The sequence below is a fragment of the Phlebotomus papatasi genome, chromosome 1 (assembly GCF_024763615.1).
Source record: "Phlebotomus papatasi isolate M1 chromosome 1, Ppap_2.1, whole genome shotgun sequence".
NCBI lineage: Eukaryota > Metazoa > Arthropoda > Insecta > Diptera > Psychodidae > Phlebotomus > Phlebotomus papatasi.
The window spans coordinates 2,237,327-2,289,506 of NC_077222.1; the positions used below are offsets into that span (position 1 = coordinate 2,237,327).

General features: G+C 34.9%; 3 protein-coding genes across 5 annotated transcripts in view; 1 reads left to right on the forward strand and 2 right to left on the reverse strand.

Annotated features, from left to right (window-relative positions):
* Nucleotides 1-22,012: 22,012 nt before the first annotated feature.
* LOC129799879 (ecdysone-induced protein 78C) lies at nucleotides 22,013-31,045 on the reverse strand. Of its 2 annotated transcripts, XM_055844163.1 has the most exons (5): nucleotides 30,328-31,045; nucleotides 29,908-30,242; nucleotides 23,321-23,590; nucleotides 22,703-23,265; nucleotides 22,013-22,633 (listed from the first exon to the last, which is right to left on the reverse strand). In XM_055844163.1, exons 2-5 carry the CDS (start codon nucleotides 30,230-30,232, stop codon nucleotides 22,253-22,255), a joined length of 1,539 nt encoding a protein of 512 aa, XP_055700138.1. In that variant the 5' UTR covers nucleotides 30,233-30,242; nucleotides 30,328-31,045; the 3' UTR covers nucleotides 22,013-22,252. The 2 variants fall into 2 exon arrangements, with proteins under 2 accessions (XP_055700138.1, XP_055700139.1); XM_055844164.1 differs by having other exon boundaries at nucleotides 29,908-31,045.
* Nucleotides 31,046-35,295: 4,250 nt separating this feature from the next.
* LOC129799881 (integrin-linked protein kinase) lies at nucleotides 35,296-40,199 on the reverse strand. The gene is made up of 3 exons (XM_055844166.1): nucleotides 40,008-40,199; nucleotides 39,823-39,930; nucleotides 35,296-39,666 (listed from the first exon to the last, which is right to left on the reverse strand). Exons 1-3 carry the CDS (start codon nucleotides 40,124-40,126, stop codon nucleotides 38,409-38,411), a joined length of 1,485 nt encoding a protein of 494 aa, XP_055700141.1. The 5' UTR covers nucleotides 40,127-40,199; the 3' UTR covers nucleotides 35,296-38,408.
* A 2,901-nt stretch (nucleotides 40,200-43,100) lies between these two features.
* The window catches only part of LOC129799875 (atlastin), a 17,327-nt gene continuing 8,247 nt past the window's right edge, over nucleotides 43,101-52,180 (forward strand). The window contains exons 1-3 of one of the 2 annotated variants that reach the window (XM_055844153.1): nucleotides 43,101-43,177; nucleotides 48,719-48,924; nucleotides 51,095-52,030. In XM_055844153.1, the coding sequence (XP_055700128.1) occupies nucleotides 43,141-43,177; nucleotides 48,719-48,924; nucleotides 51,095-52,030 (1,179 nt within the window). In that variant the 5' untranslated portion in view covers nucleotides 43,101-43,140. Of the gene's footprint in view, nucleotides 43,178-48,132; nucleotides 48,519-48,718; nucleotides 48,925-51,094; nucleotides 52,031-52,180 lie in introns of those variants that run through there. The other variant, XM_055844154.1, reaches the window with a different exon arrangement.

The following is a 52,180-nucleotide window of genomic DNA, read 5'->3' on the forward strand; positions in this document are numbered from 1 at the left end:
TTCTACTCGAAGGTAAATAATCAGGCTCAGTGAAATTTATTTTCAGAATAACCACTTTTGTCTGTCACGAAACATACCATTAATACTTCTTTACATTTTTTGCTATTTCGTATAAAAAAGAATGTATTTTTCAACATTTTTCGGTGAGAATCTAACTCCGGATAGAATAAGGAACATAAATATTTGTATCAACAAAAAAAAAATTGAGAAGTCGTTAAACTGTTTGAAGGGTTTGAAGCAAGTGCTAAAAAGCGTCCTGAAATATCACACGTCACCCTACTTAACATTAAAGGTAAGGTTTCTACACATTGATACTGATTTCATCAGGAATTATTTCAAAAATTCTTGAAAGAAAAAATTTCTATTTTTGAAGAAAAATGCCTCCACATTGGGTATAACTTTCATCAAAAATTTTTGACAGATTACTATCATTCTCATTACGATACCTTCAAAACAAGATTCTTCTTTTGCATAACAAAAATTCACTAAATACTGTCCCAAGGAACTTCCACAAACGCTTTTCTCGCTTTTTTCAGCAGAGAAACAACAAATTTTCATGAAAAACTATCTTGAATCGTGATGGTTCCCTTGAAGAATTCTGTCAAAAGTGACTTTGATGAATTTTGTTTCAATGTGTAGCGGGTAAATTCTTTCAAAAAATTTTGATGGAAATTACCTTGAAATGAATATGATTTTTTGAAAGAAATTGCCTACACATTTGACAAATTTTCTTCAAAAACCCATCTTTTTGTCAAAAATTCATACCAAAAAGGTAATTTTTTTATGCACACTTCTTGAAGCTCATTTTTGACAGAAATTTCTCGTGTAAACACCTTAAGGCTCTAGTATTCGTAAAACCGAATCCGAATAGAACTTATTAAGCTGAGTCTTTGCTGTGAAGGGTTTTTTCAAAAAAAAAAAGATAAACACATGAAATTATATTGAAACCATTGTTTTTAAGCATCAGTGGCAACCAAGATCCCGAAAGTCAAAATTCCGAATGATCAAAATTCCGTAATGGTCTCTACACAATAGGCAAATTTATGTCCATATTGAAGCAAGTTCCCTATGCTTGTGTAGGGAAAACCCTTCAATACGGACATAAATTTCTTTAGTGTGTAGAGACCATATGGGTCAAAGTTAAAAGGAATGCAATCGAAGAAGTAGCTATGAGACTTTTATACCAATTCGGGATTTTGGAATTTGGAACTTTGGGTTTTGTGGTTTTGTCTTTCGAATGTTCATCCTGTTCCTTAACTAAGAGAGGTCAGATATTTTTAAAAACAGACCTCGGTCTAAATCCCGAAAGCCAAAAAACCAAAATCTTAAATCCCGAAAAATCCAAAGTCCTGAACAGGAGGGTAACATTAGCTCTGAAAAATGCGACCGATTTTAGTGTAAATTTTTCCCTGTTTTCGTACACATTTCACGAGATATCTCCAAAACTACGTAAGTTGCCAATTTGGGGTTTTCGGTTGCCTATTCTATATTAAATTGGCTTTTATTTTGTATTAATATTATTTACTAATTCATTCTACACTGACAGAAAACAGCTAATAAACCCAAAAGTTTTTTCGGCACGCTAGAAACATATCGCTCCTTGGAAATTACAAGGGGCCAACTCAATCTGAGCCATTTTTCAGGAGACAGCATGAAAGATTAAACTTTGTATAAATAATTATCTCAATTAAGTATGTTAATAAAAACAATTTAATTCTCTTCTATTTGTATGAGCAATATTATAAACATCGAAACATACATATTTTTACCTTTCACAATATGTTTTTTTATGAGTTAGCTCTTTGTCATTCTAAATGATGCGCAAATTTTCAAGAAATTAGAATGACAAGGGATCAACTTGCTTGAGTTAGTCCCTTGTTTCACAAAAATGTGAACGATAAATCTATTTTGTGCCCCTTGTCTTCAAACAAAACCGCGCAAGCAATCATAAAGAGTAAAATTTTGAAAAACTTTTCTAACAACGAAATTTATTGACTCATATCATCTGAAATTTTATTAAATTCTCTATCTGAGTGCATTAAAACCTCAAAATCGCCAAAAAGTGAGTTGGCCCCTTGTAATTTCCAAGGAGCGATATGGGAAACATAGGAAATGTCGTTCCCCTGGTCCTGAATGTCAGCGAATACGAAAATTCCCGAAAGCCGAATTATTCCATGAATTATCCTCTGTTTGATTTATACCATTCGGAATTATGGGCCTTATTCGGTTTTGGCGTTCGAGATTTCGGTTTTCGGGATTTTAGTTGTCACCGGTATTTGTCAATAAGTAAGGCCATCTATCTGACAGCCTTGGAACATATTAAATAATTTACACTCGACTTTTCGTTATCCGGCTGACGTGGGGACAAAATGACATTTTGGTTTTTTGAATCTGGTCAACGCTTTTTTTTTATATTTTCTGCTGTGGGAATTTGTTTTCTGTCGAAAAACTACAGAATTATCTTTGTGGTGTATTTATGTTTCATTTTGTAGCACGATTGTATGTAGGACACTTTGATAAAATGAAAAAAATAAATTAATTCACTCTGGACAAACTGCATGCTTCGTAAAAAATCGTTTTAAATACGTCAACCGCCAGCGTTTGACAGCTGTCACCCGGATAACGAAGTGCCGGATAACGAAGAGTCGTGTGTATAATGTAAATGTAAAGCCTAAAGTTGAAACGTTAAAAAACCAATTTAATTTGAGTGTAACCATTTTTGCAATATCTCCTTTTTCCGTGTAGCAAAACGTAGAGTTTCCAAGGGAACGAGACCTTTTCACTGTGTGAATTAAAAATGAAGAAATAACTTGGGATTACTTAAAGAACGATTTAGCTTGAATAATTTTTCGATTTAGCATTAGAGAGTGGATAGAATAAACAATGTGTGAGAACTTAACGATTGTTTAGTCAATTTAAATGGAACGACTAAATCTACCCCTGGAAACTGTATTGTATATATAGTTGTGGGAAAGTTTGGTGAGGGTATTAAGGGTTTGGTGTGCGGGGGTGTGAGTGGCATGAATTGATAGAAAACACGCTTTTGGGGATTGGGGGAGAAAGAATGAATTCTCGACTCATTGAAATGACATAAGCCTGCGAGGGATATGTGGCACAATTCTTACATATTCAACCATAGAGAAAAGTAGTGAATGGTATTTTGAAAGCAATTCTACGCTGCACCATTAGATGGAGGGAATATATATATATATTTTCCCTATTCTCCTATTCCTTCATTCTTATTCCCTTTTTATTCGATAGTTGGTCAAAAGAGGAGGAAAAATCCCTGCGGGTGACTTCTGACACTAATTGACGCTCCAAATGGTTAGTCCATCCATCCCCATACCCCATATCACCTCATCCAACATACCCCAACTAGACAGCTGACTCATTAGGATTATTTTTCTGTCAGTCTCTTTGTGAAATGTTCATGACTACAGCATAGTTTGGCCAATATTGACTTCCCAACTTTTGGTGCAAAATTCAACTTTCACACTCCGTGTTTTCTTTCACTCACCCAAACCCACAAACTGCGGGATGATATTATCTAAAGTACTATTCCCATTCATATCAGTCCATGGGGTAGTTTTGAGGGTGGAAAATTTGGGGATGAAACCCCAAAAGGCACCCTCTCAAACCCCCCCCCCACCTTTTTCCCATCTGCTAAAGCCATTATTTTAGAGACACATGCCGAGAGATGTAGAAAATTTAATCGTATTGTCGAAATATAAATTTCGTCCCAAAATTTTGGATGGTGTGTAACAATGTGGAAAATTTGGAAATTACTTTTTGGTAAGAATTCATGCGTTTCTCCAGCCACCGCAAGCATTTTATGTAATAGCATAAATGGTGAGATATCCCTTAGAAACCATATGTAGCATTTGTATACAAGGGTAACAAGGTGCCTCGGGTACTTGATAAGAAAATCGGATGTTTTCTATTCTATTCGATCAGTTTGTAAAGTTAGTGGAAAGTATAAGGAATTGTGTTGGAAGTTTTAGCTTAAATTCAATGAGAAAATAAAGACAGCCAATCAGGAAGCACCTCTTGCAGCAATATCATAAAAACTTGGGATGTTCGGACACGTTGTAGATAACTTCAATACCTCTTTAGAATGTTCAGTATTGCCCAATATTGATTAACCATCAATGAGAAATTCTGTAGCAAGGATTTACTGTATTGAAAAAAAAATAACGTCAAGAAAACGTTATTCGAACGTTATTAAAGGGATTCTGGGTTACTCTAAGCTTTAGTTTCTCTTTGACCTTAATATACAGTTGACTCTATCTCAAATGGGCATTTGGGGTGAAATGTCATCCGGTTTATCGATAGATTTGGGCGTCAAAGTCTTTGTAAATTCCACAAAAAGCGCTCAATTATAAAGGATCACGATAAAATAGGAAGAACTACAGCGAATTTGAGCAAATTAGCTTCATAATTAAACGTGAAAGTTGTCAACAAAATTTTTCGCCCGATTGAAAAAGAGCCGATTGAGCGAGAGTCTACTGTAACGTAATTTTTACCTCAATTATTAAATCAAAACTGCCAAAAACAGTTGTTTTTTTTAGAGTAGGTAATTTTCTCGAGGTAAAATTTACGTCAGTCATTCCATAAACTTACCAAATGGTAATCTTTATTCTAATAATTACATCATTATTTCGTGGAAGTCGTTCCTCACTTTGTACAAATAGTCACAGTTGACCAAATAATTACTATAACCAGACGAAAACATAAAGTTACACTGACTTGTTTTTGTTACTTGGGTATATAACCATAACTAGAATAAAAAAAGGGTTTTTATATTTGAATTTGTTTGCAGTGTCCAAGAGATTGAAAAAAATTTAGCACACCAAATCTTAGAGCCTTAACAGACCTGAGGATTAGCCGAGAGATGGCTTAGAATAATTATATTTGAAATAATGGTTAAACTTCATTTCCATCATTTTTCGCTAAGTCGTCTCTCGGCTTAAGTCGTAAGTGTGTCTAGGGCATTATGTAATAAAATATTCAATGAATAAGAATTAAATTTTATACTGTTTAGTGATGCAATCTTCTTAAATGTTCTTCGTAACTGTTTTTAGAGGCGTGGTATATTTTCCAGTAGGCAGAACTTTTCGAACCTCTCCCAAACTTAATATTTTTTTTAAATAATATGGTATTCAATTTGGTAAAAATTGAGCAGGAAACTTAAGAAAAAGCTTTGCGAAATTCAAGAACTTATAACTTTAATCCCAAGTAGCAAAATAAGAGGCATTACAAAATACCCAAGCGGCATTTGATATCCAAATAATATATGTCTTAAATGTAACTAACATATTTTTAACGTAATCATGCTATTTCTAAAAAGTATAATGTGTGAATATAATGGAAATATATTATCTGAAAATTATGTTAGATCATACGCCAAATATTAGTGCAAATATAAATAAATTGAATAATTAACGATAGCGGTCGAATTGAGGAACCGGTCAACTTGAGTGCACTTTACCTTATATAGATAAAAGGGATTAAATCTGGCAAAATAAGTGTAATTGATGGAAAAATAGTGAATTAATGGAATTAATATTTTGTTTGTGAAAGCTAACATTTTCTTTCTTTAATTGCTGTGTAACGAAAATATAAGCATTAGGACAACTTCTTGATTATTGTTGTGAAACCAAGTTGCAGAAAGAGTGCCCAGAATGCAGAAAAAGTTCATAAAAAACATAATCCTTCAGTGTTTTGATTTTTTTGTGTAGTGATAGAATTGTTATGCCCAACGCACAATGACTTATCTTTAGTAAACATCCCAAGCAGTACAAAATAACTTAACCACAAATTATCGTTATGCCAACGTTAAAATATGGTTATTTTAACAAAGTTGTAAAAACGTTATACAACAGTTAAATAACCAAGATGTGTTGCTTGGGATGCTTTTGACATTTCAATGAGAGTGAGTGAGATCTAGATCTAGTCATCGCGCTCATTCTTATGGGAAATTTTGAACACATATTTACACACAAAATGTGCGCTGGTCATTATAAAGAATCTATATATTGTATACAATGTACAGGATAATGTAAATAAAATAACCAAAATATGTGCAGACGTGTTTTTCTTCTATATTTCTTATTTTTGCGGGTTATAATAACTTTATTTTATTTTATTGGAATAAAAAAGGTTAATGGCGTGGAATCTAACATAAATTAGGTGATGCCAAACAGAATTAAAAAGAAATATTACGCAAAAAACATTGATGTGTGCCGATAATTATCCAGAATTGTTTTTAAAATGCTGTATTCTATTATTACACTCAGTTAAATCTAAGATTCATAAACTTTTTAATTGATATGATGAAAAGAGTGATAAATTCATTCAATTTTCTTTTCTTTAATTTTACAACTTTCTCCTGGGAATTTCAAGTCGGAAATGAAATTTCATTCACTAATATTGTGTCCTCTAACCGAAAACAGTCGTTGCATTAAAATTTCATACGCGATGAATGTGCGCGAAGCTCTGGAAATCTAACTAAATTGGTGAAGCTAAATAATATTTATTCAATCGAGAAAAATATTTGAGCAAGTCTTATGGCGTCTACACACTAGTAGAAATTTCTTTAAAAAATGCCTTTTTAAAGAAAATTTCCCTATCCTTGTAGGCAGAAAAGTCAGATTTTTTTTTTAAAGGCAATCTTTGACGAAAATTGCTTCTAGTGTGTAGACACCATTAGAAAAAAATACAAAGGAAATGACAGTTTCTCAGTCGATAGTTATATGGCATCACAGAGTGATTATATTTTATTTAGTCATAATCGATACATTTTACCGTAGATGATGACGTGATTATATATAATACAATCACGTCATCATTATAATATAATTGTTATATTTCGGATCTAAAAATTCCCCATTCACTCAAATTCAATATGGGTCTCTTTTATGCGGTTATATAGAAGAAATTCGTAAAATCTTCGCTATAGTTTTCGTATAGATGTCAGACATCTATACTCGTTTATAGCGATAAATGTTCCTTCGATAAAAAGTCACTGGGTGGGCGAACAACCGGAGCTTGATCCTCTAGAACTGTCACTGCGTAAAATGTCCTTGATGTTCGAAAAATTTATACTCAATTTCGAATTTTCGAACTACATTTTCGTACAGGGTTGAGAAACTTTATGAAAAACCACACTAAGAAACATTTATAACCCTTCATTGATTACGAGAGAAGTTATAGTGGAGAAGGGCTATTGAGCCTTGTTGCTTTGATATTCCTTACTAAAGTGATCATTGACACATTACAATTTTCGAAACACTTCGAAATTCGAAGAGGAAATAGTTCATCTATCAGAAAACAAAACTAAAAATAAATATTTGTTTTCTTTGGCTTTCGACACCGATTTTGGAACGTTTTAGGTACTTCTTCAGGGCTAAGTTCTTCAGGAAAACTTAAATTTTTGTTACAAGATTGTTGTTGATCATTTTCGAAATATTTTCGAAATAACTAATCCAAGTGCTCACAGCCAGTTTGACCCCAAAGAGAATTAAACCCAGAGCCTCTCCTTCATAAAGTCAGCGCTTTGCCCAATTGTAATTAAACGAATCGTAAGTCATAGTATCTTCTCTCTATGTGATTGACAGGGAAATTTCCATTATAGTAAAATTTTCCAATTTAGCACATTGTTCATTTGTTTCACTCTCTGACTTTGGTAGATTTGATGGAGAAATTGCTAGTGGAATGAGGGGAGAAAGGGTTAAACCACCTTTTGATGTAGAGTAACATATAAAATGCTTACTTTGGAATGGAATTAATCGTCACTGTCGCCGTAATCCAGCGTCACTCATACGTTACGAATGACTTGCGGTGAATTTAAGGGTGTTAAATGAATGGCATATTTGTTTAACATACCTACATTTACCATCTCTAAATCCCCAAAGTTATACATGGCACATAGAAAACAGACCAATTTACGCAACGACACCTGCATTTAAGTATCTAATGAACGACAGCTACGATAATGACAGAGAGCTTTAACGTACACATTTCGACAGGCTTTGGGATATTCGGTTAATCATAAAGCTTTGCCCAGTTCTAATTCATATGCTGTATTTCAGCATGATGTTAGAAGCACCCTCACTTCAATTATCCAGAATTGGTGTTACACATTGTGACAAATATTACTCTCAAAATGGATAAAATCTCTTATGTATAGCTTTTTGGGGGGAGCAAGGAAAAAAGAAGGAGATTTTCCGGCCGTTTGGTGAATTTTAGACACTTTTCCTCCGTGAAGCTATTTGGGAGTTGAGAGAAAAAAAAACTAGTAAGAAAAAAAATTGGGCACGTTTTCTGGGGCTGGAAAATTGATGTGGAAAATTTGTTTTTGAGGGGAAGATGACGGGTGAGATGTGAGGCCAAATGAAGGACTTGGTACCTCCTGGGAAGGGTCATGTGCCTATATTTGAAGTGAAAAGCTCATCTTTATGTCTCTCCACTCGACATTTTAAGCTTGAGATCTACTCACAGATGGCCAAATTGATACGAGCCACTTTTTTTTCTAATGCTCTATGCAGGGAGGATGGGGATACTTTGGTCCATTGCGAAAAATAAAAAGAGCTAGGAAGACAAGGGCCAAAAAAAATAGTGCCTCAAGATTAAAGAAAAGGGGTGGCGGCAAAGCATTCAAACTTTGCGGAATGTTCGAACTCAAAATTAGTGCGAAATGTCTAAAGAGAAAAATTGCTGCCTTATGTGTTGGACACACGTATGATTTAAGCCAAGAGACGGCTTAACGTACAGTGCCCGCTTTGTAATCCGGATGATTGGGAGACAATATGACAGATGTCCGCCTCGTAATCCGGATGGATTTTTTGAATTTGTTCAACGTCTCGAAAATATAATACAAGTTTTTTTTCTAGAATTAGAAGAACATTTTTAAAGAAGCTTAAAAAGACATAATTAGAAATTTCTATGCTATTATACTTCATTTAGTAAACAAAAACATCACAGGATAATTCATTTTCATTGCTGAACACACATGCATGACCTCAAAATTGTTTTAAATGTAACCATCGATAACTCGTCCGGATTACGGCGATCCGGATTAGAGAGCGGGCACTATATTTATAATCAAAATAATGATAAGATTGCATTTCCCCCAGTTTCTGACTAATCCGTCTCTCGGCTTAACCAGAGTAACGGCTTAGTAGGAAACTCATGGAAATTTAGTCAAATCATTATTTTGATTATAATTACGTTAAGCCGTCTCTCGGCTTAAGTCGCAAATGTAAGCAGCACATTATAGGGGAGACTGGGGCAAAAAGTCACAAAACGGATATTTTATTTTTTTAAAAGCTACCCGAGCACCTCCAAAATTTCTAATTAGCACAGTTTTATAGGAAACTTACCGCTCTACAACTCTGTGAAAGCCATTTTCTTCTATTTTGTAAGGAAACATATTAATCGAGCCGTTTTCTAAAAGGTAATTTTGTGATCATTCTCAAAAATGCTGGGGCAAATAGTATCAGGCATAAGATACTATCACATTTTGATTCGCTTTATTACGGGATTCCGTAAATTTAAGCAAAATACCTAGATTAGTAAAGTACCCTGTAGTCGGCCGGTTTCTCAACTCGGCCAGTGCGACTATTTATTCAATTTACTTAGATTTGTTATAATATGGTCTTACTGATTTAACATTACAAGGTGTATTATATTATATATAACGTAAATCAGTGAAAATTTCATAGAAATTGACTATAAAACGTTAAAAAAATTGGTTAAATAATTCAGCTGGCCGAGTTGAGGAACCGGCCGACTAGAGGGTACTTTACCTTATATTTTCATAGGAAATTTATTCTTCTACACCTTTGTAAAACACCGTTTTCTCTATCTGAGCGAAAAAAGCGCATTTTGAAGAAGACCTATGGAAGCTATCTATGGAAAAAAATTTAAGCCGCTATCTTATTTATCTTGGAAGATATTGAATTTTAAAATTTTTGATTTGTGACTTTTTGCCCCAGTCTCCCCTAATCAAAACTTTCGGCCTTCAGACTTGAGGATACCCAAGAGACGGCTTGGCATAATTATATTCGAAATAAAAGGTTAAATCACATATCTATCATTTCCACTAAGTCGTCTCTCGGCTTAAGTCCTAAGTATGTCAAGGACCGTTTACAAGTCTTTTAATATGCCTTTAAAAGAATTATAATGAGAATTTTGTGTTAAATTCCTGTAGAAGCTCTTAAACCCTTTAAGAGTGCGCCACTATACTTTTAGTAGTCTCATTGACAGAACCAAGACCTCTATAAGCAGATTATAAGAATTTTCGTCCTATAATGTATTACAGAATTTTACAAAACTTTAATAAGAAAAAACGGTTTCTTCGGTGGCGAAATAGCTCGAAATTCTCGATATATCAAATTTCTAAAAGAAAAAATCAATTTACTGATTCATTTCCGGCTTGGGATTAGTTTGAATTTATCTAGAATTCAAAGGCCTTTCAAATTTAATTTAAATGGCATGACTTGGTTATAAATTTAACCTTCTAGAACCTTTTTAAAGCTTAAGATTGAAAAGAAATAAGGGAAGTAGATCAACGCCGTTATAATGCCGAAAATAAACGTTTTATCAGAAGTCCTTCCACAAACATTGTCCTGAGAAAAACGTTTCATCAAATCTTTTAAATCAAAAGATTCTTTACAATCTCAGCTTTTGTGGTTACAGGTGAAATGCGACCTCGTCAGATCGGGCGGATCGGGTCCAAATTTTAGATTTACACGTTTTGACACTCATAGATCACGAATATCATATGCGCTAAAAAACGATTTAAGTGGACGTCCCGTCCCGTCCGTCCATCATATAACCACTTCTGGGGAGAGAACGGAGAGAGATATCGACAAGCGGTTTTCGGCAAAGGTTAAATATCGATGGGCGGCTAGAAGTCCCTATGGCATCGATCGATCTCAAATTTTAGTATATTATATCTGGGCCTAAGACCTTTCGATTAAAAAAAATTAACCCCCCTGACCCGAGCTATAAGGGGTCAAAAATTTAATTTTTAAATGGCCATATCTTAATTTTTAAATGGCCAAAAAAATTGGAGTTTTGGAAAGATGTCATGGAGTACTACAACCTGTATGACACCACAATTTGATTTAATCGCTGGTTCGATTAATCAAAAAATCGAATTTCGAAATTTCGATTTCGAAAACTAGACTATGCTTTTTCTTTAAATTTTATTATGTTGTAGCTGAGGTCTAGACCTTTCCAACGGTGGGTCGCACTCCTCCCTCGATGTTACCTAACCTGAGCTATAATCGAAAATATCCTGACCGGACCGCATTTTTTGTGTTTATGAAGTGATTTCGATTAAATTTTAGTATATATTGTATCTGAGATCGAACTTTTTCTAACAATGGGTTCCATCCGTCTCTACCCCAACCCACTGTACCCCTACCCTTACTGTACTCAAATGAACCGGACTGTATCTCCAAGGTTTCAATGAACACAGATTTCAATGAACTTTTTTTCCTTTTGTTGGCCTTCCTCACTCGGACTATTTAAAATAGAAAATGATCAGTGATAAGCCCAGATAAGCTTATGGTAGCTGAGATTCTTTACATGCGGCCTCGAAATGCATGCAACTCGGAATAACCTTCAAAGGAATTAATACTTTAGCAGATACTTCGAGAGAAAAAGACATAAAGAAATAACTATATGGAACATTTTGCAAAGAATGAGATAACTTGTGTTCCAGACATCAAATTAGTAGGAACACGTAACAAAGGTCATTTTATGGAAAAGAAACCACCTCTGTGTGGGGTGTTTCCTCCGAAGTGTCTTCTAAGAGAAAAACCTTGGTCAGAATAAACTAGGATAATTCGAAGATATAAAATTGATCAGAAAATTGATATCGACGGTCGAATTAAGGGGGTTTCCAATGACCTCAAGTTGCTATCTCGAAACGCACCAATAGCGTAAAAACGGAATAAGATTCCCTAGAGCCAGGGATACATATTTTGAGCTTAAAAAAAAATTCAAATTAGATGCATTTATTTCTCTCACCGCTTTAAGTTGGAGCAAGAAAATCTTATTGCGATGGAGTTGAATCTCGTGCTGAAAATAAAAATGAAACAACTGGCCATAAATGTTTGGTGTTTGCAAATTTCTTACCCTCTGCAAATGTTGCAAGAGACTTGAGCAATAAATTCAATATGAAATAAATTGTGTGTGTGCGAGGTAAACCATATTAATAATCCGCAATAAATACTCCAAGGGAATGACTCTGATAAATTTTCTCACCAAACTTGGTGAACTGTTACCAAGACTTTCCTTCCTCCTTATACATATTGTGTACAGTGTCCAAAATATATTTGCAACCATGAACTTCTCTCAACATTGAAACTTATTTAAGCTTGAACTATTTTTGAGGTATTTGAAAGCATGTCGAGAATTTTCAATGAATTTTATGTGATAAATTAATTATTTGTTTCCTATAATATGATATCCTGCAATTATCCGTTAAATATCATATCATGTGGACTAAACTAGATTGAACTTATTAACAGCCTTCCGTTATTGACGGGAATTCAATTTAACTGTGCACTGCGTAGAGGGAAAATAGTATTTTGTTAATTTATCAGACGTGTTATATTTTATTATACATTAATATCATATGACTTTGGAATTTCTATAAATAGGACATTTTGTGATTTATGGCTTGTAATATCTCAAATTTTAAAATAATTTCGTATTAACTAAATTTATAAAATTTGGGATTAGAGATACTGAAGACTTATGAGGCTATTCCATTGAAAAACGAAAAAAGCAAGTACATTAGTAACTTCGGCAAAATCGACTTTTTGACACAAGAAGTCGATTATGCAGAAGAACATGAGAACAGTCGTGTACTAAAAAGGATGTCCGAGAGAAGGAGTTCCTCCTTTCATTTTTCAATGGAATAGCACCATAAATTAGTACTTTTGCATCATTGACTTTTCTTTGACACAAAGAGAAGTCGATTATGCAGAAGAACATGAGAACAGTCATGTTCTAAAAAAAGATGTCCAAGAGAAAGAATTCCTATTTTCATTTTTCAATGGAATAGCACCATAAGTATGTTAGTAGTTTTGCATCATTGACTTTTCTTTGACACAAAGAGAAGTCAATTATAGAGAAGAACATCAGAACAGTCATGTATTAAAAAAATGTCCAAGAGAAAGAGTTCCTTTTTTCATTTTTCAATGGAATAGCTCCATAAGTATATTAATACTTCTGTATACCATTAAGTTTTCTTTGACACAAAGAGAAGTCTATTATAGAGAAGAACATGGGAACCGTCATGTTCTAAAAAAATGACCAAGAGAAAGAGTACCTCTTTTCATTTTTCAATGCAATAGCATCATAAGTATATTAGTACTAATGTATCATTGACTTTTCTTTGACACAAGGAGATGCTGATTATACAGATCAGCATCAGAACAGTAAAAAAGATGTCCAAGAGAAACGTTTTCTCTTTTTATTCTTCAACGGAATAGCACCATTAAGTATTTAATAGCTCTTGAAATAGTATTGTAGAGGCAAAATTACAAATTTAGCACAGGCATGTACTAAATTCATTAAAATAAAATTAAGGATCATTCTTTATTTACATTAAAAGACAAATACTAAATAATAAAATTTTAATGATAAAACAAAACAGTAAAATTTATATTTTTCAATCTCTAAAATTTCGAGAAAAGCTTATTTAATTAAGTTAATTCAGGCACTAATTTTAACTCTTTATTTTTACGTCTGAAAAAGCCAGAATATTGTCAAAAATTCACTGACAAGAGAATCTTTTCTTCTGCGTGAGGACGCTTTTCTCCTACAGTGAGAAAGAAAACGGGGATGCGATTAACTTTTTTTCCTAATAACTTTAACACTTCTTAGGTGTAAAAATATATCAACATTTTTTAATGTTAATTTTACACCCTTTTAAGGGTAAAATTAACATAGAAAGGGTAACTTTAACCCCTAATATACCTGAAAAGCATAATATTTACACCGATTTCGGATACATTACTGCAGGGTGAAATTAGCATTTGCGGAATGTTATTTTAACTTTTTCGAATTTCTTCTCGAATTTCGGATGAACTGTTCTCAAATTTCTCAAATTTGAGAACAGTTCTCAAATTTCCGATTTTCAAATTTTCAAAATTTCCATAAATTCCTAAATTTTCCAAAACATTGTCAAAAACTCATTGACACTGAGAACCTTTTCCTCCGCGTGAGGGCGCTATTTTCTCCCGCGAATGGCGCTGGCAACTGTTCTCAATTTTTTAGTTTTCAAATTTCCGATCGAAAAGCTTTGTTAAAGTTACCAAATCAATATCACTTGGTTTCAGTGCAATAAAATATCACTTTTTTCAGGAAATTATCTACAATTCTAAAGGACTAAAGTGTCTGAAATAAAGTTTGTGGCACTGTATATAATATGGTTCTCTTTGAAAGCTCGACCACATCGAAAGGCGGTATTTAGGGCTCTCAGCCCACCCACTAGAAAACCTCTATGCATTATATATTTTGTATAAAAAAAATATTGGCATTGAAGATCTTTAAATTAACTTGCAACTGACATGAAAATAAATTCAATATCGAAATATACCAGCATCGGGTGTATTGGGTACGGTTTCGAGGATGCAGCAATATTGATTGTCGTAAAGAAAGTACCACAAGCTGAGAGCTTTTTCCAGGGGGATGGCACATTCAATACTCTGCAATTTATCTGCGAAGGTACTTTGAAATATTGTGTAAAGTACCATTGACATGCATGGAAGGAAATTGAAAAGTTATTTACCCAAACCCAGAAAATTGTGCGAAGCTTGGGTTGTATGTATGAGAAATGTGAGAGGAGACTAATTAGTACATTTCTCATAAAACATCATACATACAACTTGGTAGTTTTTGGGAAATGTATCCAGAGAATAAAAACGTTAGAACGCAATATGAGAAGAAAAAAAAAGTAAATAGATGATCATTAGTAATGAAATATTGTTGAGCCATTTCGCATTATTTGATGGCATAAATTTGCCCATTCCACCCACGAAAAACATTGAATAATGTGTGCAAAAACTCGCTTCATTCATCATTTTGGCAAAAATATAATCTTCCTACATATGGTTGAATTCTCCAGTAAATAGACCACTTTATCCGTAATTTCAATAACAAATAAATTAAAATGAATTTTTCCCATAGCGAAAAGCCCATTTTGGTGTGGGCTCTAGTGACAGATTTTCCAATGGATGAAGCTCTCTCTGGGGTGAAATATTTAGCCCCCTTGATCCTCCCTTTTGTATATATATGTATGTATATAATATATATATATACATGTATATATATATATTGAATAAATGAACAAAAGATAGGAATGGAAAAGCTCTCTATATACCCCAATGTACACGGTAAATTAGGATTTAAATTCATGAGTTCATAACATTTAATTCCAAATGTCACTGATTTGTTCATCCTGATTAACGAACACCGTCCTGAAATGTTCTCGTTAGATCATTAGGACATGAGCGCTAGCTTTGCATTTTAAACAGCTAACACAACATTCTCTGCTCCTTGCTTGGTATCCTCTTGTTCTTCAAATCAAATTACACTCCTTTTTTACTGCTCGAACTTAAGGAGAAGGCAACACATGTAACCCATTGGTTTTGAGTTACACATTTCGACCCTACCCCCAATAAGATCATATTTTTGTTGAATTTTTATCCGGAAATGCTGAGAAAACCTCAATACGCTGCTTGATTGTTTTTACATTTTTGTCTTTTACCTAAACGGTAAGAGATATTGAGTTGTGATTTTCGATGACCCCCGTGTAAATGACTATTCTAAAAACGTTTTTCTTACTGTTTCGCTTTCTCAATAATTTCCTCTTTGGCAAGCTTTGCAATAAAAAAAATAGTATTACAGCAGCTCGTACAGCTTTCGATCCAAAAAAGCTTGACCCTTCTGGACCTTTCTGAACTTTTATTATAGTGTGAGAGTAATGCCCTAGACACACTTACGACTTAAGCCGAGAGGCGACTTAGTGGAAAATGATGGAAATGTAGTTTCATCATTATTTCGAATTTAATTACGCTAAGCCGTCTCTCGGCTAATCCTCACGTATGTCGAGGCCCTTAGGGTGATGAATTAGCTATCTTTGCATAAATTTCCACTACCTTATACTTTACCACCACTTTTAACAGTTTAAATATTCTCAAGGATCAGTTTAAGTTTATTTAAGGCTTAATATTAATAGTCATCTTAATAGTCATGATGGAGTAAATTTTTAGTAAGTATGACGTATCGGTTTAGTAAAATCTGAGGCCTTTGAAAGTTGTACTATTGAAAGTGAGGAATTGCCAAGAAAAAAACACGATATCGGGTTTTCTAAACGAATATCTATACCAGGACTACTGTATCACCCTGCGTAGTCCATGAATCTACAGTATAACTCAATGAAGAAACGGAGAGCGATCATGAAGATGGTCTGTGGTTTCACGCTTCCGGGCGTAAACGCACAGGTACGCCAAACCCGTTACCGTCCCTGGGAGGGATTGCTACGTACGCCTTGAAGATGGTGGGTAGCATGATAATGAAGGATCATGTACCTGCTGATGAGCTGGAGTTTTTGTTGAGGCTTCAAGGGAAGACACTTTACTTTCCCTGAGCTCTCATAGATCTCCTTCTGCAGGTCGCCTATTCCCACCTCCACTTAAATAAGCACTTAATTTAACGTAAACCCTTAATTCTAAGTAGTTAGTACCTACCACATGCATTAAATCAGGGTACTTTGTGACCTTATCGTTCTCTTTCCTAAAAAGTCCGTCCCCATCCTTGCGGCGGACTGTTACTTCGAGTAAGGTAAGAAGACGCTTTCCCGGTTTTTACTACCAAGAAGGGTTGGCGACGGATGCCAAAGCCCTGCTCTTTAAAGAGCGTTGGTTTCTGGTCTTTGTCGCGAGGCAGATCCCGAAAATATGTCTCAGACCAGAGTCTTCAGGGCCTCCCTGCAAACCCGCTAAGTCATATCAGGGTTTCTCGTGAATTTGTCGATGGAGGTCCTGTTTCCTATTGGCTCCCTGTTAGTGCGGTCACGACTTGTCGCCCAGGTATTCAGCAAATTCCTACGTTCACGGGACTTGTAGTCCTCAACAGGTATCGAAATCGGTGAGCTTTCGGCTCGGACTTCAAGCCTTCCTCAGTGGTCAAATTTTAGTCTTCTATTGCTCTATCAAAGAATTCTTTAGGTTCACAAGGCATGGGATTTTTAAAATTCTTGAAATATAGAAAATTAAGTGCAGTGCCCCAGATCCCATGCCCTGTGAACCAAAAAACCCTTTGACAAAGCAAGAAAAGACTAAAATTTGACTACTGAGGAAAGCTTGGAGTCCGAGCCGAAAGCTTTGGGTAGAATTTGAATTTTTCTGTGCTTCTTCTTATCCGTAAGGAAGCCCGTTTGAAACGGATTGCGAGAGATGGAAGATTTCTTTGATAATTACCCTCACTTCCCTGTCTAGCTGTCTTAATGTACTCATCATTTGGTACAGATAATTAGGGATTATGTACCTGATGATGAGCTGGAGTTTTTGGTGAGACTTCAAGGGAAGAGATTTTACTCTTGTCGAGATTTTCCACCTGATAGCGATATACAGCCTGGCTCGTGGATTCCCTTGTTCTTGGGAAATTGATATTTCCCGCCTCTCGGTCCAAGCAAAGCCTTTTACTCGTGGTACAGTTCTGTTGTCAGTTAGTCGGTAACATGGCCTGGGAGAGTTCTGATGGGCCACAGAGCTAGGTCACTGCTGGGAAATTAGCCGCGATAAGCCTTGGTCTCAATGAGTAATCTTTCAAGGCAAAAGCCCGGCTACCCCGGCTACACTCTCCCTAAGCTCTCATAGATCTCCTTCTGCAGGTCGCCTATTCCCACCCTTACTTAATAAGCACTACTTAATTTAATGCAATGTTTTAATTCTAAGTATAGTTAGTACCAAGCGCCTGGCAATTTGGCCTTTTTATATGGAGCTATTTGAAGCCAATTCCTAAATTGATCTCGGACTCAGCTCACAGTGCTCAAAGGAAAAAAATTATTTAAACAAAAATTTAGTATATTTATCCCTCCATACGGAAAGGTATCTTATAATACGGAAAAACTTCTCACTTTTTAAACATTTAGGATAACGATCACGAGTGCAGAAAAATTCCCATACGTATTTGTATGCGATAGTAAGAAATTGGCTTCAACATTGAAGGCCACTCGCCGGGAACTAGGTTAGTACCTACCAAATGTATGAAAATCGGGAAATCTCCAATCCGGAATATCACCTTACGTTGTAGTAACTGGGATATATAAGTGCATATGCATCTCTTAAAATCTCTCTCTCCTCGTAACGTCGGCATTTCGACACTAAACTTACCTTTTACTACTGGTAGAATCTTCTAAATTCGAACGCTCGGAGGGTATTTTTGACATTTCTGACCTGAAATTTATGTGAGATTAAATTATACTTTGAATCAAATCCCGTACTTTCTCACAAGTCTTAGTGGTAACATACTTCCTTTTCATTTTATACGATCATAATGTAACACATAAATATGATTTTCATTCATCCAGAATAAGAATTTTTTAACATAACCCCGCAATTGACATTTTGAATCCAAACGTCGCGTCGTTCGAATTTGATAGACTCAGATTTGAAAGACTCTACTGTAATTGATTTCAAGGTATTTAAATTTAAGTCATTTTGCTAACGTAGCTATTAAACTGTCAAGCGACGTCTTTATGACGTAACTTTGCCTCCGTGGTCATGACATGCTACTTGGGATGGGAATTAATTCAAAATCCATATTTTCAGTTCAATTTTTCCGACTTTTCTTAATCTCAGACGGAAATGAAAGGTCATTTGTGAACAAGCATCGTTCTAGGGTAATTCCTAAGTTCAAGCATCCCGCGAATCATCCTTAGCCGTCGGTTTTTTGTTGTCTATGGCTCTTGAAATCCTTACCAGTGTGCTTTCCAATTAGAGGATTAATCATTGAAGTAATATTATTGACAATCATCCTTTTGCGCAAAAGGAAAGTCATTGAAACTTTCCATATAGAAAGCAAACTCTCATTTTAACCTCTATCTCTTCAACTTTTACCCCATAAAATATACTGAAAACGATTGAAAAGGGGCTTTTGCATCTCAAACTTAATTGTTTGCGAGAAGATAAGGATGTGTTTTCAACTTTTAGGGGGCTTTATTGCATGAGAGAAACACTCGAAATGGTATTAGAGCTTTTCGGGAAATCTGAGACGCAAAACTGAAAGGTCTCTTCCTGGGAACTTTTAAGCCAATTTTAATAGGTCATTTTCACAGAAGAAAAGATTTACTGGAGGAATAGTTACTATTTTCTCTACAATTTCGTTTTCCAAGGCGACTGAATAGATTGAATGCTGCAACAATTTGTCGGAGAGAAATAAAGACGTTCAGGGAAGTTCTTCAAGTTCTTTCTGTGCAATTTGTTCTGAATTTCTTTAATTGAGAATTCACGTACTCAATTGAATTTAATTTTCGAAAATAGGTATAGAAATTGAACTTTCTCTAAAGGTATTATTACTTATTTTTCTGGATTGTGGTTTTTGCAGACTGGGTTATTAATCATTAAGCAGTTTAAATTAAAAACTTTGTGAATTTTAACAACCTTTCACAACATTGAAGTTTCATGTGACCACCAATAGGGGCGCAAAATTCAAAATACAGTTTTCGAACATTCCGAAATCCCCATTTTCGATATCGATTGATTTTTTGCGAGGGGTTAATTGAGTCGCTCAAAGCAAGAGTGGCCTATTTTGATAGGGAAATACATATACAGTAGACTCTCGCTCAATCGGCTCTTTTTCTATCGGACGCAAAATTTTGTTGACGATTTTCACGTCTGATTTTAAAGCAAATTTGTTCAAATTCGCTGTATTTCCCCTTGTTTTATCGTGATTCTTAAAATTTGAGCGCTTTTTGTGGAATTTATAATGATTTTAATGCCCAAATCTCTCGATAATTTTGATGATATTTTGCACCGTATGTCCGATTGAGAGAGAGTCTACTGTACGATGGACCTTTTTTGCTCTAAGCCAAGGGTAAGCAAAAACCGCTTCCCCCATAAAAAAAATCCTCCCGAAGGAAAGTTTATCAGGGGATTCCCTATAGAAATTTCACCAGGTACCAAAGGAATTTTCCTCCACAAGTCTCCAAGATTACCTTGCTCAAGAAATTACCCACTAAAGAGTGGAAATTTCCCAAGTATATCATAGGAGTTTCCATTGGAATTTTCTTCTTTCGGAAAACCTGGTAACTTCCTAGGGAATTTCAATGGAATTCCTAGAGAAATTTCTATGTGCAATTTCCATTATCGTTCTCTAGGATTTCCCACCGGAATTTCGATATTTACGTCAGGGTTTTTCTCCCTAAAAACTCCGACGATTTCAACAACGAGAATTAGGTTGGAATCTCTGGAAAAAAATACCTTTCTGAGGTGTCGGTATTTTCCAAAGAGATTCCTTTAAATCAGAGGTGTGCAAGAAACCGTTGAAACCGAATTAACGTCAAATGAAACATGTACGTCAATGGTCAAAACGCTACTAAACAAATTTATTTTGACGTTAATTCGGTTTCAACGGTTTCTTGCACACCTCTGCTTTAAATTCCCTTGGAAAATTTGGCTGGCTCCCAGTGAATTCCCGATGAATTCAAGGGGAAATTTTATGAAGAAGTATCTACCGGCATTCTTGGAGATTTAAAGGGGAAGTTTCCTCGTAGTGACTGAGAAAATTTCCTGGCCATTCTTAGAGGATTCTTCCAAATTTTCCGAAGTCTTCGAATTTTCCAGACCATTCTGGAAGATTTACCAGGGAAATCGAAGAGAAAATTCTCCTAAAAGATAAAAATTCCTTCCGGAAATCCTAGGGGAAATTCAGTAAAAGTTAAGCTTATACTTGGGCCTCGAGTGGGTCAGTGGATAGAGTAGTAGCTCTATGACTGCGAGGTCTGGGGTTCAAAGCTGAGCAGCAGCAGAAAAAGATTTCTCATGCCATATCGGCTTTGAATTCGTCCAGTGAATGAATGAATAGTAATGTCAATGATGCATATTGGCAAAAAAAAAGTGAACCGCCTAAACAATAGAGGCTGGTACGAAAACGAGTTTCGACATGAAAGCGGTACTTCAGTCGATACAAATATTCGCTGTCACTGATCCCAAACACACACCGAGAAGGGATGCTGTGATATAGTAGCGGCACTGACTGCTCACAGAGCTGTGATATTGAGCGGCTACCCGTATCGGGGGATAAGATAGAATAGGAGTGGGGAAGCATAAGGGGCCCAATTGGTGGCCTGGATGCATCGGAATATCCGAAATGGAGAACTGACCCCTGGCAAAATCTTATCTTAAGCTTATACTTCAGGCGAGATGATTTTCTGGTTGCAAAGTTCATTAGAACATCAACTATTTTATAAATGAATAGAGGAATTCAAGCAAAGAGCACCATGCATACGAGTCAACAATTGAGTAACGAAAAGGATAAGGTAGAACAAGGAAAAAATTGAAGAGATCTAAAAGAAAAAGGAATACAAAGATAAGAATAAAAGAAAAAATCAAAAAAGAAAGAAAACATGAGAGCATTTTTTTAATGGTTTTCCCCAAGGATTTTCCTGAGAATTATCCTAGTTTTTCCGATCTTTTCTGAAGAATTCTCAGAGATTTCTTTGGAAAAGTCCCCTAGTTTTTCCGACTCCTGAATTTTTCAGGGGAGTTCACGGGTAAAATCTCTCAGTTTTTCTCACCATTCTCGGAAAATTCGTACTGTAATAGAATAAACGTCAAAATAAATTTGTCCAGGTGGCGTTTTGACCATTGACGTACAATATTCATTTGACGTTTATTCGATTTCAAACGGTTCTTGCTCATCACTGCTAAGCGTCTCTTTCCCCTGACTACTCGAAGTTTTTAAATCATTAAAACACCAAAAGAAATCATGAATAAAATTGCAATTTTATTTAAATATCTCGCGATAAAAAATGTGTATGGCAGATAACAAAATAATATTCTAATAAGTCTACAAATTTATTGAATTTTTTCTCCTTGTATAATTAAAAAAAAACCGTTGGGCAATTGGATGTTTCACTATAATTGCGTGATAAAAAAAATATTTAGACAAAAAAAATCTACAAAATTCACTAAATAAAAAAAATGAGCACTAATTGGCATGCAAACTACTGTAAGTCTTCTTCGCATTTTGGAATATCGAATATTTCGGCGAAAAGTGGGGGAAGCCTCATGATGGACCAATTAGTCTTGATCCAATTCAAATGAACACAGTGTTTGGCACTCAGTGAACGCAGCTCGGTGATCTTCTCATTGAGCTCCAGGATCAACTTCATGGAGGCCGATTCGTCGGGTCGGGTCTGCATTATTTGCATCCTGAGGGCCTCTGAGACACGATCACGCGTCCGCGAGATGGCTCTGGGCTCTACAACTCCCGGACGATCCACCGCAAGGAGGATGAGAGCTGAGAAGAGACCAATCTCTTGGTCACTCAGCAGATAGTTGTTGAGAACATTTGAGAATGTGAAGAAGGAATTGGCGTAATCGAGCTGGAAAACAGAATCAGGTGGTTTGCACCTCAGGAACTCCCCCTCTATCATCAAACAAGGTAAACTTACATCGTACATGATCTCAAGTTGCTGCTTCGTGAAGTAGTATCCATCATCGAAGATCATGGTGGATTCTGTGGTGGTCTTGGCGATGTGATTGAGCCACACCTCAAAAAATCCCAACTTGATGAGGATCAGTTGGTCATCTTGGGTGAAATCACAAAATTCGGGAATTCTCTTGGCAAATTCCACAACTTGCTGCACAGATGGCGTTACACGATTCGCATATTGCTGCCACAGCCACATCCGATGCTTCTCCAATGGATCCTTTACCGGAAAATCCTCCTTGCCGCGCTGAAAAAGCGACGAGATTGGCTTCCGATTGAGAGATTTCAGCAGGTCATCGGTGTACGTGCAAAAAGCACTGTGAGCTTGAGATACCAAACTTATAATGTCCTGAATGGACAATTCTTCACTATTTGGTCCCTCAATGTCCGTGACAATGTTCACCAGTTGCGACGATGAAGCCACAGAGTCCGCCTGAGAAGTTCCCGATGAACTCGACACAGTAGCATTTTCCAGCAATCTCTGGGAATCCCGTGGTTTCTTAGGAACCCTTCCATATCGAACAGCTGAAAGATAGAGAGCCAGTAAATTGAGAGAAAAGCCCAGAAGAGGAATTAGTACAGTCTCGACTCATTCCAACTGAGAGGCACTTCTTGAAACGACAAAATTGACAGCGATTCCTATTGAGACGAATCACCAGGCACTTTCCATCTCGCAGGCATCGGTACTCAATTTGCTTCTGAATGCTCCGCCGGAAGAAACCTTTACAGCCTTCGCAGGATGTCACTCCATAGTGATATCCGGAAGCTTTGTCTCCGCAGATTTTGCAGGGAATGAAAGACTTGACAGTGGCATCTTTTGTGGAGTCAGCTACAAAGAATCCTGGGCAGTCTGATGGAAAACAGGAGTACCTCTTTTAATTCCTTCATTTGTCTTTTGGACATTTTGTTTTAAAGACCGGGTTCCCGATTAATCGTACGTCTCTTAACCCTTTAAGGACAATTGGAACACCGGTGTCCCATAAAGAAAATAATTTTTCCTGACTACCTAAAGCTATTTTTTCTTATGTTTGTACGTAATTGTAAAGTAGAAGGTTGAAGGAATCTAGAATATTTTTTGCAAGTCTCTAGCTATTTTCTAGATAGTAAATATTTAAGTTAAAAAATTACGAATTTGTAAATTTCTCATATTGAAAATTAATTTTAGTTATTTTTTATACTTAGAGTTTTTTTTTAAATCAAAACCGTTTTGGAAAAGAAAACTACAATACTCAAACATAAAATTTTTCATTAGAGTGAAAATTATTATTCATTGGTATTGTCAGAAAATTTATTTAAGGAGGTTTCCCGAATTACAAGGTCAAGGGAAATCGATATTTTTATTGCTTAACCCATTCCTTACCATGGTATTATACATCATACGCAAATTGAGTGATTTTAGATGATTTATTCCAGGGAAATTAATCTTCGAATTTATGTCGGGAATGGATTTTTAGTTACTTTAGTCCTTCAATTACTTGGAAAAAATAGCCCGACAGAGATGGGAATACATTTTGTTGTTATTTTCTCGCTTCGCGTGAAGTCATGCAAAAATTTTACTCAAAATGACGGACGGAAAATTTGACATCCCGTCGAATTTGTTAAAATTGGCCTTCATCCTCTTTCCTGATTTTAATTCTGGTTGCCAATTTGTTTTCTTGGATAGTTACTCTACCTAAATCAATAGAGTTTTTAATGAATTAATGTACAGAATTTAAATTCAGTGAGCGTTAAGACGCGTGTTTGAGGGCGGTTCCCTGCGCCCCCATAATGGATAAAATTTTTTTCTTTTCAAAAAATTCATCTATTAATCTGTAGGAAACTAATCCCAAAATACTAATATTCCATCTCAAGTATTTCTGGTACATTGACTGAATGGGTTAAATCGATAGATAAACTATCTAAGAATACACCACCAAAATTTCAGAACTCTATGTCAAGTATTTTCGAAGATAGAGAGCCGAAAGCAAAGGAGCGCATAGCAGTTTTGTCGAATTGGCGGGAAAGCAAGCCAATTTCACCATTTTTTAATCAAAAATATTTAAGCTCAGGAATTAATTGAGGTCTTACAAAAAATATCTTACATTTGGACATTCTTATAGTTTGTAATCATCCACAAGAATCAGATTTTTATTAGTTATGAATAATTAAAAAAACATCGTTTTCACAGAATATTCATATACTTCTTTGGGTACTCAGAGTCCCAAAAGAGACATAAGAGTTAAGGACCGATTGAAACTCATTAGGGCTTATTTTCTTCAGAATTAAATGCTCTTCTAGTTGAACCTAAATGATTTCAGAAAATCTCTTTCTTTTCTATTTTTTTTCCAGCATGTTAAAGTCAAAATTTTATCCGAAAAACCATTTTTTTTTTTCAAAAAACCTGCGAAAAAGGTCCAATTTTATGATTTTCTTGGTTTAACTATGAAATAAACTTATGAATTTCGAAAATTAATTTGGTTTGTTTTTAGACAAAAATTATACAGTAGACTCTCGCTCAATCGGCTCTTTTTCAATCGGGCGAAAAATTTTATTGACAATTTTCACGTTTAATTATGAAGCTAATTTGCTCAAATTCGCTGTAGTTCTTCCTATTTTATCGTGATTCTTTATAATTGAGCGCTTTTTGTAGAATTCACAAAGGCTGTGATGCCCAAATCTATCGATAAACCGGATGACATTTTGCCCCATATTCCCGATTGAGAGAGAGTCTACTGTAAGCTGCAGATTTCCCGCCAATTACAATATACTGTGACGAAGCGCTCCAGTAAATTACTCATTATTCCGCCATTTTGTAATATTTTTTCGAAAAAATTTATTTAAGCACTGAATGTATAAAAATATATACCCAAAATTTCATAAAGCTTGGTCGTTTCCTTCTCCTCCAAAAAAAAAATCGCGAAAAACAGCTAAGTCTTGGGTTTCTAATTTGGAAACCCCCCTTACATTTTTGGGCTATTTTTACCCCTATCGCTCGTAGAGCTAAAAAATGCACCGAATCAGACTTCGTTGGATTTTCCAAAGTCAGATGTAAGACATTTCATTGATTTTGCTTATCGGTTATATTTTTAATGTTGATTTTTGGTTCGTAAAAAGTGTCTCGCCGTTAAAGGGTTAAAAGTTAAAAATTAGTATGGGCACCTTTGAGTTGGGGCAGTTTTGAATTGGGGCACTTTTGAAATAAGACTTTGCTCCTATTCTGTATAAATTATGTTATGATAAGCATGGTAAGGCCAAGTTCCATTTAAAAATAACAGAAAAAAGTTCTATTTCAAAAGTGCCCCACTTCCCCTAACGCTTTCTGTTTTTCATACACTCAGAAAAATATTTCTTACGGGGTTCAGAGAAGTTGTAAAAAATCATTGTCAAATTTAATGAATGCATAAGGGAGTGATAAGTATGGTAAGTATGATTAAAATTCCCAATACTATTTACAGCACTTCCAAAATTTATAAAACACTTCCGAAGTGTTTCAAAAATTTAATACTTCCAGATGCTTTTGCACTTCTTTTACCTTTTTGAGTGTAACTAACTCTTACACTCAGAAAAACACGTGTAAAATATACTATATAATATAGAAAGTACCAATATAGTACTGTAATATAGAAAGTACCACAACGAGAGCATATAGATTGAAAGTATGACTTAAACATTTATTTGAGCACAGATTTCCAAATGATTTTTCCAAAAAAATTGGTTTGGGTCTTCGACCTTTCTAATCTTTTATAAAATTTCAATAAAAACTTTAAATAATATTTACAACGATCCTCAGATAGCTGATTGTAAGTACATACAGGTTTTTTTTTATTTTTCTACTAGTAAATTGATTATTTGATAAATTATGGGATGCACTTTCATCGCTTTTAAAAATTTGTTGAGGATTTTAATTCAGCACTCTAGATAAGCAATTTACACTACAATAATACTACTTAATAAAGAATAGAATTTTTAATTGAAAAAAAAAGATACCAAAAGGAAAAAAAAAACACACGGCGGAGCCAGGGATCGAACCCGCGGCACTCCCGTCGAACGTCCTGTGCTGTACCGCTGAGCCAGTGCTGCATGCAGTCTCATACGAATTTTCTTTATTATGTGCTGCGTAAGGTGTCATTTTCAACTTTGGGGAATTTTTAAAAAAAAATTAACCCGATTTCGCACTTTTTGAATATACCACTTTAATTTGATGTCTTTCTGCGTAGTTGAGCAAAGCCCCAGACGAATATGGAATTGATGACTCGAGTACTTCCCTTGTAAGAAAATTGAAGAAATAATACGAAAATGCGATAAACGGTGAGCAAAAAAAAAACTGTACGATTAATTTCTCTTACAGTTTTTTGCTCATCGTTTATCGAATTTTCGTTTTATTTCAATTTTCTTGTATTATTTTCACCTAGTGCCACCGAGTATGAGATAAGGTAATACGATAATGGAAAATTTGTGTAATAATTGCAATGAAAATGCGTAAATTAACGAAATATGGTGAGGCTACGGCGAGCATTTTATTATCAATGTGATTCTGCCCTTAATGTATCTTTTAACTTGCATTAATAAACGAACCTAACCTCTTTCAACCTTGAGATTTAAGCACTAAACTAATAGTAATACACTCAGTCCCGGCATTGTGCACTTCGGGATTATGCATCTGCCGAGATTATGCACACACAATTATGCAAGTTTGCCTACCATTGGGAGTCATTTTGTTCAATCATTTTTGAAATACGCCTGAACGTATACTATTTTGTGAGTCGGGAAATTTAAAAATACTGCTTATTTTTCAGAATAAAGCTTTAATTATTTTTATTAGGATATTTTTTTTGAATATTCTATCAATCTATTGATGAACTCCGGCCAAAACTACTGTTTGTTAATGTATTTCCTTTAAACAGTTGAATTCTTTTGTTCTGACTACTTTTACTCCGCGCGAAATTCTTTTTACGGCCGATTTATTTAAAAGAAATCTCCGGCAGGTGTGCAAATTTTTTCGATGCATAATTTTATGTCGCGCGTTTTTTTCGATCCCAAAAATGTGCATAATCCTGGGACCTCGTGTAGTGGTAGAAAGTGCGAGTACAATTTCAATAATTTGCCGTCTGATTTCTCAATTTTCATACGCGATATTTCTTTTCTAAAATTTTATGTAACATTTATGTAGAATATTTAGTACACGAAATTAAGTTAAATTTAGTATTATGAATTATTTGTTGCATGTAAATTTAAAAATAATATGATTGATTAGCAATTAGCATATTTAATTTATAGTTTACAGCAGAAACCCCGCTATAGGCCATCGCTCTATAGTCCACAATTTATCGACCGTTGATTTCAAAAGACTGATTTTAAGTTAGGTTATGTTTTTTAGTACGCTATATGCAATGTTGTCATAATTATTTTAATATTTTGGCAAACTTTATTGAGTAGTTGTGATAATTGTGATCCATAATGAAGAGAACGAGGACAAGTACCACAATCGCAAGGAAAGTGGAAGCCGTCGAGCAATTTTAATACTAAAAGTCGTTGATAATTTTAAAAAATGATATGGACTATAGTGCAACCCAAGTGTCAAATCTGGAACAAAATATGGCCTATAGCGAGGCTCTATTGTATATTTTATAACTATTTCCCAGCTTACTGAAGGTAATCGAATGCTAGGAGAATAAACGCTTGTCTTGAATGAACTGAAAGTTTATTAGAACGATTAGAACGAATGGTCGGATGAAGATTGTTTGTGCCGTTTGTGCCCAGAACAAGCCAGGAGATTCTCTTTATCGAGCCAAATAGAATTTTATTTTATCAAAATTCGAATATAATTCTCAAACAATATGAAATAATACTATTCATACTTCAATTTGAAATATACTGCCATTGATTGGCCTTTTTAATAGCTGAGACACAAACCATTTTCGGCTAACTTCGGATAGACTTTTGACTCATTCAAGACAGAAACCTTTACTCTGCTAAAATGTATCTAACTTTTGAGAGTTAGATAAATCCTAAGTTAGATAAGATCCTCTGTGATATTTCTTCGGCACTTCTACAATTTATATTAAAAAACTTAAATTTTTCAACAATATTTTCTCTGAGCTGCAATTTCTTTTTACTGTTGCAATATTTAGTACAAAAATCAATTTTTTGACACAATTTGATATAGATCACCTCTACTAAAAATATTTCCTTGTGATAGATCCATTATAAAGCTATTTCAATGAAAAATGTAATAGGGAAATATTTTTACTGCACATTTTTTTTAGTACATGGCTATTATCATACGATTCTGGGTAATAGACTTTTCTTTGTGTTGGTTGATGTCATGACTGTTTGGTAATTTTAGAACACGATGAGAACTTAGAAAAGAACCGTGACAGGAACAATATGAAGAAAAGTCGATAATGCAGAGGCACATGAAAACAGTCCTCTACCAAAAAATGTTTAAAATGTTTTATAGCATTATTCGTTACCTTTCTAGACGATAGTACTTAAAAGTACACACTTTTGTATTTAACCCTCTAACGGGTAAGACCGCCTCCAGGCGGTCTTCACAAAAATCACATTTACAGCAACAATAAAGGTTTTATTTATTTAAAAGTGCTACAGTGTCCTCGGTAATAGTCTTATAAACATCTATTGAAAGTTTGAACTCATTTTGACTCTTCGTTTTGTTGCTATTCCCAGTTTTGTGTGACAGGTCAGAGAAAAACCAACAAAAAATATTTGTACAAAAAAACTCATTTCCAATTTTCATAAAAATACCGATTTAAAGTTATCTGACTAAAATAAATTTATATTTTACTGAAAGATATGTCATTCTATTTTGTATATTTTATTTAAAAAATTTGAAAAAACTAAAAATGTGAATTTTAGAAGCAAAAAGAGTTTCAAAAAAATTTTATATTGTCTCACCTAGTGCCTAATCTAAAAAAGATAATGAAGAATGGATGGTTTTTTCGACTTTATTGGATCATAATTATCCTAGAAAACATTGTTTTAGAACTTTTTTTCACATATTAAAGAAAACACCATTAGAGGGTTAATTGTATTTTGAATTTTAACCACGATTTTTCTGAGTGTATATTATTTTATTTTTTAATTTATTATTTTTTTATAGTCTTTTTAATGTCAAATTGAATTAATATCCTTGGGGTGGGGTTTGTATAAAGAAAGAAAGGTATTTACCTTTCTTTCCGGAAGCCGTTGCAATTGCAGGATCAGTCCTGGTAAAGGGATCTTCGGTGGTGGGTGTGGGAAATTTTCCGGTGGGTGGAGATTCAATTGAAGTGGACTCCACAGAATCTGGGCTGCCAAAGGTAGTTCCTGAGCATCCTTCTGGTGGCTCAGGATCAACCTTGGTGCCCTCTGTGAAGTCTGTGGAGTCAAAAAATTCAAGATTCAGCACAGAATTGGCATCAAAGGTGATCTCGGGGACTTCCTCTGTCTCCAGAATGTCCACGAGACTCCCATCGAATCCTGCACTGGACGATTTGATCTTGAACACATCCATTTGGGGCTTTCTGTGAGATTGAGATTTTGATGACGTAAAGATCGCGATAGTGATCTTGATCTTGCTAAAAGATTTTTCTAAATTTTTCCATTCACCTTATTGCATTTTATTATGCGAGGTGGAGGATCTTAAGGCATTTTGTGATGCCTTTTTTTGTTAGATCATAGAGTGATGATCAGTCTTGGGAGTTTCTTACATAAGCAATTGAATCACTCTGGGAGTTATTGATCACAAACACAACATTTGATCACTGGAAATCACAAGGAAGAATCACTGACACAATCACTCACAATTCTGGGCGTTTTGGACACTTGTGGCTTGAGAAAATGGTCACTTCAAATTTGTGGATGATTTGGTGGATCCATTGCCGGAATGATAATTTGAGATCCCTCAGCATTCGCTTGATCACTTTCGTCTGCGACAGATTGCGGGAATAGAGATCACGGGAGAAAATGATGGGAGCAAGTACAAAAAAAAAGATGAAAAATTGTGAATGTAGGGAGAGAGAACTAAAGTGAGAATCTTGGCAAATCGGGGAATGCTTAAGAGATCCCCAACCAGGTAGATGTCAATGCCATGGCCACTGTTGCAATGGAACAGTGCGATGGAAGATCCATTGGGAGTGCCTGGTGAGACAAAGATGCCACTATGAGGAAGAAACATAACAAGTTCAATGACCGACGTAAGTTTTGTTGGAAATACACTCTCTCCATATATATCTACATAGTTATCCAACTTTTGTAATATAGCCAGAAGTATCTCTCTCACTCTCTTAGAACGATTGATGAAGGTTGTTGTTTCTCCTGGTGGTGGAAATTATCTCGCCTCTCTCTCTTGAATGCTAAATTGATACAAATTCTCCAAACGTCTTTTCTCCGCGCATAGAAAATTTTTCCTCCACATCTTTTCATTATCATCTGGCCTCTCTTTCTCTTTCTTTTCACCCATCTCTCTCTCTCCCTCTTCCGAATATCATCAAAAAGCAGAAAAAAAGACAGTGATCGGATTGCGAATAGCCCCATTGCAGAATATCCATGGGAAACCCAATGGATTTCCGGTGGAAATTTTCTATATTCCCCATACAGACTCTGCACTTTATCTACAGAATTCGTGTTAAGAACTCCCGCAAGAACCGACGTGGGTTCGGTTCCATGTGGCTACAGATTTTTTTTCGCTCTATATGGCCTAAAATTAAGAGGTAGGATTAAATCCTACCTATCCATAAGGAAACTGTGCCAAATTTCGGACAAGATGCACGTAAGCCCCTAAATTTGAAATGTCTTAAAAATGTCTTAAATAACGAAGGATCTGTTTACATTTTTTGCATAATTTTCTTTAACTGCTTGAACTCTTGAAAAGGAGTAGTATATTAGTTAGGGGGGAGTCTACCACTCACGGTTCATTTTGGGTGCGGATCAGCCGTTCATGGAGAGTAATCGCGCGATCAGTGCGATCTTGCAGACTAATGGCCTCTACACACTATAGAAATTTATGTCCATATTGAAGCAAATTTCGTACGTTCGTGTAGGAAAAACTCTTCAATATGGACATAAATTTCCCTAGTATGTAGACGACATAGCGCGCGATCAGCGCGATCATGGAGACTGATCGCGCGATGCTGAAGACTGATTACACGATCAGTGTGATTTGGCTCACGGTTCATTCGCAGGTTAAACTTAAGATGTCTACACACTAGGCAAGTTATTGCAATAATAACATTTCAAAGTGACATTGAAATAAAACTTCAATATTGAAGAGAATATTGAAACTAATATTTCAATATTCGCCTACACACTGAACAAATTGACTTCAATATTACAACTTACTAAAATACCATTCTAGTCAGGGATTCACTTCCTTTCAAACATCGAAAAACTCTTGGAATTAGCATATTTATGAACAGGAAGACATCTCAGAATATCATCGTCGACAGGATCAGAGATTCTGCTGTATATCCTGCTCAATTCTTCCCAGAAACCCATCTTTGTCAGGACTTCTCTCTTTCTTCCTCCAGAAAATCTCAGATCTTCTGGGATTTTGTTGTATCTTTTGTCAAGTACGCCTGGAATACTCATGTTGGTCAGAAGATTTTTCCTGGGTTCTCCCGGAAATCTCAGATCTTCTGGGATTTTCTTCTGTATTTTGTCAAGAACACCCAAAATACCCAAGTTGATCAGAAGAGTTCTCCTGGTTTCTCCAGGAAAACATAGATCTTCTGAGATCTACGGAACCAAGAGAAATCTTCTGATCAATTTGAGTATTCTAGGCGTACTTGACAAAATACACAAGAAAATCGCAGAAGATCTGTAGTTTCCTTTAGGAATCAGGAGAAATCTTCTGACCACCTTGGGTATTTAGGATGTTCTTTACAAAATACAGAAGAAAATCGCAGAAGATCTTTGATTTCCTGGAGGAACCAGGAGAAATCTTCTGACCAATTTGAGTATTCTAGGCGTACTTGATAAGATACAGAAAAAATCGCAGAAGATCTGTCATATCCTGGAGGAACCAGGAGATATCTTCTGACCAATTTGAGTATTCTAGGCGTACTTGACAAGATACAGAAAAAATCGCAGAAGATCTGTCATATCCTGGAGGAACCAGGAGATATCTTCTGACCAATTTGAGTATTCTAGGCGTACTTGACAAGATACAGAAGAAAATTGCAGAAGATCTGTGATTTCTTGGAGGACCCAGGAGAAATCTTCTGACTAATTTGAGTATTCTAGGCGTACTTGACAAGATACAGAAAAAATCGCAGAAGATCTGTCATATCCTGGAGGAACCAGGAGATATCTTCTGACCAATTTGAGTATTCTAGGCGTACTTGACAAGATACAGAAGAAAATCGCAGAAGATCTGTGATATCTGGAGGAATCAAGAGAAATCTTCTGACCAACTTGAATATTCTGAGCGTGTTTGATAAAATACACAACAAAATCCCAGAAGATCTATGATTTCCTGGAAGAATCAACAGATTTAGCAAAATGTACAGCGAAATTCAACGAATCTGAGATTTTCTAGAGGAAGCAGGAAAGGATGTGTCCTGACTTGGATTTTGATCTTGGATGTGTTTTCATTCATGAACAAGGAAATCCCAGCAGTTCTGTGATGTTCTGAACGAAGAAGATTCCTTACCATTAAAAAATATTGAAAGAAATAACAAATCAATTTGATATTCAGAATTTCTTTGAAATTTTATTTCATTGTGACTTTGAAAATTTTTATTGATATTATTTGGCTTAGTGTGTAGCCATTCAAAATAATGAAATAAAATATTGAACAAAATGCTCCATATTGAAACAAATATTTCAATAATTTCCTACACACTGGACAATTTTCTTCAATATTGAAATTTTTATGTCAATAAATCTTTGCAATGTTCAGGACATCTAAATTTTGTCTGAAGTTTCGAGTTTTTTGACGTCACGTTGTTGTTTATCTATCTGTCCATTCGACTGTTACAACGACTAGAGGTCAAACGGTTAAAGATAGAGATTCGGGACTTTCGGGAGACTCCCCCCCAAAACCATGTTTTTTTAGGATTTCTCGAAAACACGTCGTATGATTTTTCTTTTTCAATTTTTCGATAAGTTTTAAAGGTTGTCCAGGCGAATCTTTCGTCCATATCATTGAATCATTCTTCAGAACGATTTTTTCAAGGTCAAAAAATAAACAGGCTCAAGAGAGCGTATTTCTAAACCAAATGGTATTATATTTGGGCTCATTGGAAAGGTCTTAGAATTCTTTACAAGCCTAAACCGGTTAAAATCGGTTATAAACCGGTAATGAATTTTTATAAGCTATTTTAGGGATCCTTTGAGAAATTCAATCGATTCAACAAATCGGTTCAGATCTTTTGGGAACTAATAAATGGTAAATGACTGGTTAGATAACTCTAACCAGTTACTAATAATTGCTTAAAAAAGACATCATTGTCAGCTTTGTAATGATCTAGTGTCAGGTGGGAGGGAATTAAAGAGCATTCTTCCTTTAACAAAGAGAGTTCGTGACAATTGATTCTTTTGTGAATCTTTCACGACCATTGTTTATCCTTCCAATTCTCCATTCCTCATTTCCCAATTCTTATTTTTTTCTTCTTCCCTATTGACCAGTTACCACCTTTTTCCAAATTTTCTCTCCCTTTCCTCATATTAGTGTTCAAGGTACTTAATTATAGAGGGTTTAAAAGAGTAATATGAGCAATTACTTTATGTGCACTTACTGCTTCTGCCAAATAAAGAATTATAAAAAGTACATAACACTAAAAAAATACGGCGAGCAATTTACTTCCTGTTCTGGATGAGATAGCGAACATGCTTTTGCTTATTTTATGAAGCTTTATTATTGAATGACTTTAATATTATAAAATAATGCCTCCAGTACACCTTTTAGACCGGTAAAATTTCATGAAACCAAAATTCGCATCCCAGGCTTTCTCAAAAGATTTGCATAAGTCTCTCCCATTCTTTCGGTCTCAAAATTGGACTGAACTAAATTGAATTTGTTTGACGTTCACAAGAAGAAGAAGAGTCCGAAAGAATAGGATAGATATATGCAAAGCATGTAAGAAAAAAAGGGATGTAAATTTCGATTACATGAAATTTTCCTAATTTAAAAGGTGTTCCAGAGGCATAAAGAACCCTTTTCGATATCTGAAGAACCTAAAAAAAACAACACTAAAAATCCTATGACCAAAATTCCGGACAAATCCTGTAATTTCAGCAGAAAAAAGTTCCAAGCCTAAAAGGTTTTATACCTCAAGCACAGCTTTTAGTTCAGGAAAATTTCATGCGAAGTCGAAATTCCCATCTTTTTCTTTCTCAACGTATTGCATATATCTATCCCACTCTTTCACATTCTTCTTCTTCTTTTAAACATCACAACAAATTTAATTTAGATTTGAGTAAAAAAGAGTTAAAAACATGTGCAATACGTTCGAAAAAGAAGAATTTGCAGAAAAATCCACGTAGTCTCCTTTAGAAGAATCTCAATCATTTCTCCTGCAGCAGATGCTTTTCTTATTGGGGCGGAATGATTGGGAAAATAATTTACATTCTTCCTCTTGTTAATGACTTTTTTATTTTATTAAAACAATTATTGCCTCTGTAAAAACTACTATCAATTGAAAATACAACTCTCTGTTGCGGAAGAAATTGCAGATAAGATGGGGATTCTTTCTCTCTCTCTTGTTGGGCCTTTTGATTTTGTTACAAGAACAACAACGACGAAAAAAAAAGATATTGAATGATACATCACTGGAAAAGATATTCCTTTTCTGTGCTCATTTAAATTCCACTCAACGATCTCTGATCAACAATCACGCTTTTATATAAAAATAATATTACAAATTAATATCTTTTGGCACACAATGGCAAAAATACCGAGGAGATTTTTTTTTACAAGTTAGAAAATGGATTTTTTTTGGCTGATGACAATATTTTTGAAGTAGGAGAGGGCGATAATGTTTGAGAACATCAAATTTTCTTGCTATTATTCTTGTATTTCATTACGTATTTTTATCCTTTTATTCAGCGAAAAGTTCAGAATTTTCTTACTATTTACTTTGTACTCTTTTAGGAAAAATTAAAAGATTTTCAGAATAAAATAAATTCTCTCAAACATCCTCGCTTTCCCCTAAATTGGAAAATACCACTAAATGATCAGTTGGCATTCTTTGATCAGGAACTTTGATCTTTTGTGTCTCATATGAATTTGTAAAAGCTATGAACAATATGTTTCCGGTATTTTAAAAAGAATTTATCTTTAAAAAACACTTTAAAAATTCATTAAAATATACTAAGATATCGTAAAATTTAAATTAAAATCTTGTGCAATCAATAAAAATCAGTAAACAATTTTTGGTCAGTATTTTGGAAAAAATGATCAGTAAATAAACAATTTTGGGTAAAAGAAATTGTATTAGATCAGTAAAAATTAAGTTTTATTATTAAAACTTTGATTTTGATCTCTAAAAAAATAATTTGGCCAGTAATAAAATCTATTTTGGTTAGCAAAAAAGTCAATTTTGGTCTTTATAAAAACCAACTTTGGTTAGCAAAAGCAATAAATTTTGATCAGCAAAAGAGGTCAATTTTGGTCTGTAAAAAATTGGTTAATAAAAAAATAATTCTGGTCAATAAAAGAAGTCAATTTTGATTAGCAAAAGATGTTAATTTTGGTCAGTAAAAGAAGTCAATTTTGATCGACAAAAGATGTTAATTTTGGTCAGTAAAAGAAGTCAATTTAGGTCAGCAGAAGAAGCCAATTTTAATCAGCAAAATGTGTTAATTTTGGTCAGTAAAAGAAGTCAACTTAGGTCAGTAAAAGAAGTCAATTTTGGTCAGTAAAAGCAGTGAATTTAAGTCAGTAAAAGATGATAATTTTAGTCAGTCAATTTGATTGATAAAAGAATAACTATTTTGGCTAGCAAAAGAAGCCAATTTTAGTCAGTAAAAAAGTCTAATTTGGTTTTCAAAAAAAATCGGTTAGTAAAAACAAAACAATTTCGGTCAATAAAAGAAGTCAATTTATGTCAGCAAAAGTAATTTTAATCAGTAGAAGAAGTTAATTTTGGTTAATAGAAATGTCAATCTTGGTACAAAGTCTATATTGGTTTGTTTAAAAAATCTGTTTGAATTATAAAAAAAAAATAGAAAAAATATTTTAGACAATAAAAGTAGTAAATTTTGGTCAGTAAATAAAATAAAAGTGTCGTCTTGTAGAAGAAGTCAAATTTGATCAGTAAATGAAATCAATTTTGGTTGATAAAAGAATAACTATTTCGGCTTGTAATAAAAGTCCATTTCCATTGGTAAAAGACTAAACAACTTTGTTGGGGAAAAAAAAACAATTTTAGTCAGTAAAAAATCCGTTTGGTCCCTAAAAAGCAATTTAGGTCAATAAAAAATTATTGACAAACCAAAATGATGATTTCACTGCTTTCAAAGTTATTAATTCACCAAATTTAATTTTAATGCCTCCGGCACACCTTTTAGACCGGTAAAATTTCATGAAGTCGAAATTAGAATCTCTGTCTTTCTCACACGATTTGTCTATGTCTATCTCATTCTTTCGTACTCTTCTTCTTTTTTTTAAACACCACACTAAATTCAATTTAGCTCAATCGAATTTGGAGTGCGAAAGAATGGGATAGACATATGCAAAGCTCGTGAGAAAGAGATGTGAATTTTGATTTCATGAAATTTTCCTGATCTAAAAGTGATCAAATTTCAATTTTTATGTCTCCGGCACACCTTTTAGATCAGGAAATTTTCATGAAGTCGAAATTCGAATCCCTTTCTTTTTCACATATTTTGCATATGACTATCTCATCCTCTTGCACTCTTCTTCTTCTTCTTTTAAACATCACACCAAATTCAATTTCGATCAATAGAATTTGGTATGCGAAAGAGTGAGATAGTCATATACAAAACATGTGAGAAAGGAAGGGATGCGAATTTCGTCTTCATGAAATTTTCCTGATATAAAAGGTGTGCCGGAGCCATTATAGATAAAATTTGAATTTTTATGGCTCTGGCACACCTTTTAGATCGGTAAGATTTCATGAAATCAAAATTCACATCCCTTTCTTAAAAGTTTAGCATATATCTATCCTGCTCTTTTAGACTCTTCTTCTTCTTTTGAACATGACACCAAATTAAATTTAGTTCAGTCCAATTTGGAGTCGAAAGAGTAGGACAGACTTATGCAAACCTTTTGATAAAGGGACGCGAATTTTGATTTCATGAAATTTTACTGATCTAAAAGGTATGTCGCAGGCATTACTGATCATTTTCACCATTTAGCTACCTAAAGTTTTTGCTACCTGACCAAAAATTCAACGTATTACTTCTAATAGTTACATGTAATCTCTGAAAGACCCCAATCCTGCAGTATCTTCCGGAAACTTTAAGAAATCAAATACTTTTTTGAGTAGGTTATCAGAGAATTAAGGCCATTTTGTCACACAGTTTTCGTCAATTTGCACTTTGCATTAAGAACACTTTTTTTTCTTTACAAAAATTCGAGTTAATGAATGATGAGGAATATTAGTAAAAAAAAACCAGGCTTTTATCCGATGAATTATCACGATTTGAGAACATTGAAAAGGATTATTAAAGGGGTGGAGGAGGCAGGAAGTTAGATAAAGTCGATTAAAAAAATCGCGTGCGACTTAGCGCTTCATTTTATCGAGAATCGGCACGACCATATCGAATTTGGGTCGTTTTCCTGGATCTTCATTCATGCAGATCCGAATGAGTTTGGCCAGATAGGGCGAAGTACCTGGTGGGATTTGCACTCTAAGTCCTTCAGTGGCAATCCTCATGCCGCATTCCATTGGTGAGAGATCGGCAAAGGGAATCTCTCTGGTGGCCAATTCCCAGACGCAAATGGCAAAGCTCCACATGTCGCAGGCTTCCCAATTGCGATCTGATCGTTTCTTCTGTAGGGCTTCCGGAGACATCCAGGCAGGTTTGTAGAGTCTTCCGCGTTCTTGGAAACTAAATTTTGCATCTCCCATGTTGATCCTGGCCGTGAGATCCTCGTCAATCATCACGTGGTAGCTGTTCAGGTGATATTCCGGGATGATGCGCTCGAGAGAATGCAGATAGGCCATGCCACGGGCAATGTCCAGAGCGAAACGGACAGCTTGAGCTGTGTCCACGACGACCCCAACGGCTCCGTGGAGGAGATCGTAGAGGGAGCCCCGGGGCATGTACTGACTGATTACAATGAGATTTGGCGGAGAATTGCATGCACCGATGACAGGAAGGATGTTTGGATGCGAGAAAATTCGCAATTTTGGGAATTCCTCATTGAAATCCCGCGAAATTCGGGCACTGTACTCCCGGATGTTGAGAATTTTCGCCACTATGTCATTCTTCTGCCAGCGTCCGCGCCAGGTTTCTCCAGAAGCTGGAATTGCGAGCTTTGTGTGCAATTCCAAATCCCGGATATTGATTCCTTTGTAGCGGGAAAGAGTGGCATCCCGGGATCGGGTTTTCAGGCCCAGCCAACTTTGATCTTTGAAACTGATCTTTCTCAGCTCCTGACCACTTTCAACTGCCAGATCGTGAAGGCGCTTGGCCAGCTGGGCTTTGGCTTTGTCCAGAGGGGTATCCCCGTCTTTATTGGCCAGGGATACCAATCCTCCGTGATTGACCAATTCCTCGGCAATTGCCGTGTATCCCCAGAAAGCTGCATAGTGCAGGGGAGTATTACCATGCTCATTGGTGGCATTGACATCGGATTTGTGACGCAGCAGCATCATGACTATCTCCAGATGGCCATGAGCTGTGGCCAGATGCAGAGGAATGTCATCCCCCATATTTGTGGCATTTACACGAGCCCCACGTTGGAGGAGAATCTCCACCAATTTCGAGTGGCCCTCTTTGGCACACCAGTGAAGTGGACTAAACCCATGATCGTCTCTGCAAGAGCAGAAACCAAACAAACTATCACCATCTGGCCAGTCTCGCCCACACAAAACCCCCGTTCAATCTCCCTTTTGCCCCAATTTCCGCTCATCCTAGGAGTATCTTTCCACTTTTACCCACATCCCTGGAACTTATATCACTATCACTTACCCCTGATTCATATCGTGCTCCGTGTCATCCAGCCAGAGGCGCACCTGAATGGAATTTCCTTCCCTGCACCAGTGAAAAATGTCCTCCATGATGGGCGATTTGAGAAAACTGCAAGAAAAACAAATTGGAAATGTAGCACGATCTCTCCTCAACACTGAAAATTCACCTCTTGAATCTTGTCTTACCGATAGGCTGGAAATAAAAGGTAATTCCACTTGTGTTTCCTATGGAGAAGATGGTGAGAAAAAGTTCCAGGGAAGGAATAAAAAACAAGAATGACGTCACTGACTTTGACAGTCAACATGGCGGGCGAATCAGTGTTGCCAACACTTCGATGACAGTTCGTCCTAAATGCTCAAATCTCCCAAAAATCTCCTAAATTTCAAATATTTGAATTTGAATATTCACCGGAAGCTAGTCCCCGGCGAGTGGCCTTCAAAGTTGAAGCCAATTTCGTACTTTTACATACAAATGCCTATGGGAATTTTTCTGCACTCGTTATCGTTATGCTAAATATTTAAAAAGTGAGAAGTTTTTCCGTATTATAAGATACCTTTCCGTATGGAGGGATAAATATACTAAATTTTTGTTTAAATAATTTTTTTCCTTTGAGCACTGTGAGCTGAGTCCGAGATCAATTTAGGAATTGGCTTCAAATAGCTCCATATAAAAAAAAACCAACTTGCCAGGCGCTTGACCGGAAGTATTGCCTTGTCAAGAAAGAGTATTTATTGCGTAGGGTAATTGGTCTAAAGCGAGACAGTTTGGAAAGTTGGACAAAGCAGTGTGGAATGTGAGACACCTCCTTAAAAACTTGATAATAAATCAATTAAATATTTCAATTTTCGATAAAAAGATTATTAAACCTAATTTTATGATTATTCGAGAAGTTAAAAATGCAAAAATCGTTATAAAACAATCAAAGGGTGACTTGCATGAAGAATTTAAAAAGTGTATTGCATGCGTGATATTCATAACCTGCTTGACACGGTAGTTGTCATTTTCTTTGTTTCTTAGGGAAGTTGCTAGGAAAATATCAAAGTGTTTTGTTTGATTTTTCGTCATATTTTGTGAAATATTGTTAAGTCCGCAGTGAAAATCGAAGGACACACATCCAAGGTGAATTAAAAATATTTGTGAAATATTACATTTAAAAAGAATAGAAAAGTGATTTAATTTCGCGTTGCTTTCAAAACAAGTTTTATGAAATCTTGGACAAGTTGATTTTGGAATGAATTTAGTGGTTTTGTGCAGTGAAATCATGTTCACAAGGAAGACAAAGATCCTTAAGTATCCGGAGAAATAGTTGCAACAGCAGTTAGCAACTGATAAGGAGAAAATCTCATGGAGAAAGGCTGCAAAGATTTCCAGATTCCGAAGACCACTTTTTCTGACAGAATGGATAGTAAATATCGCAAAAATACCTGGAGAAAAACAAAGAGGAGCCTCCACAGAACTCCCAAAGGAAGTGGAAAAGGACCTGGGCGGATTGAGTATCCAAATCTGCTAAAAAGTTTCATTTGCTTTAAAGCTGTAACTGCTGGACAGCGCGAGGCGTCTGTGAAATTTACAGAACCTCTTTTTGGTTGGACGTCCAGGAGGTTCTTGGCAATTAGGGCTCCTGAACTGTTAACCGGACATAAAGGAGGAATTAGCATTACCATCCAATTTGCAAGTATACACAGAAAACCCTCAACATTTGATTTTCTACATATTTCGTATGATATTTTGTCATTAATATCAATATGTTCAGCTTTCCAAAAATTTTGTCCAGCTTTTCAAAATTTTGTCCATCTTTTCAAAATGTGTTGTTTTTTAATTTGATAGAATATTCCAATTAATTGGTTGAAATATCCATTAAAAACTGTTAAGATTCTGTTAGAATATTTCACAAACAATCTCATGATGCAAAGAAAATGGAAAAAATATATATTTATTCGGCTTAAAAATGCATTTGAAATTGAACTTTTTCTTAAGTGTCTCGCTTTCCACCATTCACCCTACCTTGTCAAGAATATTTATTGCGTGCGTATATCCTTATCCTTAATAATTTTCACATGCATTTTTTTCTGGTGGTTGGAAAACAAAATATTTTTTGTTTATTTATCAGAATACGGAATATGAGGATAGTTAAATGGTTCGAATAATTATCCCTATTTTAATAATTTTTTTTTATAAAAGTCGATGGCTTTTCCACTACAAAAACATAATTTTTCCATCTATTTTTTTTTTTGCAAAATTCTGAAAGTGGATAGCATCTATTTATTTTCATTTATTTCATAAAATCTCTCTGTAAGTAAAACCGGTCAGTTTTATAATTTTATTTTATATGAACAATTTTTAATTATCTATTACAAGTTTTATATTTTACAAAATTCTATAGAACTGCCTTTATTATGATTAATAAAAATTACCTTGAATTTGTTTCAGAGAAATTAAGTTTTATAAACAAAAAGTCTTTCAAATTCGTGCATTTGGAAGCGGAAATGTCATCCAATTTATGGAGAAATTTGGACGTAGAATAATAGTATGAAAATCAAGTTTTTTTTAAATTATATGATCAAAATAAATTTGCAAAGTCTTAATAATAATTGCAAACTTGTCAAGAAAACTTCTATGCAATCAGAACACAACAAAAAAAATCGAATGCCAATTTGAGCAGACAACATTTGTTTCCGCTATTTGGAAACCATAATCAAAATTTAAGTGTGCTTCAAAAAACTTGCCTTCACATTGGTATGAATTTTTGATAAAAAGATGGGTTTTTGAAGTAAATTTGTATGTGTAGTGTAGACACTTTTAGTCTTTAATTCAAGCGAAGTTTCGTTTGAAAATGCTTTTGTTGACATTTTTCACGTTAGATTGTGTTTGTCGCAATTTTTCTGATAAATTTTCTAGATAATTTCGATAATTTCAAAAAAAAATATTCTCCCTAAATAATTCTAACTCCTAGATCAAAATTTTCGGACCTAATTGTCCACTCGGTTCTCCTAAATCTAGGGAAAATCTTCTAGAGTTGGCAACACTGCTGCGAATTGCCAGAAGAAACATAGAAAAAACCCAGAAACATAGAAAATGAGGAATATGTGAAACACTATGGTGAAACATAAAATTTTCTTTGAATTTTATCCCTGTTATTAAGAATTCTGCAAAATTTACTTATACAATTGCTCTTAAATAATCCATTTTGCCATTTGCTCAATATAAATGTCGCTGTTAATCCCAAAAAAGTCCAAAACAAAATAGCAATTGATTGCCATGTTTCATGAAACATTGAAATATCCCACGAATTTACCGCCCCTCGACGTCAGTGAAAATATGGCGACTGACAGTGTAAGAAGTAAACATTATTCAGGTGAGCTGGAACTATTTGTATTTTCACCTATTTCCATCCGGATTTTCACATCAATTTCTCTCGTAAATTCATCCCCAATGCCCTGTACTTCCATTCCATATGAAATTCACCCTGCAGAACATTTCCTTCACCACAAAAATGCTTCCTTTGTGACGAGGGCTCCAAACACGGGGCCTCTGGTCAGGAAAAAATAAAAGTCACGGACAACTTCTGCAAATTCCCAATCTCAGGTTTTTTCTACCGTTTTTTGCTTCATCTAAAAAACGTGTAATTACCGGGAATGATATCCAAGAAGGCTCAGTGGGAAAAAAGTAAAAATCTGTGACGTTATTGGCATTGGGAATTGGAAGTGATCTTTGTACTTAAAATTACTGTTCTTTCTTCCTCTCCGCAATCTCTTGGGGAAAGACAAGGGGGGAGATCCACGGTGGCGCATGAAGGGAACGGAAAAGCGTAGAGACATGCTGACGGTGTGATAATTTCTAGTTCATTTGGATTAACGTGGGATACGGTGCAGCTTTAGCTCTCGGTTTTTTTTTTATTGCTTTTGCAGGGGGTTTCTTTATAACTCGCGAGATGACTGCCCAAGGTTGAACCTTTTATTAATAAATTGTACAGCATCGCAGGCATTTTCCCCCCAAAACTCTCACCTTTCAGCTAAACTCAGCCGCACACAATTGCCGAAAGTACAGGGTGACCTGGATGGCAAAGAGGGAAATTGTTCTAATGAGATTCTCTTATTGGAGGGAATCCAATTGGAATAACCAGGATAGATTAGGATTGAATCAAGGCCTAATTAATTCTCTGAACTTTTGAGATAAATCCCTAAATTGGCTTTTAATGCCAGCTTCAGACTGGAGGCTTAGCCATATGGCTTAACTCGCTTAACTATTCTAATTTCTTATCGATCAATAATTTTTGGAAAATTAAAACTTATTGATTATTGGGAAAGTGATCCATTGAATTTAAAAAAAAAACATTAAAATTGTTCGCTATTTTGAATTTCGAGACCATTGGAAACTGGGCTAAACCTTAAGTCTGAAACCGGTCTTAGCCAAGTTCCTAAAGGTCTTCAATATCTAAATAACAAGCACTTTTACTGATTTTTCGAAATCTAATGGATCATTTGCCCTTAATATCCAATCCTAAACAACAATTTTCTGAAAAAACATGCCTGATAAGGAATTAGAGGAGTTAAGCCAAATGGCTAAGCCTTATGTCTGAAAACTGTATAACTTATGCCCTAGACACACTTACGACTTAAACCGAGAGACGACTTAGTGGAAAATTATGAAAATGTAGTTTAACCATTATTTCTAATATAATTACGCTAAGCTGTCTCTCGGCTAATCCCCATTGTGTCAAGGCCCTTACAAACTTTAGAAGACTTAAATCCTTAAAGCGGTCTTCAGACTAGAGGCTTAGCAAAGTTCCCAAAGGTCTCATAATCATAAATGGCGAGCAATTTCATTGTTTTTTGAAAGCCTAATAGGTCATTTATCTTTAATAATCCAATAGTAAGTTAAATTTCCCTAAAAAATCATGATTGATAAAAAAAATTAGAGCAATTAAGTCATTTGGCTTAAGCCTTAGGTCTAATGGCCTCAACACACTAGTAGAAATTTCTTTAAAAAAATGCCTTTTTAAAGAAAATTTCCCCTATCCTTGTTAGGCAGAAACGTCAGAATTAAAAAAAAAAAAACAATTTTTGACGAAAATTGCTTCTAATGTGTAGACACCATAAAGCTCGTATAAAGCTGATTTAAACGGAGATATTTTAATACGAAATCTCCCTTTAGAAATGAAAATCTCCTAGGCCTTACCTCAGTATATTTTTCATTTACTAATGAAAGGGAAATCTTTTTTTTTAATTAGGGGTCCATCTGGAAGATGATTGCCCCGGGAAATCTTTTGTCTGAACATTTTTTTTTTGGCACATGACTGTTCTCAAGTGATTCTGCATTATCGACTTTTCTTAGTGTTGGTTCCTGTCTCGACTGTTTTATCCCAGTCCCGCCATGTTCTAAAGACACCAAAGTACCAAATAGTCGTGACAAGAACCAACACAAAGAAAAGTAGCAGTAAAATACTAAAAAAAACTGTACATTTTTTTTGTAATTAGAAAATTTTTAATTGCGAGAATTTGTCAACTTTTTGTTCAAGTTCAAGTTTTGTTCAGTTGATAAAGCATTCGTCTAGTTAACGAGAGGTCTCCAGTTTGCTCCTAGGTGTAGGCAGGAATGTGTTTTTAATTAAAATTAAAGAGAAACATATTAATTTTCATGAGAAACCAATAAAAATAATTTTATTTTAACACCATTTAAAACAATTTTCTTGGGCCAAGTTCGGCTTTTCATCACAAAAATAGTCGAAGTCTAACCATTTAATTAATTAAGAGTCAAAAAATACGGTTTTCAAATCATAATAGCGACAATTTATGTGAATCTTCTTAAGATTTTAATGCATAGTGTGATGACCATGTCACATATAAGATTAATATTAAGATTAATACTTTCTGAACTGCGAGAATGCTTACAAAAGGATAGCAGTGTTTTATCTTGCCTCTCTCTTGTGTTTCGATCGAAAACTGACCGAATCAAAGTTGGCACGCATGGAAAACTGCTAGAATTGCCTGTTATATGATTCAGAAAACAATTAATTCGAACAGTAATATCTTACTCATCGTATTACTTCACTAGACTAGAGTATACTCTGTCTAACACATGTGATATTCCATTTGAAATTTTGCATACTATATATACCTCTCTCTTCGGCTTTTCTTAATATAATTATTAATCTTATATGTGACATTACGGTGATAATTCTTAAAGCCTTCTTTATCTCACAACTCAGGGAAGTAGTCGCAATTAAGTCGTAAAAGGCATAAAAGAATTGCTCAATGAACAACAACATAAAAGCGGTTCAATTTGAACAGTATGTTATATAATCTAAGCAGTAAAAATCTGATAAGATCTAATACCAATATTTTATGAAATTGCTTAATTATGCTACTTTTTACTTGGTTTGCATTTTGTTCACTGAGCGCAATTACAGAGTGAGTCTTTGATACATTGAGCTACTGTAATTCAATTTTATTAATCTTTCAAATCAAAATTCAAATTTTAGGTCGGAAAAAATTCATAGAATCAAAATGACTATCCTTTTATTTTTCAAATAATTTGCACAAGTCTATCTCACTCTTTCGGTCTCAATATTTGACTGAAATAAATTTAATTTTGTGTGATGTTCAAAAGAAGATGAAGAAGAGTGCAAAAGACTAGGATAGACATATTGTAAAAACGTTTGAGAAAGAAAGGGATATGAATTTCGATTGAATGAAATTTTCCTGATCTAAAAGGTGTACCAGAGTAGTGAGATCCGGCACACCTTTTAGATCAGATGTTTTTTTTATGAAATCCAATATTAACTTCACTTTCTAACGTTTTACATATCGTTTATCCTTTACTCTTCTTCTTCTTCTTTTGAACATCACAACCAATTCGAAATTCCATTTTCAATTTTCAGAATAGGATATGCGAAATGTTTGGTAAAGAAGGTGATGTGTACTTTGATTTCATTAATTTTTTTCTGATCTAAAAGCTATGCCGGAACATCTCTCCTTTATTACCACGTTGATAAAAATATGATAAAGTGTTCAATAAACATTGATCTTGACCTTTCAAAATTTGAACAAATTTACAACAATCAATAATGGAAAGAATTGACAAAATTGATATATGAATTTACAATGAGAAAATTTATTTTTGCCCAACTCACGATAACTTTTGTTTTTTGACATGTTTTCAGAACTTTCTATGAGAGTGAGCGAGATGACTAAATTAAGATCTCATTCACTCTCACTGAAATGTCAAAAACATATTTACTAAACAAAAGTTATTGTGCGTTGGGCATAATAATTCCCAACGCACAATAACTTTTGTTTTGTAAACATGTTTTTGACATTTCAATGAGAGTGAATGAAACAGAGATCTAGTTGTCTCGTTTTCTCTCATAGCAAATTTTGAAAATATATTTACAAACAAAAGTTATTGTGCGTTGGGCATAACATTTAATATGTAAAAATAAATTTTAATCTTTTTGGTTATGTCTAGTAAATTCCGAAAATTTGTTTGGCTTCTTAAACTTCTACATGGTGTAATAATAATAACGTCCAGGCGCCTGTAATCTAAGCAAACCCATTCTAGCTGATTTTTGATAATTAGGAAACCGTAGCTACGATTCTACTAAACTTATTTCATTCCTAATGCGGCAATATGAAGGCCTTTGAATAACCGACAGTTTTATAAAACTAGCAAAGTTTGCAAAACCAACAATAGAGGCGCTAGAAAATATTATTGTACATTTTCTCTTATTTTCTGCGTTTTGTAAGAATTTTATTTAGCTAAGACATTTCGTCCTAATGGCTCCGGCACATCTTTTAGATCAGGAAAATTTCATGAGGTTGAAATTGGAATCTTTCTCTTTCTCACGAGTTTTGCATATGTTTGTCTCATTCTTTTGCACTTCAATTCGATGTGACGTTTAAAAGAAGAAGAGTGCGAAAGAATGAGATAGACATATATAAATCGTGTGAGAAAGTAAAGGATTCAAATTTCGACTTAAAGAAATTTTCCGGATCTAAAAGCTGTGCCGGAGCCGTAATTTTTGGAATTATCGCCAACTTGATTGAATTTTGCAAATGGTATGTGTCCTGGCTAATTTATTCCACTTTTGACGATCAATGTGTCTTAGCCCTAATGTAAATAACAAAAGTTGATGAGTTGCTTAAATTGGAATTGGAATTTGATAAGAACCTGTAAATCAGCGAATTGCGATTTGTGTGACTGAGTGAGAGAACAGTTTCTCTTTGTTGAAGTCATTCCATTTGTTTTTAATTATTTCCAGTAAAATAGCTCTTTTTAATAAATGATTTTTTTTCACTTTCCGAAGGTCAAATTCGTCATTTATTAAAAGAAAAAAAACCAGGTAAAATTGCGAATCACCCTGTGAATTTTGCATCTGTCTTTCTAAATCTTGTCATCAATTGAGATAATTTAAGTAAAAGAGCTTACAGTGGTGGAAAGATTGTCTATTTCTGCACGAAATGTGCACCTAATTATACACCAAATTAGTGCGAAGGCACAAAGAATACAGAAAATTCAAGTTTATGTGTGAGAAAGAAGAAAAGAAAAGAAAAAAAAGAAAGGAAACAATGACACTATCAGTGAACAGTGGCAGTCAATAAAGGCAAAATAAAATAAAATAAAAGCGTTCAATTATTATTAGATACTTGAAGGAATTTGGAAAGATCTACGTAACTGGGGGGCCGTAAAAATGCGAGGTATTATCGAAAGTATCATTGAATTTGCCAATATTGTACAATTTTTAGTTAAATTCAATCCACGATCAATTGAACTTGCGTCGATTTCCAGAGAGTTGGGAGGAGAAGAAATTGATGTCACAGTTTATTTTATTGCGATTCTTAATAGAATATCTCTGTGTGGGTTGTTATATTTTATTTTTCTGTCTTGTTCTCAAAAGTGGACAACATGGATCAAGCACGACCAATACAAGTGATAACAACTGGAGAGGATCACACGTTTCTGCTGGAGGAGGATGCTCTGACGGACATCCTGCTGCAGGAGGATATCAAGGATCGCTTTGTTGTGGTGGTTTCGGTAGCTGGAGCCTTTCGCAAAGGCAAAAGCTTCCTTCTTGACTTTTTCCTGCGATACATGTACTCAACGGTAAGTTCAATCTCTTAAACATTTCAATTAAAAAAAAGGTGAAATTTCCTCCCAAAAAATCGCTGTGAATTTTGTTTATGTCCTCCTTCGTTCTAAATTAATTTAAATTATCTCTAGAAAATAAATTAGATTTTATCGATTTTGTACTTTTTTTAATATTTCAAAACAATTGTAATGATAAGCATATTTTAGGGATTTAAAAATTAAAACAAAATAATTAAATGCAAAAAATATATTTAGCCGAGACACACTCCCTCTCTACCAACTTTGTCAAAAACTTGGCATTTATAGTCCTATTTTCTATTTCTTGTAAGTAAATTTTAACACAAAGTTTCCCTTCTTGGTGTTTGTTTCGTTTTTTCAACGCCATTCAATATAATATTTCATTGCAATTAAATTGATTTTTTTTTAAATTTTTATTTATTTATTAACATTATGCATGCCTCAAAATTACCCGGAAAAATTCTAATATTCCTTTTTTTTTTAAATAAAATTGAAAAAGTGAATTAAAAAACTATTATTATGCAGAAAAAGACCGAATGAATGGATGTTAGGCAATAGTTAGCACTGTTTGCATATCCAATTACAGTAGAGTCTCGCTATAGGCCATCGCTCTATAGTCCACAATTTATCGACCGTTGATTTCAAAACACAAATTTTATTCAATTTATTTAAAATCCACAAAAAATAGGGTGATTCCCTCTTACAAATTTGTGGCAAGTAAAGAAAAAAAAAGAATAAAAAAGGATAGAAAAACAAAAACGGATTTTATGTTAGATTATGATTTTTTAGTACGCGACATGCAATGTTGTCATAATTATTCTAATATTTTTGGCAACCTTTATTGAGTAGTTGTGATAATTGTGATCCATAATGAAGAGAGCGAGGGCAAGTACCACAATCGCAAAGAAAGTGGAAGCCGTCGAGCAATTTCAATGCTAAAAGTCGTTGATAATTTTAAAAAATGACATGGACTACAGTAGGCTCTCACTCAATCGGAACTTTATTAATCGGGCGACAAATTTTGTTGACAATTTTCACGTTTAATTATGAAGCTAATTCGCTCAAATTCGCTGTAGTTCTTCCTATTTTATCGTGATTCTTTATAATAAAGCGCTTTTTGTGGAATTTACAAAGGCTTTGACGCTCAATTCTATCGGTAAACCGGATGACATTTTGTCCCAAATGCCCAATTGAGAGAGAGTATACTGTATAGTGCGACCTAAGTGTCAAATCTGGAACCAAATATGGACTATAGTAAGACTCTACTGTATGTCCTCCTTTTTAGAAGAAGAAAGTGTCTTGGATAAAGTAGAAATGGAGACTTGTACGAAATATATGATATTATGACTAAATATCTGGTTATATTCAAACAATTTATTCCCAAATTGAACAGAAGACATCACACAGTTATGTCTGGTTACGAACGTGAATTTTATCTAAAAACAAATTAAATAAATGAAAATCCAAGACACACACCAATTCTTAAAAAAAACTGCAGTAACGTAAAGTTTCAAAATGAAGTAATCAATTTTCTTTTATGTATAGGGTAAGTGTGCTAAATTTCGGCATAGTTGCATGCAAACGCCAAAGTCTCAAGTTTGAAATGTAATATGTTTAATAACAAATTGATTTCTTTTGTTGTTTTTTATAAGGAGTGTTGCTTGGAGCCTTGTAGGCACTTTATCGTCTTTATTTTCTCTAAAATCATTTTTAATATATTTAAAAATGAATAAAAATGTGGACATAGCATTGGTGGCATATTCCGGCCACCTTCATTCTCATAGTTCCTTGCCTTCCGGAATTCTTCCAATGCATTTTTCAGACCACCTTATTCGTCGAAGCGATATTTTTTGTTATTTTTTTTTGCATGCAAAAAAAAGTATAGGAAATTTGAGAAACAAATAATGTGGCCGGATTTACAAGCTGGCCGGAATTTGGTACACTTACCCTAAGTTTTGCTGTAATTCTTTTTTTTTAATTTTTTTTTGTTAAGACATAAATTTAAATTTTAGGGTGAGTGTCTTCGCTAAAAGAGAAGATTTTTGTATACAATTTTCAGAATGAATTATATTAGATTTTCAGATAGTAAGATTTTTTTTAAAAGGATCACCAGAATATGAGTCCTAAAATATTCCTTTCTCTTTGGGGATTTATTTTGTGTGTTTAGTATGTTCAGCAAACGCGGACCAAAGATTGGCTTGGCGGGGACACAGATCCTCTGAAGGGATTCTCATGGCGTGGGGGTTCAGAGAGGGATACAACGGGCATCCTAATGTGGTCAGATATCTTCCTCCATGACTTTCCCAATGGGCAGAAAGTTGCCATAATCCTCCTGGATACACAGGGTGCATTTGACAGTCAGAGCACGGTGCGCGATTGTGCCACAGTATTTGCTCTCAGCACCATGGTATCCTCTGTGCAGATCTTCAATCTGTCCCAGAACATTCAGGAGGATGATCTGCAGCATTTGCAGCTGTTCACAGAGTACGGAAGACTGGCTCTGGCTGATTCTGGCAAGACACCCTTTCAGCGACTTCAGTTTCTCGTGCGTGACTGGAGTTTTCCCTACGAGGCGTCGTATGGGGCTCAAGGGGGCGAAATGATCCTCAAGAGACGTCTCGAAGTATCTGATAAGCAACATCCTGAATTGCAATCACTCAGACGACACATAAAGTCCTGCTTTAGTAGAATTGCGTGCTTCCTGATGCCACATCCGGGTCTGACAGTAGCAACAAATCCCAAATTTGACGGAAGACTGGCAGACATTACGGATGAATTCAAGGAGAGTCTGCAGGAGTTGATTCCGCAAATTCTGGCACCGGAGAATCTCGTTGTGAAGGAGATCAATGGACAGAAGGTCAGGGCTAGGGAATTGATTCAGTACTTTATCTCGTATATGAACATCTACAAAGGGAGTGAACTGCCGGAACCTAAGAGTATGCTAGTGGCCACGGCGGAGGCCAATAATTTGACTGCAGTGGCTGAAGCTAAGGATCTCTACGTCAATCTGATGGAAGATGTCTGCGGAGGAACGAAGCCCTTCCTCAGCAATGGGCACTTGGATGCTGAACACCAGAGGATCAAGGAGAAAGCTTTGCATCAGGTAATTGCTTTTGTTTCTTTTGCAGCATCAACGGGAATGGAACAGACTTCCGATGAGTCTCTCAGAGCAAAACTGGGCTATTCTAAATTGAAATGCATATAGGCCTTTTTTGCTCTGAGCATCTCATTTAGAACATTATGTTCTAAAAGA

What these genes read in the sequence shown, in the direction of transcription:
- LOC129799881 (XM_055844166.1), bottom strand. Translation starts at nt 40,126, where the DNA reads ATGTTGACTGTCAAAGTCAGTGACGTCATTCTTGTTTTTTATTCCTTC. An exon ending in CTTTTATTTCCAGCCTATCG is followed by an intron (nt 39,931 to 40,007) that starts GTAAGACAAGAT and finishes TTTTTCTTGCAG; the next exon opens with TTTTCTCAAATCGCCCATCA. An exon ending in GAGCACGATATGAATCAGGG is followed by an intron (nt 39,667 to 39,822) that starts GTAAGTGATAGT and finishes CTGCTCTTGCAG; the next exon opens with AGACGATCATGGGTTTAGTC.
- LOC129799879 (XM_055844163.1), bottom strand. Translation starts at nt 30,232, where the DNA reads ATGGATGTGTTCAAGATCAAATCGTCCAGTGCAGGATTCGATGGGAGT. An exon ending in AACGGCTTCCGGAAAGAAAG is followed by an intron (nt 23,591 to 29,907) that starts GTAAATACCTTT and finishes GTTTTCCATCAG; the next exon opens with ACTGCCCAGGATTCTTTGTA. An exon ending in AACTTGAGATCATGTACGAT is followed by an intron (nt 22,634 to 22,702) that starts GTAAGTTTACCT and finishes TCTGTTTTCCAG; the next exon opens with CTCGATTACGCCAATTCCTT.